Source organism: Physcomitrium patens, chromosome 20 (assembly GCF_059467195.1).
Source record: "Physcomitrium patens ecotype Gransden chromosome 20, ASM5946719v1, whole genome shotgun sequence".
Taxonomy (NCBI): Eukaryota; Viridiplantae; Streptophyta; class Bryopsida; order Funariales; family Funariaceae; genus Physcomitrium; species Physcomitrium patens.
In genome coordinates this window covers 5,353,813-5,425,349 of record NC_143429.1, presented here as the reverse complement: position 1 = coordinate 5,425,349, position 71,537 = coordinate 5,353,813, and the positions used below count along the sequence as shown (strand labels likewise).

Sequence of the window (71,537 nt, the reverse complement as noted above, 5' to 3'; positions counted from 1 at the left end):
ATAAGTAATTGGTAGGTTGAAAACTTGGTTAAACACATTGGCTATGTGTTGGATATGTTGGCCTCTTTTCGTACAAGTTGACCATGTGGTATAAGTATAAGAAACTTGTATTACGTTAGACACATGTCTTGCAAGTTGGACACATGTTGGAAGTTCTATAGAATGTCACTATAGAGCCTCTAATTAAGTGGTATATACAAAGACAAGAATGAGGCCTTCATCACTCTTATCAATTCTTTTCTTGCTTTTAATTTAATTTCAAGAGTCTATAACTTTCTTATCTATGACAATAGTCATTCCATTTATTTTTATTTTTGAATATACATACTTTTTTATTTGCTTTATATCATTTTTCTTTGAGATGCATCTCACTTGTTTAATTACATTCTTTAAGTTTTTATTTTTAATAAATTAACAAGAGTACACTTATAATATTAGAATTTTATTATTATTATTTAAAATAAATTGACTCTTTTTCTTGATAAAACATGAGCATATTAGAAGTTGTAAATTATCCACTCCTAAACTTACTTATATTTTTCTTAGATTTTTTCTTTGATCTTGAGTCTTTTCTTTTACTTCTCTTAAGTAATATCAAACACTTTTATTTTTATTATATTATTTTAGAAGAGCTTATTGAAATAAAGAATGCAATGGCACAAATGTAAGAACAAATGAGAGAGTTAATGCTTGCAATACATCAATTCAATTCACCACCACAAAGAAGAACATGATTGGTTAAAAGTGAAAATATAAAAATGATTAGAATTGCTTCAAAATCTATGTTAAATCATATAATTTTTCATATGGTAGAAGATCATTTAAGCATCACAAAACCAGGAGTTGCTTTATATGAGAAGTTTGATGGTACAAGATGAAAGTTTTGAAGATTCATTAATCAAGTACAATATATAATTAAGCTTCTATCTCAAAGTTATCCAATTTCATGATCACAAGTTATATTAATTAGAATATTTCTTTCAAATTTATTTTTATAATGATTTATATCTTTTTTTAAATAATATGATTTAATATTAGATAATTTAAAGGCCTTTTTGGTAAAATTTTGATCTATGTATGGAGAGCATGATGCAATTTGTATTACAACTAATAAGATTTAGATTTTGTTTCAAGAAAATTCTTCAATAATATTATATGCTTTACACTTCTAACAACTTGAAATTAATAAGTGTGATGATATTGCACTCATCAATTAATTTTTTTAAAGATTATAATATAAAATAAAAAATTGATGCACAATTTATATGATCCTCAAATATGAAATCAAGCAACTAATTTTGCCATAAAGTATGACAATTGGCTTCTTGAATTTTTATTTAAGAGCAACATAAGTAGACCTTAATATTTTTATAATTCAATGGTAGTACCAATATCTTTTTAATGCATATCTTTAAAAGTGAAAGACATGCAAATTGATGTAATAAATTTTCAACCTCTTATTAAATAAAAAAAAAAGAAAATATAATAAAAAAAATATGCATATATTATAAAAAAAATAAAAATATATGATTCAAAATTATTCATAAAAGTAATGCAATTATAAAATAAAGAGAATAGTTGTAAAAGAAGATAATTTGCTGAAAAACAAATTTATCCAACTACAAAAGAAATCATGTGGTTGGAATCTTGTACAACACCTAATAAATTTTCTATTTTTTCTTCAAAATCTTCACCTTATTTTACAAAAGAAGTTTGTTTACAACCTTAAAATTCAAAGTCTTTGCTTTCTTAGATTTAAGTTAATTAATTAAGTTATTGATAAAGACTTTGTTATATGATATTGAATACTTTTAATGAAGAAAATTAAATATATACATATAGAAGTCATAGATGGTTGTTTTTGTTCTTCTAAAGATATTATCTATGAAACTATTCTTATAGATGTAATAATAAATAGTCACAATAGTTGAGTAACATTAAATATTATTAGATCTTTTTGTAATCAAATAATTTTAGGTTTATTTTAGCTAAAAAAAGATAATCTTTAAATATATTAATTTTTTTATAATACTAATTTTTTATAGAATATAATGAAGACTTTTGCTAACCAAATAAAAAGTCATAAGTTTAATACAACCAAATACTTGCTTGTATGTACAAGAGTTTTTATGCGTATTGTAAAAGAAGAGTTATCTTTTTATTATTTATGTCACACTCATTTCTAATGGTAAAAAAGACTTTAAATGGCATTTTAATTCAATATAAATATTATTAAGAATTTTTTTTAAAAAATAGTATAAATATTCTTCTAAATATTTTTTTATGATTGTTTAATTGACCTTCAAGAAAGAACTTAATAGCCATTTGGATCAATTTATAACTTATCATAAAAAAAATTGATTGAATTCAATGAGTATATTAATGAGAATCTAACTAATATCTTATTTGTGAAGAAAAAAGATGGATTATTATAAATATGTTTAGATTGTTGAAGATTTAAGAAGATTATCATAAAGAATAAGTATTCTTTACTTTTAAAATCTAAACTTCTCAATTAATTGAATCAAACCAAGATCTATATCAAAATAAAACTACAATGAGTATATAATTTGGTATGTATTAAAAAAAAATATGAATAGAAGATTGTAGTTCTAATCAAGTATAAGTATTTTAAATACAATGTCATATCATTTGGATTCACAAATGTACCAATTACTTTTTAATATCTAAGAAATGGGAATATATCATTTTCTTATGATGGAATCTAAGAAAATTTGAATCATTATAAATTTAAATATTTTAAAAATAATAAGAGATATTTAATTTTTTTTATAGAATTTATTAATTAATATTGGATTTTTATTGAGAGATTCTTTTAAGTTACAATACCACTTATACATTTCACTTATAAAAAAAAATTAAGTAGAATGAAAAAGTTGAAATAGCATTTGAAGCTTTAATGATAATTTTTAATTTTGCTTCAATCTTGTATTACTTTTTCTAAGGTATTTTTTTATGAAAACAGAGGCATAAGACTTTGCTTTGGATACAATATTGTCAAAATGGAAGCTAATGACAAACTTTACTATATAATTAATAAAAAAATTATTCATTTAATAAAAAAATTAGCAACTGAGTTCAACTATAAGACTTATGACAAAGTGCTTCTTGCAATTTATAATTCTTTTTTAAAATAATATCATTATATTGAAGATGTTTCTAATTTAGTGATTGTTTACATAGATCATAAGAATCTTAAGTACTTTACATTAACAAACATTTTAAATTATTATCAAGCCCATTTGAACATGTTGTTGTCAATATTTGTATTCAATATTATTTATCAATTATAAAAATAATAAAAAAATATCATTTGTATTTTTTAGATGTTCTTATCTTATACCAAAAGAAAGAGATGTAAATTTTGATTAATAATAATCTATTTTTTAAAGTCTAAATAATTTTATCTTTGAGTAATGAAATCAACATTAATTATTGATTCAATCTTTCTTGATTAAGTTCAATAAAATATGTCCAAAAATTATATTATTTATAATATTAAAAATAATTCTTTTGAATCTTATAATAATTTTAAATTTTAATTCAAAAAAATATATTCTATTTGAAAGTACTTTTATATATTTTAGAAGATAAAGTATAATTATAAGCCATTTAAGTTCATTATAATTATTTAGCTATTTAAGATTTTAGATACAAAAACTGTAGAATTAATCTTGAGAGATTTTTTGAGATTTCAAATATAAAAGATAGTTAAAGACTTTATACAATTATGTGATGATTATTTAAGATCAAAAACTCTTTGCCATCGATCTTATGGACTTTTCCAACAACTACATATATCAATACAACAAAGGTCTTTTGTTTCTATAAATTTTATTAAAAATCTTTCAATCTCAAATTTTTATGTCTTTATATTTATATTAGTAGATTTTTTTTTACTAAGATAGCATATTTTGTATTGTATAAAAAATCTATTATAAGAAAAAAATATCTAAAAAAGTTATTAATATTTATAGCTATTATAAATTATCAAAAGATATAAAAATAGATGGTAATAATGAATTTAAAATAGAAGAGGTCTTAAATTCAAGTAAAATAAATTATAATATCATGTATATTAGTGCAAATATGATATTAGTAAATGCACAAAGAAGCCATCAAAGAATCTTGTAAATGTATTAGAGAATGTCAATATTTTTTATTAGAAATATCCATCAAAATCAAGATGAAGAATGAAAAAAATATTTGTTATAAAAAAAAGCAAGTTTAATGAAGATTAGATTTTATCTTCTACTTTGCTTTTGATTTCCTTACATTTGTGGCATTAAAGAGATGAAGAATAAATAACCAATAGATTTAATTCAAGAGCTATTGTTTGTTGATTATTGGACAAGGCATTGAGGTTGTCACAACCTTGAAGAGAACGTGATAGAGATAAAAATCTTTAAGAACATCAAAATAGAAATGAAGATCCTCAAGAACAACATGTTCTTCTTTGAATATCTAGTGACATATAATGCATTTGATATCACAACCTTCAAAGAAATTCTAAATATTTGGTGATATTATTCAAAATAAAAACTACTCTTAATGGTATTTTAAATGTTTAATTTAAAGAAAGTTATGAAGGCTTTAACAATGATCAATTAATATGGTGGTCTTCTTGCATTGATATGAAACACTATCAATAGTGCAGAGACCTATAAACAATCTTTCAAAGAAATAAAGATTAAAATATGTAGTAAATATAATTTGTTGCATCTTAAACTTCTTGAACATCTAATTACTAATTCTTACAGAACTTGCTCTTAGAAGGGAATGTAATATCATAGACATAATAAAAATTAATAATAACTTTGATAAGAGGAATTAGATAGGAGTAAATAAAAGTAAATAAATGTCATGGATATACATATAATTACCTACAAGAGTCAATAAAAGTATGTAAAAGTAGATAAAAGTAGGTTAATTGTGCAATATCTTCCAGAAAAGCTTCCTAGAAGCTTCATAGATGTTACTTTGACCTTATAGGAGTCCATAGTTGACTTTTAGGTTAGAAACTTGGTCAACAAGTTAGCCATGTGCCACACATGTTGGTAGCTTGAAGGACAAGCTAACTACGTAGTCCACTCATAGAAAACTTGTCTTGCAAGCAAAGACATGTGGCCTAGAAAGTCAACACATATTAGAGGTCTTATAGAATATCGCCACGTGGCTTCTAGTTAGATAGTATATATAGAGGCAAGAGTGAAGCTCTCTTCACTCTTATCAACTCCTTTCTTGCTTCTAGTCTAGTTTCAAGGGTCTCTAGTTTTCTTGTCTTTTGGCAATAGCCATTCCAGTTTCTTTTTCAATATATATATTTGTTTATTTACCTCTCTTTGAGTGAAGGCTCACTTGTCTGAATTGTTTTTCATCGAGTTCTTGTCCTTGACAGATTGACAAGAGTACACTTACAATATCAGAGCTTTGTTTTTCTTGAGTAAGAGTGGATTACCCCTTTCTCTTGACAAGACATAAGCGTATTAGAAGTTTGCGGATTACCCACTTCTAAACTGATATTGTTCTTAATATCTTCTTTGTTATCAAGTCTTTCTTTTCTTTTATCTTGAGCAGTATCAAACAAATTTTTCTTCTTAGTGTCATTATGGCAAAGCTTGTTGAAATGAAGAGTGCAATGGCACAAATGCAAGAGCAAATGAGGGAGTTAATGCTTGCGATGCATCAATTCAATTCACCAACACAGGAAAGAACAAGAATAGCAGAAAGTGGGGATATAGAGATGATCGGAGCTGCTTCAACATCTGCACCAAATCACGTTCCTTCTCCAATTGTACAACACCCTGTAAGCACTACAGAACCAAGAATTGCCTTACTCGAGAAATTTGATGGTACGAGATCAAAGTTTCGAGGGTTCATCAATCAAGTACAATTGGCAATTGAACTTCAACCGCAAAGCTATCCAACTCGAGGATCACAAGTCAGGTTTATTGGCACTCTACTTTCTGGTTCTGCATTATCGTGGTTTTCGTCTTTTCTTGAACAACGAAATCCAATATTGGACAATTTGGAAGCTTTTTTGGCGGAGTTTCGATCTACGTATGGTGAACACGATGCAATTCGTGTTGCAACAAATAAGATCCGAATTTTGCGACAAAGAAATCGCTCAATAACAGTGTATGCTTCACAATTTTGACAACTTGCAATTGACATCAAGTGGGATGATGCTGCACTCATCAGTCAATTTCTTTATGGATTGCAATACGAAGTAAAGAAATTGATGCTCAACTTACCTGATCCTCAAACTTTGAGTCAAGCAATCGATTTTGCGGTAAAATGTGATAATCAACTTTTCGAATTTCGATCTGAGAATCATTCACGGGAACCTCAACGTTATTACTCAATGGCAACATCAACATCTTTGCCAAACGTACATTCGGAAGTAGAAGACATGCAAATTGACGCGGTACGTTTTAAACCCCTAACTGAGCAAGAAAAGATTCGTCGTTGTCAAGAAGGATTATGTTTATATTGTGGAGAACCTAAGCACACTGCTCAACATTGTCCAAAGAAACGACGCAACTATAAAATGAGGGGTACGACGGTCAAAGAAGACAACATATCGGAAAACGGATTTGTTCAGCTATAATAGGGACCATGCAGTTGGAACCTTGTATAATTCCTAATGAAGGTCCTATCCTCTCCACAAAACCCTCTCTTTGTTTTATAATAGACTTATATTTAGGACCTAAGAATTACAAAGCCTCTGCTTTATTAGATTCGAGAGCCTCAGCATGTTTTTTAGATGAACAATTTGTTAAAAGTCGTAAAATACCCTATGTACAGAAACCTAAACCAGTACATGTAGAAGTCATAGATGGTCGTCCCTTGTCTTCTGGAGATGTCACTCATGAAACTCATCCTATAAAAGTAACAATAGACGGTTATGATAGCTACATAGCTTTTAACATAATTAAATCCCCGTCCAATCCAGTTATTTTAGGTTTATCCTGGCTAGAAAAATATAACCCTCGAATAGATTGGAATTCGCGTAAACTTGACTTTTCCTAGAGCGTTATTAATAGTTCTACCAACCAAGTAAAAAATTATAAGTCTAGTATAGTAAAACCCATACTGATAGGTGCAAAAGTATTTATACACGCAGCAAAAGAAAGATCAACTTTTGCTATTTATGCTGTACTTATTTTTGAAAACGTAAAGACTTCAAGTGGCATTCCAAGTCAATATCAGGAGTATCAAGACGTTTTTGAGAAAAAGAATGCAGATATTCTTCCTGAGCATCGCCCATATGATTGTTCAATCGACCTCGAGGAAGGAACTCAGCCACCATTTGGACCAATTTACAGTTCATCGCAAGATGAGATGGCTGAACTCAAGACATATATTGACGAGAATTTAGCGAAGAATTTCATACGCCATTCAAAATCTCCAGCAGGAGCTCCAATTCTATTCGTAAAGAAAAAAGATGGATCTTTACGAATGTGTGTTGATTATCGAGGACTCAACAAGATCACAATCAAGAACAGGTATCCATTACCTTTGATATCAGGACTCCTTGATCAGTTGAATCAAGCTAAGATCTATACAAAAATAGATCTAAGAGGAGCATATAATCTAGTACGGATCAAAGAAGGAGATGAATGGAAGACTGCGTTTCGAACCAGGTATGGACATTTCGAATATAATGTCATGCCCTTTGGACTCATGAATGCACCAGCTGCTTTTCAACATCTCATGAATGATGTATTTCGTGAATTCTTAGACAATTTTGTCGTCTGCTATCTAAACGATATCCTGATCTATTCTAAGAATGTCGAAGAACATGAAATACATGTTCATCAAGTATTGCAAAAACTTAGAGATGCAGGATTGTAGGCCAAGATGGAAAAGTATGTATTTCACACTACTCAAGTTGACTTTTTAGGATACATCATTTCAAATGATGGTCTCATGATGGATTCTAAGAAAGTCCAAACAATCATGGATTGGAAGATTCCAAGGACAGTAAGAGATGTTCAATGTTTCTGGGGATTTGCCAATTACTATCGGATCTTCATCAAAGATTTCTCACGAGTTGTAGCTCCACTTACACGCTTGACTAGTAGAGATAAATTCCAATGGAATCAAGAAGCGGAAGCAGCATTTGAAGCCTTGAAGACATCGTTTGTCTCTGCACCAGTCTTATATCGTGTTGACTTTTTCAAGGCATTTTTTATGGAAACAGATGCATCAAATTTTGCCTTGGGTGCAGTTTTATCACAAATGGGAACAGATGACAAACTTCATCCGATAGCTTTTCATTCAAGAAAATTCTCAGCAGCCGAGATCAATTATGAGATCCACGATAAAGAACTTCTTGCGATCGTGGATTCCTTTCAAGAATGGTGTCATTATTTAGAAGGCGCTTCTAATCTAGTCACTGTATATACAGATCACAAGAACCTCGAGTATTTCATGTCAACACGCGTGTTGAATCGTCGTCAAGCTCGTTGGAGTATGTCTTTGTCAAGATTCGAGTTCATTATCACTTATCGGCCAGGAAAACAACAAGGTTTATCCGATGCCCTATCTAGACGTTCTTATTTTACACCAAAAGAAGGAGATGCAGCTTTTGAGCAATAAAGAACGGTCCTCTTGAAACCGGAGCAATTTCATCTCTGAGCAATGAAATCAACATTGACTGTTGATTCAACTTTTCTCAAGCAAATCCAGTCCAGTATGTCCTCAGACCCTCTTGTTCATGATATCGAGAATAATTCTTCCAAGTCTCATGATCCTTCTAAGTTCGAGTTCAAGAATAATCTATTATATTTTGAAGGACGCCTATATGTTCTAGAAGGAGAAGCATGTTTACGTGTTCTTCAAGCACGTCATGACTTTCCAGCAGCAGGGCACTTTGGATATAATAAGACTTTGGAACTCATATCAAGAGATTTTTGGTGGCCACAAATGTGGAAGTCAGTCAAAGACTTTGTACAATCATGTGATATTTGTTCAAGATCAAAAATTCCTCGTCATCGACCTTACGGACTTCTTCAGCCATTACCTATACCAGAACAACCATGGTCTTTTGTTTCTATGGATTTCATCACAGATCTTCCAAGCTCAAGATCTTATGATTCTGTATTTGTGATAGTAGATCGTTTCACCAAGATGGCACATTTTGTGCCATATACAAAATCTATCACAGGTGAAGAAACAGCTAAGCTTTTCATTGATAATATCTATCACTATCATGGATTACCTAAAGATATCATATCGGATAGGGGAACTCAATTTGTGTCAAGATTCTGGAGGACCCTTTTCAAGATTTTAAAAGTGGACATAAAGCTATCTTCGGCTTTCCATCCTCAAACTGATGGACAAAAGAGCGCATAAACCAAGTCTTGGAGCAATATTTAAGGTGTACTATCAACTACCAACAAGATGATTGGACAACCCTTCTGCCACTGGCAGAGTTTGCTTATAATAATACGGTACATTCTTCCATGCAACAAACACCTTTCTTTGCCAATTATGGCTATCATCCACGACTTGATACTTTTGATTTTTCAAAAGTTGATAATCCTGCAGCAAAAGATATGGCAAATCGGTTGTCAGAGTTACATGCAATAATGAAGACGCAATTGAAGGAAGCTCAAGAACGAAAAAAGATAAACGCAGATCTATATCGTAAGGAGCAACCACAACTCAACGTGGGTGATAAGGTATGGCTACTTCGTCGCAATATCAAGACTACTCGACCTTGTGACAAGTTGGACTATCGTAGGCTTGGCCCCTTTTCTGTTTCTGAACAGATCAACCCAGTTGCATGTCGGTTACATCTACCGGAGTCAATGAAGATCCATCCTGTATTCCACGTGTCTCTTCTTGAACCATATAAGACAGTGGATATACAAAGAAGAAGACAAATGCCACCGCCTCCTATTGAAGTAGATAATAATGAAGAATTTGAGGTGGAAGAGATATTAGACTCGAGGCGGGGCCAAAATAAGCTGGAATAACTTGTTCATTGGCGCGGATATGATATTAGTGAATGCACATGGGAGCCATCCAAGAATCTAGCAAATGCATCAGCTAAAGTCAAAGTTTTTCATCAACGACATCCATCAAAATCAAGATGAAAATCTCTCTTATAAAAGAGACAAGATTGAGGCAAGATAACATTCAATTTCCTATCCTTGTTTGTAATTTCTTTGCATTTGTGACGCTAATTAGATGGAAAGCCAACAACCAGCGGATTCAACTCAAGAACCTTCGTTTGCTGACTTATCGGATGAGACATTGCGATTGTCACAACCTTCAAGACGACGCAACCGAGATGAAGATCCTCAAGAATGACATGTTCTTCCTCGAATAGATGGTGAGATACAACGCGTTTGGTATCACGACCTTGGAAGAGATTCTCAATGTTTGGTGTTATTACTGGAGATAGGAACGACTGCTGATGGTGTTTCAAATGTATTATTTGAAGGAAGTTATGAAGGCCTCAATAATGATCAAATAACAGGGTGGTCTTCTCGCCTTGGAATTGGACACTATTGATGGCTAAGAGGACCCATCAACTACCTTCGAAGAGAACAGAGATCAGAGTATGTAGCAAATACAATTCGTCGCATATTAGACTTTCTCAACATATAATCACCGCTCCTCGTGGAAATCGTTCCTAGAAGGGGGGGTAATGTCACGGATATACATATAATTACCTACAAGAGTCAATAAAAGTATGTAAAAGTAGATAAAAGTAGGTTAATTGTGCAATATCTTCTAGAGAAGCTTCCTAGAAGCTTCATAGATGTTGCTTTGACCTTATAGGAGTCCATAGTTGACTTTTAGGTTAGAAACTTGGTCAACAAGTTAGCCATGTGCCACACATGTTGGTAGCTTGAAGAACAAGCTAACTACGTAGTCCACTCATAGAAAACTTGTCTTGCAAGCAAAGACATGTGGCCTAGAAAGTCAACACATATTAGAGGTCTTATAGAATATCGCCACGTGGCTTCTAGTTAGATAGTATATATAGAGGCAAGAGTGAAGCTCTCTTCACTCTTATCAACTCCTTTCTTGCTTCTAGTCTAGTTTCAAGGGTCTCTAGTTTTCTTGTCTTTTGGCAATAGCCATTCCAGTTTCTTTTTCAATATATATATTTGTTTATTTACCTCTCTTTGAGTGAAGGCTCACTTGTCTGAATTGTTTTTCATCGAGTTCTTGTCCTTGACAATAAATTATATAATAACTTATAAAAAAACTTCTTAAAAGCTTTATAGATACAAATTTGATTTTATATATGTATGTAGATAATTGATATATTAAAAATTTGGCCAAAAAGTTTGTAATATGGCACAAATATAGGAAACTTGTCTTGTAAGTTAAACACATGTCTTACAAATAGAATAGATATTAGAAATCTTATAGAATCTTGTCATATAGTTTCTAGTTAAATAATATATATAGAGGCACGAGTCATGTCTTCTTCAAGTTTATCAACTTTTTTTTTATTTCTAATCTAGTTTCAAGATTATATAGTTTTTATTTCATTAAAAAAAGCTATTTCAATTTTTTCTTGAATAAACATACTTTGTCATTTGTTTTAATTCATCTTTTTTTGAAACTCATTTTATTTTTATAATTACATTCTTTAAATTCTTATCTTTGATAGTTTGCTATACATAATCATGACTACAGAAATTTTGATAATTTTTGTATATATAGAAAATTTTAAAAATGAGATAAATTAAAATATGGCTCAATGACAATTTTACCAAGTGGTTGTGTCAGTTCAAGTAGGCTCTAATTTATGTAGTAGCTGGATTAAGAGCCGCAAGTCATTGTTTTAGATATGGGATCATTTTCAAAAAGAAAAAGATAATGAAGGAAATTAAATATTTACATATATATATATATATATATATATCTGAAAGTAGTTATCAAATCATTGACAACAATTTTCAAAAGTGAGAAGACCATCTACCAGTTGAAAGTTTAATTGCATGATTTCTCATTATATATAAATATATATATATATATATATATATATATAAATATATATATATATTCCAGTGCATAGATTTTTAAACATGTGTGGGTACATTTATTTATTTATTGATTGTGAACTTTGATGTTTTATTAAGTTCAGTAATGGTGATGTAGATGAGACCATAACATTAGAAGTACATCTTGTTTTTCTTGAACTGCATATTGTGTATAATCATAAATTTATTTTTAGTTGTACAAAAATGATATTTGAAGACACATTAATTAAATATATAGCTTCAATATGATAAATGATCAGGTCATGTGGTTATGAATTTTAAAGATGTATACTTTGACTATATATACACACATACATATACATATATCAAGAAAAAAACAAAAGCAGAAAATAAATAAATCACCGTGGTGATATTGAAAGTACAAATACAAATCTGCATGGAACTATTGTACAAGATTACAAATCACACAATAATATACAAGCATAGATCAAAGTTGTAGTTAATAATTCACATGTACACATGTACAGTAGCTAATAATTAAATAAAGTTTACAAAGCATATTATCGAAGTAAAAGTGTTCCAGAAATACTTAAGCACTTTTGCATATTATTTAAGAAACTCTTAATGCTTAGAGAGATTATTGATTTTAGTAGTTTTACATAAATTAATTCAAAGGAAGTGGGAGCAAAAATTAACTGATAAGTTTGTTACAGAATTTCTTGAATCTTCCCCACTCCATGTTTTTTGGAGGGGGAAAAAAAAGAAAAAGAAAAAGGAAAACTTAAGTAGTTGTGAATATATAACACTTTTATTTTTATATATATATAATAGTAAAAGTTACATGAATCACCAAGACAGAAGATGCCTAAGCAAAAAATTGGATGTCATTGTATATGATAATACCAAACTATTTCTACAAATAAATAGATTGCATAAGAACTAATCACCTGTCTAATGTGACAAAATAAATTTTGTCACATTAACACTTCAATAATAATAATAATAATAATAATAACTAAATAATAAATAAATTGCTAATTCAAGGTCATGTAAATCACTGAAGACTGTATAGTATCAATAATATTAATAATTCGTTTTAAGTTTTGAAACAAGGTATTGAATAATTTGTATAAATAATTGACCAAATTTATGTTTGAGAACATCAACCTTTGAAAATCTTTGTTGTAATATAAAGGATTGAATGCACTATATTTTATTACATAACATCATTAAAACCCAAAACAAAATTTTACATAGTTCCTCCCACATTAAAAGTATTTTAATATAGAGGCTTATTTTTACTCGCAAATTTACAAAAGTACAGATTACAAAAGTTAATCATGAAAATTTAAAGGTGATCAAATTCCAATGTCACAAAACATGATATTCATACACAATAACAACATTGTTACAGCTCACAATATACACTATTTAGATACAACATGGAGAACATTATCACCATCATCCCAAACACATTCAAAGCGCGGTGGCTCAACACCACGGTGTTCGAACATAAAGGGCCCTACCACCGAGGTCAACAGGGCATATTCCAGATTCCGGTGCGGTTTTAAAGAAGGCAAGGTGGATTGGGAACAGATGTTAGAGAACGAGGGAACGCGCAGAAGGGAACATTCGCAGTGAGAACATGGGGAGGGGGGGGGGCCGTTGTCTTGGAAGGGGCTCCACATTCAAACCTCGGCCGACTCTCATCGCTCCACTGCGTAGCACTCTCTCATTCCTACTAGATACTACGCGCGTGCTGCTGCTGCTCCGTTGCATTGCACCGACTCTAGCTCGCAACGGGCATTAGAAAGGAAGGGAAGGGAATGGAAGGAGGGAGAGGAGAGGAGAGGAGTGAACAGCTGAGGAAAGGGCAAGTGGTCAAAGGACGGGGATAGAGGACAGTCAGTATTGTGCATTAGGTCGGAGAGTACCTGATTTTGTTTCTGGAGTGTCGACTAGTATTTGTTTCCTCGGCATCAATATGCTGCTGCTGACCTTGTAGATTGAAGCTTGAAGCTCTTCTGGTTGCGCTAATCTTCTGTTTTTTTCATACTCTGCCTGGTCTGATAGTCTTCACGCGCACATCGCTCTCCGCCTTGTTGGTTCTAGATCTGGTTAGCTGCCGTCTTCTGGGTTTGGGGGGGTTTTCTTTTTTTCCGCACTTGAGAGGGGATCTTGTGTATAGCGTATTCGAAGGCCTGCCTTTTTGTGGGGTAGTCTTTGTTGGTGGTTGTATGCGAGATTTCAGGGGTGGGGCGTGTTCGTGGCGGTTGAAGTGATCTGGGGTTGGGTTTCAAGGTCATCACATTTGTGGGTATGTGGGTTGGGTTGAGAGGTTGCGCTTGGTTGGGGATTCTGTGTTAGACGGTGGTGTGGGTTTAGGAATTTCAGGGCATTCGTGAAGTTGATCATGGGGGCGACGACCATAGGGATGATGGACGCGGCCTACTTTGTGGGCCGCAATGAGATTTTGAGCTGGGTGAATAGCACGCTGGAGCTGTCGCTGAGCAAGGTGGAGGAGGCGGCGTCAGGGGCTGTTTACTGCCAGCTGATGGACGTAGTGCACCCGGGGATGGTGTCGATGCACAAGGTGAGCTTCGACGCGAAGTCGGAGTACGAGATGATACAGAACTACAAGGTGCTGCAGGATGTCTTCAACAAGCTGAAGATCGGGCGGCACATCGAAGTGAGCAAGCTGGTGAAGGGGCGGCCCCTGGATAACCTGGAGTTTCTGCAGTGGATGAAGAGGTACTGTGATCAGATCAATAACAACCACGTGAATCCCACGTACAATGCGGCGGAGAGGAGAGAGTCTTGCAAGGGTGGTAAGGAGACCAACAGGCGTGTGGTGGGGATGAGCTCCAGTGGCCAGAGCAGCGTCAAGTCTGCATCTAACGCGAATGTGAAGACGAGCTCGGGTGCAGCTCGGCGGGTAACGACGGATAACTCGACTCCGAATATGAACGGCAGTGGGAGAAGTGGCGGTTCGAGTGAGGCGCATGTGAATGTGACGAAGCACACCAAGGAGCAGGTATTGGATGGGATCTTACCTCTCTGTCTCGTGCTTACAATCATGCACATCAAGTGAGCTCCTGGTTTTATGGGGGACGGGGTGAGCATGGGTTCTTAAGAATGGAATGGGTGGGATGGTTTGCTGCCTCTCAGGCGTCTGCTTCAATCGAGGATCACGTGAAGCAGATCACAGAATTGAAGCTATCGGTGTCAAATCTAGAGAAGGAGCGCGATTTTTACTTCACGAAGCTGCGTGACATCGAGATTCTGTGTCAAGCTCAAGAGCTAAGCCACATTCCGGTTGGTGTTCTATGTCTAGCGCTGTTAACGTGTCAACATTGAACGCTTGTGCAGTTGGGTTTGGTTGTGCGGTTAATGGGTGTTATAGTCACACTGTTATATTATTCTTGCTTTCGCGTTGTAGTGAAAGTGCCGTACGGTTGTACAGTATTTAACAGCATTTTTGATGGGATCCTCACGAAGTGCAGGTTGTAAAGGCTGTGCAAAGAATTCTATATGCAGCAGAAGACGAGTCCTCGGTGATAGCTGAGGCGCAAGCTATGATGGAGGAGTTGGATCGGGACATCCTCTCACCAGGATCCCAGAATATGGACGACGACAGTAAGGATCTTTTAGAGTAGTGTTGACGGCACTATTACTCGCAGCCAAGGACTCAGCATACGAGTGGTATATTAAAGACATGGATGCCGTCTCGCGTGCCAGATGGTGCTGTCCAGGCTTTTACCTTATTTCCTCGTGTTCCCAGCGGCTTGTCTAGCCATACATCAGGCGTATTGATCTCGAATTTGTCTATTTGCTAGCTGAACAGCGTAGTGTAGGGTAATGGCGATGAGATATTTTTAGATACGATATGTTGGCCCGAGTCTCCGTTCAGAAGACGCCTCTCTACGAAGTCGGCCAACAACAGGATAGTCTGTGAATAGAATTTGTACGGTAGAAGTATGTAGCGTTTTCAGTCTTATTATTCTTAATGGTTGTAGTCCTTGAAGGCTCTAGGCCGAGGGCCGGGTCGGCGAAGACCCTATAAGTTTGAATACTGGAAGATTTGCTTCACCTTACTAGTGAGAGTCGTGTAATGTCCACGTGGTATTAACGTTTGCTTGAAAGTTTAATGGACGACAGTGCATTGTCGGATGAGCGATTGGATTTCGGCAAATTTTTGGAAGTTTAATTGTGTGGTATGTGTGCGGCAGGAACGTCGTCAGATGGGGGATGGTTACTCCAGTTCTGTACAGTCAGAGTGTGCCATTTTAGCTGCTAGGCCAGGTCATGCAATGATGAGTTTGTCAGTTTTTATTTTTATTTTTATGTTATGACTTAAGTCGTGGACTGTCATGTGAAACCTGGCAACACAGATATATCTCGAGAGCCTGTGACTCCAGGAGGTTGCGGCAAACTCTTCAAATGTATGATAGGTTCCCACCATCTCAACCCACACATTGCCCGATCATGACGAGTACCGTAGGTCGTTTACAAGGTCTTTGCTGTTGCGGTCGTTTGTGCATTTGACAAGTTGATAACTGCCCTCCACAGTGGCTGGACAGGGATGCCTAAACCTTGAGAGTGGGTGCCTATCGGAGGCCACCATAGCTTACGGACTTGATAACATTAAATTTGAACCTGGACGTATCCCATAGAATCACACAGTTTTTCAAGCATGTGTCATTCTTAAGTTTACTGTGTATACTCTACTCGGGCTGCTTAAGTTTGGTGTCTATTTCGTATGTATGTGCACACACATAGTCATAAGAGGTAATTTTGGTTGCCTGGTGAGTGTCCATAAAAACCCAATGATGTCCACCTCTTTTATTCTCCCTTTGTCATTTTCTTTTTATGTTCCATGTCTTTTTTTCTTATCTTTTTTTAATTTTAATTTTTTATCTTAGATATCATATGTTTTAGGCATTAATTTTGTTACTTAACATTTTGTTTTATTTGCTTGGATAGATTTATTTTGGTACCACATGCTTTTCTATTTATATCAACAATAGTGTAAAAAATTCTAAAAATATTGAGACTTGGATTAAAGCCAATACAAATCTTATCAAGAATATTAGTATCAATTTAATTTATTTAAGTAGCAAATAAATATAAATTAAATTCTAGATATTTGGTAATTCTTATCTTTGCATAATTTAGTGAACTTATATATATATATATATATATATATATATTATATGATGTTGGTTGATAATGATAGAAAAAATATAAGAAAAAAAATGAAGAACTTAATAAACACAAGTCTTCTTATACTAACTTTCAAAATTAAGTCAATTAGTAAAACATCAAATTTTGGAAAGCCATATCTAAAAAGTTAATTTTTTTGCCAAACTGCAAATTGGATGAGATGCATAACTAAACTAGCTGTCATCTTTCCAAAACTATAGCAACAAGAGAGAAATTGTATTTCAAATGAACTTAAGTCTATTGACTCAATTTTGTAACTATTTTCACTAATCAACTTTAATTGAAAGAATGACTTTACAATGCTCCTTAGAATTATTCCACTTACTTTTGGTTAGTAGTATGGTGTCTTAAAATATTTTTTCTTACAATTGTGAAGACATTTTTAATCCATGAGAGAATTACCAAATGAAAAGAGGTTGAATGATGTAGCCTTATTGCAACATAGGCGTAGCATATATGAAGTGTCAAAATTCTTGGATATCTCTCAATCTACATGCTTTAGAATTTATAGAGAATACATTTCTTATGTAGAGCCTTCAAGAGGAGGGTGCCTAGGAAGCATCACTCTTACTCAAAGACAAGTGTGTATAAGAGCCATTATAATTGATAGATTAAATAATGTTTTAGACATGATGAATGCTTTAAGTGAGCACTTAAATGTGGTAGTGAGCACCAACAAAGTGAAGTAAGTACTTCATGAATAAGGTCTTGGATCATTAGAAAAACAAAAGTTCTTGCTCACGGCCAAGAATAAGCATTACAAGTTGGTATTTGATTAATTTCATCAAGATTGGATTCTCTATGATTGTTATAAGATGATTTTTAGTGATGAAACTAAGATCAATCTATTTCAATTTGATGGTTGTACTTGTCTTGGTTGAAGGATAAAAACATCTCAATTACAAACGTGTCATGTAAGTCAAATAATTAAACATATGTATTGTATAATTTTTGTATGGAGTTGTATGACTTTTTGAAGCATAGGTTATTTGTATAAGATAGAGGAGAAGATAAAACAAGATCTATATCTTAGCATTCTTCAAGGTGAACTTATAAAGACAATTGAATGGTATCCTTTTAATCCTTTTTGTATCATATTTCAGCATGATAATGATCCTAAACATATTGCAAAATCAATTAAGCAATGGTTGTCAAAGCAAAATTTTGATGTATATACTTGGCCTCTTCAATTACTTGTCCTAAATCTAATTGAACATGTATAGGTACTTATAAAAAAAAAATTAAATGAGTATCCAATACTAGTCAAATAAATGCTTCAATTGTAGGAGCATGTGCAAGCTTCTTTCAATTCTAGCACTTCTAAACAGTGTCAAAAGTTTTATCATAGCATGCCAACTGTATCTAAGTTGTTTTAGCTTCTAAAGAAAGGTGGACAAATTATTGATGTGCAAGTAGATGTAGGTTGCAAAACTAAGTCAATAAACCTATGTTCATTTGAAATGCAATTTCTCTCTTATTGCTACAATTTTCAAGCTGAAATTTGAAAGACTGATAGCCAGTTTGGTTGCACATCTTAAACAATTTGCAATTTGGCTCAAAGATCAACACTCTTCCAAATATAGCTCTCTAATTTTATTTTTTTTGCTAATTGCTTTAGTTTTTTCAAGCTGAAATTTGAAAGACTGATAGCCAGTTTAGTTGCACATCTTAAACAATTTGCAATTTGGCTCAAAGATCAATACTCTTCCAAATATAGCTCTCTAATTTTATTTTTTTTGCTAATTGCTTTAGTTTTGAGGGTCTGTATAATTATTAAAGCTATTGAAGCACAATTTGCTATTCTAAGTCTTAAAACATGCACCAATTTTAATATAGAATTTTACCAATATTTATACTTGCATTGTTAATATTAATCTATATTATACTAAATATTTATGTATTAAAAAAACATTGTTAATTAATACAAATAAAGCTGCAAATTACATATTATAATTAATTATTATATTACATCAATATTTCTTGCTATTTTTTATAATATTTAATAAGATTAAAATTTGTATATAAAATCATATTTCAAAGTCTTTTTTTGTTTTTTTATTGAAATAAAATAAATCGTATATTAAAAAATATAAACCATTTTCTTGACACTACTTGATGATGTTTAACTACTTGTTTGAAATTCTTATTTAATTTTTTATTTTTCTTCCAATATATGTCATTGTGTATAAAATAAATGTAAGTAGTGGCACTTCTATTTAATTATGTATTTCAAATGAGTAAATGGCATTGCAAGCAAGTCATTTTGAATGATTATTCTTGCATTGCATCCATCCACATCTTGTATATCCTTATTGCCTTCTTTTAACTTATTTTTTAAGCTCTTGAATTTATTGACAAATAGATTGGAAAAAATTCTATGTTGAAATTAAGCAAGCTTATGTTAAAAGCAAAGACACCATTACCTACTATGTTATTAAATTCTTGAAAAATCAACAAATGATGTTTTATAGCTATTATACTCTCTCAAACAACACTCACTACCACAATCGATTAAATGTGGTTCTTTAGAAATAGATACCTATTTATGTATTTTTGTGATCTTCAAACTCTAAAACATTCAATACTGCTAAAATAAATATCATGTCATCAATGAACACTCACCACTCCATTCAAAGTTGGTATTTTTTTTCTTCTAATAACAAATAAACCTAAAAACATAATATTAGCAGTATCTATATTTACATACATTTCTTGCACTGGCAATAAAATGTTCTCGATTTCAAGACACAATAATTGTACATGTACCAATATATCAACCAATGAAGTCCATATTGAACACGACATTACTTATTGGAGGCTTAGCAATCACTGGGTTGCTCTTCCAAGGCACTTCTTGTTGACCTACTCAGCTGACCCGTTGAAAAAGGTGTAAATCTGATATAAGTGGTGCTTGGAAAGGATGGGGAAAGATTGGACTGTGGTGATATTCAGATATTCTGCGTCTGCAAAAGTCAATATGGATTTTAATGACAAGGATGCAGGTTCACGGAATCTAGATCTCCGCATCGGTAAAGGCGATGATCGGCAAAAGCAGCCAATGACGGCGACTGCGGTGGATCCCTTTTGCACTATGCATTATCAGACCTTCGGAGTTGTCCGAGAGTCGTGAACTTGCTTGATGTGTGGGAGAATGTCATTGACATGAGTCAGGGTCAGATGGGCCGAGGTCGTAAATGAGAATAGACCAGGATCAGATGATTAGTGAGTGCTCGAAACGAGCGTGTACCCTAGTAAGTCCATGACATCGTGGATTGGCAGACTGGATCTGTATCCATGTGATGAATCATCAGTGATTCCTTGCTAGATATATCTTGTTCCTGTTGAGACTGAGATGACTGAAAAGCTTGCAGGTCAGATCAGGAGCTTCGGTGCGGCGATCAGCAATGAAGTGCAGTTCTAATAATAACCTTCGACAGGAATCGAGACGACATGCGCGGCAAAAGTAAATGATGTTGAGGATCGCGTCAGGTACACTCAGGGACCAAGGGATTTGTGAGATTCGAGGTGCTGATTTGGAGCCCATTCGGCACTTAGCATCTTGGATCTCAGAAAGTCCTTGATCCGAATTCCTACAAACATGAAAACCTAGGTCTATTGTGGTCATTTTTAAGAGCTATGTTGAGCAAAATGGTGTGACCACGATAAGATTCCCTGTAAAGGGGTTTGAAAACGTCGCATGGGGACGCTTGTTTACACTAAAAGTTTCTATGATGAAGATGAAAATCACTTCATAGTCTAGATTTACTGGAATAACTGCAACGCAACCGATTTAAGCGATCGTGGTCCCAAAGTCTAGAACATCGGCGTGTGCAGTACTTCGTGACAGTTAAACTCAAAGAGAAGAGGGGGTCGATATTACATCAGAGTTTATATGCTCCGAGACCAAACGCTGAGGATAATGTTCGCCACGGACCGCAGAGAGAACATCTAGATAAGTGAACTGATTCACGCCTGGAAGCGACGGAATTGCAGTGACATCGCCTGTTAAGATTTGGTGAACAAGTCGCATGGATGGTCTAGCGTTAGGATATGGGAGGCAGCACAAAAGGCCCAAGTGGAGGGTTCGCATTTTCTCATCCTTCTCGCGGTCCATGACCTCGACTCCATGAATGGGTTCCTCTGTGAGGTCTACCCCTTCCTTGTCATATTTTGGTTCTGAAGAATCTCCATTTGTACGAACGGAAGCATTTGGGCCATTGTGCGACAAGCTGGAAGCTCTAGGCGCTGCCCTCTCAGAGGCCACAACTTTATCAGATTCTTTTCGCAGTCGGGGATCCACAGCAGCCAAGATATCACCCGCTTCGTGAGCACGCCAAACTTTGTGCAATAGCACGACATCCTGAGGCTCCATATCAAGGTCGTTTGAATGAGAATCCACAGGTTTCTTGCCACACACTACCTCGAGCATCAGAACGCCAAAACTATAGACGTCGGTTTCTTTTGTAGCTTTGCCAGTAAATGGCATCTCAGGTGCCATGTAGCCAAGAGTGCCAGCCATCAAAGTGGTCTTTTCTACCTTCTGGTGGTCGATAAGCCGTGCCAGTCCAAAATCGCCTAGATGTGCGTTAAATTCGGCATCCAGCAGCACATTGCTGGATTTGATATCCCGGTGTAACACGCACTGCTGCCAATCCTCATGAAGATATGCTAATGCAGCGGCAATGCCAGTAACAATGGAGTACCGCAAGCTCCATGGCAGCTGATCTTTACCGGTTCTCTGACGCCTTCGGCTTGCCTCGCTGCGCCCATCATAGAGCCACTGATCAAGGCTTCCGTTTGGCATGTAGTCATAGACTAGCAGGAATTTATTATCTTCAATACACCACCCCTTCAACTGTACAAGGTTTCTGTGGCGAATCTGGCTGATGCTAGATGCCTCGGCTAGAAATCCCTGCTCTCCACCTTTAGATTCGTGTCTGATGCGTTTGACTGCAACAACGGTGCCTGAAGGCCGCAACGTCCCCTTGTACACAGACCCCATCCCACCACGCCCAATCAATTCACTCTGGCTGAAGTTCTTCGTCGCGATGTTCAGTTCTCTTAGCGAGAATTTCCGGGGTCCAAGAAGGTATTGATCGGTAAGCATCGGTTGGCATCGCTCTCGTCTCCTCTTCCAGCATGTCCACGCGATCAGAACCAAGACTAAAACCACGATGACCGCACCGGAAACAATTCCAGAAACAATGCTAATTAAGTTGTCCTTCCGTCCAGGAGAAATCAGAGGCGAGGTCAAAACCTTGAGGTAGGCTGAGTGATTTCCCACGTCTTGGGGATACCCACCGTTAAATAGAGGCCCGGATTTAATATAGCACCTTCCATCACGTCTCCAGAACACAGCTCCTGCACATCGGCAGTCGTCCAAACAAGTTTGGATGCACGCTGACTCTGTTGTGTTGATGTATGGATACAGTCTGTTGGCAAAAGGATAGTCAGTGTCACCCACTTTTTTAAGCCGAATTTTACTCGTATTGGTGATGCACGAATGTAGAGGGAATTCGAATATAGGTTTGCACCCTTTCAATGGATCCATTGGGTCGATGAATTCAAAGTCGTCCGGCGGACACGAGCACTTTCCAAGGTATGCTGGGGATAAAGGATCAGGACTGCAGACACCATAGGGGCCACATTCAGCATAGACGCCACACGGTTCGCTTACCCAGTTACCTTCTACAGCCCATTGAGTTGATGTGCCCAAGGTCCAGCTATACAAGCGCAGCCCTCCGTCTCGATCAAGCGTAACACGGCGAAGAGGACCTGGACTGTGCGATGTGCTGCTCATCACTAAGTACTGCGCCGAAATATTCCCCGCGTAAAAGCTACCATTGTATGGATCCAGGTATATGTAATCAGAAGCTGGATAATTGAATAAGTAAGGAAAAAGTGTGACGCCTCCTGTCACAGACTTATTAGCTGACCATGAAGTATGGTTCCAAGACTCAATACTCTTGCCATTCCAACTCAAAGCTAAGATGGAGGTTAATGAGGTGCCTTCGATTGAAACCCAACCGCAGAGATAATATCCTTCAGACCAATCATCCGCGGATTGCCATGAAACCAGCGACTGGCTCATATTGGTGAATAGAGCTTGACCGGGTAACAACGTATCAGTCGGCGAATCAAAGCTTTGCCAGATCACTGTGTTGGATCCATCCAGGAGCATTAAATTTCCCGATTCGTGCAGTTCCAAAACCTCCGCAATCGACTGCAAGGAAGCAAGCTTCACACATCAATGCACGCCTGACCTTCATTCCTACACTTATCAGAGCCTGAATAACTCATGAAATGGAATAGAATATCAACAAGCAGTAGCTGATTTGATATGTCTTTACTTCCACCGTCTCCTTACGTACACAATCTACATGAAAATGAACATCAATTGTGATATCCAGTATGAGCTGTGTATGACGCTCCATTTGTTTCCAAATTCTATCTTATATTTGAAGAGTGATCCGTACTTAAATAGCGAATGACATGAGAACTTTGAATTAGGACGTTTGAATACTCCTACGAATCCTGTGCAAATCAACTTCTTTATATTGAATCATGAATGAACTACAAACAATCAGTTGATTTCAAAACGAAGTTGTTACTTTCTATCCCCAAAGTCAATCATGTGGCCTACAAATACGTGGTAATCATTTTACCATGATGATTCATTCCGCAACATAGAGATACACGTAGGTCTAAACCCAGGTGTCGTAACTCATACGACGTCATTAACAAAATAGAGGGTTGGAACGTATTGAAATGCAAGAAACGAAGTGCATTTCTCGTTCCAGATGGCTACTCACCGGATTGTTCCCCGCTGTCCAGACCGGAGAAAGAGCGCTCCAGACGGGGTCAAATAGCCGAAGGGTTCCATCCTCAGAAAACTGCAAGTATGCCAACCTGCTCAGCCTGATGTCCCGGCGGGGCATCCATACCACAGTGATCACAACGTGGGCCAATTGTGCATACCAAATTCCAAATCCGTAATCTCTGCCATTGGATGCAGGGAAGAAACCTAGGGTGAAGGCGCCATTCGAAGATACCAGTGTGGGGTCTGTAGTGGTGATGGTGCGACTTCGGAGTAAGGTACTCGCCCCTTGGGCCTTGACTGCTAAAAATAGTAACAAGAGCAACGCCAGAGAAAGCCTGGTGAAAAATTCGACATCTAAGATCCCGAACTTTTTCTTCCTCATTTCATCCAGCCTCCTCCTACCCGTATTTGCATTTGAACTGCCACCGGCACTATAGAAGCTCTAAGCCCTGAAGCCACCAAGACATGTAGAAAATTGATTTGAGAGGATCGCTCGTCAAACAAAGCTTGTAACTAATTTACTATGCCAAGCTCGATACGACGAGCAGATAGTGTGCCGATAAGTTTGTAAACTCTTCTTGTCGGCAACAGCAAAATACAAATCGCCTTCAGTCCTTAACTTACTGGCATGAACTAACGAAAAGAGCACACAACAAGTGAACCGGCAACCTGTCGATTAGACTGCTCCCAGAACTTGAGTGCATAATTTTCCACGCGGCATCTTAACGTCCCAAATTTGTTATCGGAAGGGGCGAGTCACGAATCAGGTTAGAACCTAGAGGGCACACTGAAAAGAAGTTCACATCACGCTTTCGTCATGCCGCTTTCGTCACGACGTTTAGACTGGTGGCCTCAATGGTACTTCGCACTGTTACGGCTGGGGTTGACAGTGAAAATTCTATATCAACTCCGAATGACCATCAACTTTTTCTATCAATCAAACAGTATGAAGCTTCAACTTCAACTTCAACCTCACGAATCGAAAGCAGACGAGAAACGTGTAGTATTCGCTTCTAATCAATTGGTGGATAGAATATTCCGTGGGAGAGACCCTGAGAGGATATAAGTTCAACGCCACTTTTGCACTATCAATCTATGAATACTGCTTTTAAACGATAGTTAGCGTCAGTGTTCGTGCAACCCTCTTGAGGCGAGTCTGGATACTAACGAGAACATCACTCTAGAGATTACCAGATTGCAACAGTACTACAGTCCTTAAAAAACAACCTTGGCCTCTCGACTCGATTGAATTAGATTACCCACGTCGGAAAGCGCGCAAGTATTCCCTGCTACCAATCACGCCGTGCTATAGATCTTTGTACGTGGTTGAACTTCTCCGTCTTCACGAAAGCGAGTCAAGATAAGACTATGGAGTAATTTTGAGCCTGTTGAGCACCGACGCATTCGAGCGTTCGCATTTCCTGCTTCCCCTCAGAGGACATCCTCACTTCACGCAGAAAGGCAACCATAATCAAACCTCTCCAAAATGACTCATAAATGACTTCAGAATGGCCACGAAGACTTCTTCCATCTCTAGCCAGAGGCTGAACCCTCAAAACAGACAATTATCGAATGAAAGTGCTTCTATGGGCAATTCTAAACCATTGCGTTGAAAATTATTATTGCTGTTGACAAAGAGGTCATCCCGAATATGCGCTCCACCTTATATGTTAGAGTAGGAAAGTCTGCAAAAGCATCGAATCTAGAGGAATACTCGCAGAAACAAGACCTTTAAAGGGCATCAACTTCTGCGAATTTGCACTGTAACTGAACACGGAAGTCAAATGCAAATTGCTTCGGCAATGACAAGTTCTTTATGTTTTCGCAGAATCCTCAGTGCGTTGACGCCAACTGAAATCAAGGTTCAATTCTGTGAGCTGTCAAAACTACCGCTACGTCAAGCGGACAAAATCTGGTCTGCAACAAACTGTACGCCCTACATTCTTAGGCAATAAAGAGCTCGACATCTCTACCAAACGCTATGGACTGGGTGCTCCTTGCGATGTTGAAGATATGCGATGCAAGATGATCACCGACGATTGATAACTTGCTCGGCTTCTGAAAATCATCCGCAAGTTCATCAACGCACGACAGTCAACGCACAGAGATCAACCTGGTCAAGGCGACTAATTATCCCCAACAAAAAAAAACTACCAAATTACAATAACCACGCCGTGGCCCACAACACAGGACGAGTCAACACAATTACTCCTGCGCGCAGAGCAATGTCACTTCCTCATTCCGAATCCACGAGCACAGTGGTGTGCCGAACTTCAATACTCTTCACCGAAAACCTTCCACCTCAAACACATCCCGGGTCCGCAGCACACCTAACCCAGAAACCATAAAGAATCGCTAGCTACAAACTCGACTAGGATAATCGGAAAAATAAAATCGAAAAAAAAGGCAATGAGTACATTCACGTGCCCGACAAAAACCATCGTGATCCTCGTCACTACCTCTTCCCCGACATCAACCAAACAACGCCCTGAGCGACGGTATGATCGGAAAACGACCCTTTCCGAAATCTATATTGAATTGCAGCGATCATAATTGCGCTAAGGGCTGCGGGCATCAAGGTATTGTCATCTCGACCAGCATCCAGGGTAGGCGAGGATGATGGAGGTGAGCTTGTGGGAGCAGCATCAGCATCAGCAGATCCAGAGCTTGCGCCCACAAGGCGCTTGCCTGGGGTGGGGGTGGGGGTGGGGTGGGGTCGGGGGTCTTGGTCCATGCGCGACGCCCGCTCCATGTCCGGTGCGAGGTGACGCGGACTGCCGGGACTTCGCCCCCCTTCGGTGATGGCGACCAGGCTTTGACGTGTTCAAAGCCCCCCCGTTCCGATGGCTTGCTTGCTTGCTTGCTTGCCTATCTGCATGCTTGCACACTTGCTTGCTAGCTTGCAGAGGAGAAGATGATGGGTAGTGAAATTGTCCCGGCGGTTGCTGCTCGTCGTCGTCGTCATCCTGCTCGTGCGTGGATTGGATGGTGCGTGGGCGGTGTCACACCGCTGCCTGATGGCGTAGTATTGTGAGCCTCGCGGCACGTGCAGAGGTGGCTGTCTAGCCGCGGCCTCGCGTCAATGGGGTCTATCTTTCTCTTTCTCGTCTTTTCGTTATCTTTTTATTCCTTTTTCTTTCTAGCTTTCTTTGTCTCTGTCCCCGTTACTGCAAGCCAAACCTCGTGCTGATCACGAGCTCTCCACCTCCGTCGCCGTTGACGCTTGGTCGATGTTTTCTCCGTCGTCGTTAACGCAGTCATCGTCGTAGTCGCCGTTCTCGAACCAAACTCAACACCTTGTAACTGATTTTCCTCATACTTACTAGTATTTATCGTTAGCTTTTGCGAAGATTACACATAAATGTTTCTGCAAATATACGCACATAGGTATTTATGTGAGTATGGCTATTATCACTAGTAGTAGCTGTCAATTGAAATTTATTTACTTGCACAAAATTTTCAACTAAATATACATAATTGTACTTTCAATTAAGTTTACATAAATTGATTTTTCTTTTTACTACATACAAGTCACTAAATAAAAGGAGCACAAATTACCAGCAACCAAATTAGATGAAGAAGAAAAAAATCGAGTAAAAATCTATATATTAAAAGCCAAATGATGTTATCATGCAATTTTAAGAAATTCACTTTAAACCTATCCAACTTAGATTGTGTTTTAAATAAGCATGTTTTAATATAAATATTTTAATTTTTATAATTTAAGTAAAGAATCTATCACCATTTACCTAGAGTGTAATTTTATGTATGTGAATTTATATATAAAAAGAATGCAACCCTGATTTGTTTTTATTAGATCTACTTTAAATGTATATTAAATAACTAATGTACATACATATATATATATATATATATATATATATAGTTAAGAAATTTTTAAATTGACCCATGTATTTACTAAATCAATCCATCCATCTTAACTATTATCAAAAAAATTCTCCATTGTTGGATCTTCATCTAATGAAAAGAATATCTCAAGAATTTATGTGCAGATGTATGATGATGGGTGGGTTGATTTAACAATTCCCTCTTTTCTATATATATATATATATATATAATTCTACTCATATAATATGTTATTTCAAATCTTAAAGAATGTTGTAGTGTGGCTTTTGATTGGAACCAAAGAGACTTCAATTACATGTTCCTATTACCCTTTGCAGGACCCAACAAAATTGATCCTTAATAAGCCTAATATCAATTTGGAAAAATGTGCTTTGGTAGTGAGATTGCATAGAATCTTAAGAAAGTAAATCCGAACAAGACATTATGACAAATATATGTATATTTACAAAAAAACAACAACAACAACAAAAAAAAAAAAAACAAACTTTGAAAGATAATTTTTTAAAGTTCTAATTCATGTTGTCAAAAAGATTATAATATTTTTGTAATATTTGTGGAAAAATATATATATATATATATATATATATATATTAATGGCATCTCTACTTTCAACACAATGCAAAATAAAAACTATATTAAAGGTAGTTAAGACATTAGTATGAAAGTATCATTAGAAGACATTAAATTAAAAAAAATAAAAATTACTTCTAGTCTTTGCAATTTAGTTAACTATCAAAAATTTCTAAGAGATTTTTTTATTTTATTTTATTTTATTTTATATATAGTTTAATATGAATGTGTTGTATTAACAGTTCATGTGTTTGATGAATGTTATTTGTATTTTATGAATTTTACAGCAAAATGAAAATATTAAATATTATATCCAAAAACAAAACAGCTAATATTTACTAGACAATAACTAACTTGAACAATTTGAAATTTAAATCAAGTTGTAATCTATATATATATATATATATATATATATACATAAATTAACATGTTTTATACATACATTTAGTAGTTCATTGTTTTTGTAAAATGATCTATTAGAAGCTTTATTATGAAATACTGTTACAATAACTAATATCAAAATTTTACAACTGAAATCAATTTAGTTTTAAATTACTATCATTTTCATTTTTTGAAATATTGTGTATATGTATATATGTATATACTAGCAAAAACCCTATTGAGCATTGCAATCTCTAATACATCCATCTATTCTCTCATCCCCATGTTCCTTGATTCTTCATATTCCCCATGTTCTTTTGTTCTTCATGTTCTCCATGTTCCTTGGTTCTTCATGTTCCCCAAGTTCTTGGCATTCCCTTCTTCACATCCAATTGGAAGACTTATTTGTCTCTTTGTCTTGTACCCAAGCTATCTTATACGATATATATATATATATATATATATATATTTGTAATATGTGAAAGGAATTAAAAAAAAACTTGCTACAGTCTTTTGATAAGACACTTCAAAAGCTTGTCATTGTTAAAATTTAGACCAAAGTTTTTGGAATTATATCATTATTTGAACTTCTTAAAACACAATGTTAGAAATTTTTAAAATGGCATATGTATAACCTCAATCCCATTATTATTACAATAATTTTTTTCCTAACTAATAACCATTAGCACAAAACAACGTTCATGATATGTAAGCAAATTTTTGTTATCTTACAAAAGAGGCCAATTTATTTCTCATATCTACAGACAACAAATAATGTTAATTCAAGCCAGTTGCATAAGAAATATAATTTAAATGATTTAAATTCAATTAGAAGATTAAAATAAAAATATTAATAAAATGTTATCAAACTACATTTACATCAGAAATGAACTGCGATGCCGACGTGTCCGAATGCTAATCATTCATCCACAAACGATTACTCCGGAGCAGCACTGCGTATGAACAAAACCGCACCCTCTTAATTCATCCAAGAGAATCATCAAATATCATTCATCCACATCCAATAGGGTCACGTCAGCTCTTCTCGCACCAAAGCTCATGGGCGTGGAGTGAGACATCGTGGCCACATCTTCGGCTGGAGGAGCGCTGGACAGAATTCCGACCTGTTGGGTTGCGGGGCGGACGAGGCTCTCCTGATCTTCAATTGGGTACGCTGCCGTTTTCTTCTCCAGGAGTGATTTGAAGCGCTTTTAGAAGGAATAGATTTTGTTGTTTTTGGAAAACTTTTCGGTGGAGTTTCGATTACTTGGGAGGGATTGCATGTTGGTGCGATTGGGAGAGGAATCCAGAGGGAGGAGGAGTTGGTGGTGTTTGCCTTTTAGGGTTTTTTCCCGTGATGGAGTGAAAATGCCCGAGTGACTATGGCATATGTGGGATTGTACAGATGGAGAAAGTAGGTGGTGTTTTCAAGTGTTAATGGGCGAGGTCAACGTTGGGTTTTTTGTAGATTTGATGCAGTCACGGTTTGGGGGCTTTTCGAATTTGGCATTTTGTAGGACGTGTTTGTAGATAGTCATGGATCCTTCCAGACGGCAGGGTGGTGGTTATGCAGTGTTCGCGCAAGAGCAACGGCAGAGAGAGCGTGAACAGGTAAAAAGCTCGTATTTCGAAATGATATCTATCATGTGGATCTGATTTTCACATGATAACGACGGATCTGAATGCGTGTCTATGACATTGAGCTCCATGGTTTTGCGACCCGATTCTATCATTTACTATTATCGTTTATTATTAATTGTTATATTTTTTTCCCAATATGAAATGATTTAGATTTGTTAGTTATTATTCACCATTGACAGCAATGGCTGTTTCTATATTGATTGCAGGCGTATGAAGATTCGTTGGCTGATGATCTGGGTGAAGAATTTAGGCTGCCTATCACTCACCGGCCTGTAGAAAATTTGAACACGGAATTCCTTGAGCAGGCCTCAGTCCATACGTCTCTATCCTCGTCCAACATTGGATTTCGCCTCCTCCAGAAGATGGGGTGGAGAGGGAAAGGGCTTGGTAAAAACGAACAAGGTGTGTCTCACAAACCCGTGTCTTGTTTGTTCTCGTTTGTTGCTCTTCTTGGTTCGCAACTATAATCTTTGTTACCTTCGCATTTCGCTTGAGATTTATTGAAGATTAAAGCAATGAAGTAAACCTTGTTTTTCTTTCTTGTGTGTAGGTATTGTTGAACCAATCAAAGCTGGTGTTCGAGACGCAAAGCTTGGAGTGGGGAAGCAAGAGCAAGATGACTTTTATACAGCAGAGGAAAACATCCACCGCAAAAAACTTGACGTGGAAGTGGAAGAAACAGAGGAACTGGCTAAGAAACGTGAGGTGTGTATCAATTCCTTCTATTTACAAGTATATAATGTTACATGGAAATACTTACATTTAGTACACTAAGAAGTCGGCGCTTGAAGTTAGTAATATCTGCAAAAAAACACCCGAATCTGATAATTGAATTCCATTTCTGATAATGTGTGTTACCTTCAATATGGGTGTAAGGTAGCCTGTAAATGTAGTGTTGTAAATCGTCAGGACGAAAGGCAGTGCAAGAGTGAACGATTATGGTGAATATAAGACATGTTATAGTAATAGAAGTGCAGGTTAGAACACCGATAAAGAGAGGCTAATGGGTGGAAGGGTCATTTTATTTGGAACATCTCGATAAAGGAGCAAGCAGCTATAGGTTGCAAGAGAGTGTTTTCCTGGAAAAATATTTTGAGAGAGAAGGCTGTGGCTCTCTCGTCCATATGTGGTGCGCTGTATTACCCGGATGGCCTTTTCCGGCTCGTTGCGTCCGTCACAGGTTGTCGCTGAGCGTGAAACGAAAATACAAAATGAGGTGAAAGAGATTCATCGCGTCTTTTATTGCGAACTCTGCAACAAGCAGTATAAGCTGGCTACCGAGTTTGAAACACATCTCAGCTCTTATGACCACAATCACAAAAAGGTACGGGGCTTGTGATCAGTGTGGTTCTTTTCAATTATACATGTGTGGAATCCTTCATGTTGAGGAATTTAGATATCCAGTTCTACACAATCATGTTCCACTATTTTTATTTATTTTTTGTTATGTGGCTTGTAGCGTTTCAAGGAGATGCGTGAATCCCAAGGGGGCCGAAATAGGGATGAGCGACAAAAGAGGGAGCAAGCTCGTGAAGAGAAGGAGTTGGCTAGATTTGCTCAACTGTATGTGTATATTGTCAGCTTTTGATATGACCATGATTGATTATGCTGGAGATGCTAAGCAACGATGGCATTCTTACGTTGTTACATTCGTTATGCTGAATTTTCTTCTCTTTTTCCAGGGCTGAGGCACAACGCCTACAGATGGAGGCTAAAGCTGCTGGAAGCAGTGGGACAATGGAAATTGTACAAGAGCAACGTCCCACTTTGAAATTTGGCTTTGGCTCTAAACCAATTGCTTCCAAGGTGATTATTTTTAGTATTTGTGATTCTGTATATTGACCGTCTTTTTGACATCTTAGTGGGTGTTGAATCGTCTTTTTGTCTTAAAGCGTTCAGAGTGATATTTAAGAGCACTTTGCACTGAGTACCACCAAAAGAGGCTCTTTTCAGGACCTGTTTTATGGATTCAAAGTGAAAAGTCCTCTTCGCTATGGTTTACTAGTGAACAAAAGATCCTGATTTGTAAATTTGTCGGCATTGCAGATGTCGATGGGGCTTGCTATAAAAAAGACCAAAGTGGCCTCCAAAGTCGCATCTGTGTTTAAGAATGATAGTGACGAAGAAACTTAGTTTAGCACCTTTGTACAGTAACCTCCTTGAAAATGGCGATGCCGAAATATTTCTTTCTCCATCATGTACCAAGAGTTGGTTTGGAACTTTGGTAGTAAATGCTTCAGCGTGAAGCTGAGTTTATGCACTGGATACTTGTGAAGGTTTTTTCTAACAAGTGATAAGCAAATCATTGTTATTTCTCAATGTTGTCGTATCTGATATGAGCACATGCCATTTGCTGTTGTAGTATAGCAACCAATTTGCCAACTTTCACCCCCCAATTTCCCAGTTTTTCTGAAAATATCAAGTATGTCTGTCGTCTGGAAATCAACATCAAAAGAGCAGATAAGTAGCAGTACTAATCGATGTGTTTTAGTCGCTGATGACCAATTCCCTCCTTCTATTGAATGTGCACATCAACTTTGGGCAATTTACGGTTTGCAAATACTCATACAGACGCACTGTTATAGCAAAGGGTTCCATACTACCTAACCAGTATAAAAAAATAGCTGGTGGCAAGACTAAGGATTCAAAACCCAAATAAGCAATCTTTGCCCGAAAAATTGAACGTTCGAATGGTAAAAAAATTGAACAATTTTAAAATCTTGATGTAATTTTTTGATGCATCAGTGAGATTTTAAACAAATCGTGGAGCCTAAATCAGGCACCAGAAATCGTTCAGCAATGCTCTGCTCAACTGCCGACTAAATAAAGATAACAAAATAATCGAATCTATTCACAATTTTTTTCAAAACAAATTAAGTTATTTACCGCCTCTGCTAATTTTATTCGATGATCTTTACTAAGAGAACGCACTGCAGATGAGACCGGACGTTGTGGGAATAATGATTCCACCATTTGTTGAGCATCGAAGAAAATTTCTTCTCATCTACGTCACGGGCTAATACCACGCTTGTGAACTCAGCGAGTCGTGAACTGAATGAAGTAATCAATGTCTCCCTGCATGTATGTACAGCTAAAAACGGATCGATGCCATGAGCACCAGCTACTTAACCAACATAGACGCGGTCATCAGCAGCGTGGGTAATGAGCGTTTCGAGAGAAGGCTCTGTGGAGGGTGGATTCACCGACCTGTACTGAAAAGAGGCACCTAACCACAAGAGGCACAACATGGCTGAGAAACACCCAGCAGCAAAGACGTAGAACTCATTTGCCTTCGAGAGACTATTTCCAATTATAGCCACAAGCGCTACTGTCACAAAATTGCCTGCATTTCCAAGCCACCAGTGAGAGTTATAAGACTTCTGTGCAGGTAGCAGTGGGCTTGATCACCACAACCAGTGCGGATACAAATACCTGCTTACTTGAAAAAAAATAAAAATAAAAATAGACATGGATCACGATAATCTCAAGGGTCAAATTGCAATGAGTAGTGCTAGTATTGTGTGCGCTTTACCTGCAGATACAGTGAAGAGCCATGCAGCCTGCACAACAGCTTTCATGGAATCAGGGGCTTGAGAGTACGCAAACTCGAGACCGGTGATACTGAACATAATTTCTCCGGCCGTCATTATCACATATTGCGGAATCTGCCAAAGCATTGACAACGGCTGGTTCGACGAGCCTTGTGCATCAATTGCTTGCTGAAGTAAGCCAGAGAGGAGGAATGCAAGTGCGCAAAGAATCATTCCGGTTACCATCCTGGAAATGGGACGCAGTGAAAACCCTCGCTTCTCAAAAAAAGGGTAGATCAGCAAGTCGAAGAGTGGGATCATTGCCGCAATGAAGACTGGATTGAGTGCCTGTGTGTATACATATTCACATTGAATGAGAAACCAGTAACACAGAGCAACATAAGTGACCTTATTCACTAGATATCGACTCGGCAATCACAGGCTAATAATTTAGTCATTAGATAACAAGAGAACTGTTTGGGATGTAAACCAAAGCGGATACGGATAAATGACAGAATTGGCTAAAATTTCCTTACAACATCTCAAACTGTGGGTCCTTTCAGCAATTCTGACTGATGTTTATGAAAAAGAACCGCGGGAAAACTAGGAAAAAAAAAAAGGCAAAAAAAGGCAAAAAAAAAAAAAAGGACTTGCCTGCATCTGGTCAGGCTGGATGGTGATATTGAAGAACCAGGGGACGCTGCCGTCAAGAGTTTCTGCTTGAAACACCCACTTCGAGGATTGCTGATCGAAAAGGGCCCAGAAGACTGGGGTTGGAAGTAGCAAGACAAGCACACGCACAAGCCCCTTCACGTCGTCCACGATTTGAGAGCTATGCTTAACCTTAGCGCCGTCCAGCCAGTGGCTGCCCTCTCCACGTCTGTCCCGAAACTTGACAGAATCCACGACAACACTCCCAACTTCAGCAAATACATTGCCCTGTGGAGGTTGATGGTAATATGTCTTCCGGCCGAACCAGAAGATAAGCAAAGCGATCATCATGAACACGGCAGGAACCGCGAATGCGAAGGAATACGAATAGTGAATGCGGAAATAAGGGCCCGCGACAGTTGAAAAGAAGGACCCCACGTTCACAGAAAGGTAATACATAGAGAAGAAGCGGCGCTGGATGCGCTCTTTTAATGGACCATCTGGGAGAGTATACTGTATTTGATCACCTCCAAAGGCTGCACCACAAGGTTTAATTCCGCCCGTGCCAAAGGCGATTAGGCCTAGTGCAGCAGATGTTGACCAGAAGAGCGTGGTTCGAGTGCTGGGGTCCGGTTCAGGTAATGCCGAGAGGGCCATCACCCAGTTGCCGAGGCAGTAGATTACTGATAAGTACAAGATGGTGCGGTATTTTCCCTGCACATTTTCGAAACCCTAAACCTTAAGCGATCATCTCATAACAGCAACTTCGATAACAACCAAACCTTGTACACCTATTGCTTTTACGATGAATTTCGAATTATGAAACAGAGTGATGAAAACGACAACATCAAAGCACGTCCGTCATTCCAGTTGGACAATCCTGTGAGCATACAAAGATACTTCTACACTCAACACGGAACCTTTCTGAACAATTCCCAGAAGCGATAAAAACTCACGAAATGCTTTCTGTTACAATGTCAAATATCAAATGGCATGTGTACTTAGACGACACGAATGGTAGACTCGAAACGAACCCAAACGCAGTCGCTCAGAAATGCGCCAATGATTGGCGTAGCATAACACGCCACGATGAAGAGATGCACGAGCTCAGTCGACTCGTTCTCGCTCAACAGCAGGTGCTGCACCAAATAGAGCGCCAAGATGGTTTTCATGCCGTAAAAGCAAAAGCGTTCGCAAAACTCATTCCATATCAAATACTTGATGCTCCCCGGGAACGCACCCAACACCGCATCATCCGACACCTCAGCTGCCACCAGCTTCACAGCCCCGTTCAACAGCCCCGAACGTTCAGACATCCCTCCCTCCTCGTCGCCCAATAGAGCATACCCACCATTCTGGTGCTCTTCTGTGTTCGCCATCGCGACCCAAAAAACAACCCAAAATCCACAACCTCCTTCTCCTCCGCCCCCTCTCGACACCAACAAAGAATCGACAGACTCAAGCAACAGAATCTCCTACACAACGCATGTTAATATGTATCCCATCTCCAATGTCGAACCTCATGATCTAAACTTGCACATTATCGCAACCCTCGACCGCATAAAGCTCGCACCCTAGAATTCGCTTCACCCATCAAAGTCATCCTCCTCATCTGGACGTCATGAGATAGGAAGTGTGCACGTTTAGGTTTCGTCCAACGGGGGGATGTGGATGAACTCCAGATGACCGACGACGAGCAGATGTATGAACCTGAATGCTGTGGCTTCGACGCTCGGATCGTAGGTTACATCTGGTAGGATACAACAATGGCAACGGCAACGGCACTTTCACTGCTGCTGCTGCTACCGCTATTGACGTCGAATGCTTCCAAACGCAAGGGGTAAAGTTACGCTACCCCCCACGATTCATCGAATTGATTGCTTCTCTTCCATAATTCTTCGATGATCCGGGACCTTTCTGTTTTGAGTAAAACCGGGATCACTGAAATTCGTCGCGGAATATTCATACGCCGCGGGTCAAGGGCGGAAAAAAGCTTGGTGCACGATTCTTCCGTGGATTCCTATGACGTGCGTGCTTTTCCGTCGAATCTGATAACTGGGTAACGACGATAATGGTGCCTGACGTGGATTGCCTATCGCACATCCTCAGATTGAACGCCGAACATCGATCCAGTAATGATGGATGCAATGACTGTCCACCCCAACAACTCCGTGACTACGATGCGTCGAAGACCACGGAGGGGCCGTCTTGTGGTGGGGGACGAGCTTTGTCTCGTGCTGGAAGCTGGGAATGGAATTTCTTTCAGTTGAGAAGCTTGTAATAAAGGCCCTAGAGTATGCCAGCCAAGCATTTATTAATGCATGTTTTTACTAATTCATGTGCAAAAAACCTCGAGTGATTCATTTCCTGATTTTTTTTTGTTTCAATTATTGAAATTAATGTGTGTATATGTATTCATACATACATACATATTTGAGTAATCCTAGCTTTGGAAGGCAATACCTGAAAGTTTCCCTTTTAAAATGTGATGTTTCTTGTAAAATGGCAAAAGGATAGATTCAAACTGTTGTTTTTTGGAAACCTATGCAAATAATAAATAGGAATATGCACATTTCTTAGTTTTTGGTCATAAAAGATATAGAAAAATGCTTTTTAGTAAAGTTTTATGCTTTTCTTTAAAATTTTGACTTCTTGGTAGATTATAATAATCAAAAAAAAAAAAAAAAAAAAAAAACATACTTAAAGTAATATATTCATAAATGGAAATTTCCAAAGCAACACTCCCATATTATTTTGGAAATGGTTGGCTAATGACTTGTACTCACATTCAAGTAGGTGAAGCATTGGGAGTGAGAATTTAGTATGTATGCACAAGTGGAAAGCAACAAGGGAGAGCAAGAATGGATACAAGTTGGGAGCAACAACAAAGAGAGAATAAACACAAGTGGAGGGCAACAAGAGAGAGCAAGAATGGATACAAGTTGGGAGCAACAACAAAGAGTTAGAATAAACACAAGTGGAGGGCAACAAGAGAGAGCAAGAATGGATACAAGTTGAGAGCACCAAGGAAGAGCTAGAGTAAATACAAGTGGACAATAGCAAGGGAGAGCATTGGAATAGCTAGGGTGTATGTACATGGGATGTGGCTTTAACAATATAAGGAAGTTGCTTTAAAAACTCTGTAGCTATATATATATATATATTTATATATATTTAATTTCTAAAATTTTATTTTAAAATCAAAATATTTATATTTTAAAATAATATTGTAAAATAAAAAAATATATATATATATATATATATAAAGAATTGTTTTTACTTTAATTTATCATATATTTATTTTATAATTTTTTTGAAAATATGAAAAAATATTTAATTATAAAATTTTAAGGTGTTAAAATAAAGAAATTAATATATTATTACGAAAAATAAATATAAAAATAGAATTTTGAATATATGATGAGATTTTCTATTAATATATATTTTTTGAATAATAAATTTTGAATGTAAAACCATTTTTAATTTTATGGATCTAAAGATTATAAAAATTTTCATAATTTTGATTTATAAACTCAAAGTTTAATTTTACTGTAAAATTCCCATGGATAACTTATATATGTTTTTGTAAAAATAAGTTGCTAAGCACCCTAAATACTTAAAAGATTATAAATGCACCAAACACCTATATTCTTTATATTCTTCAAATAAGTTTTTGTAAGAAAAAAAATATATTGCATGTACATTTTCATAAATAAATAAAATTAAAAAAAAAAAAAAAAAAAAACACTACCATACAGTTATGCAACTTTTATTTATATAGTTTTTTTTTTTTTTTTTTTTTTTTTAATCATTCAACTCTATGACATACTAAATTTTCCTTTAATATTCTATTAACCATCACAAAATACAATTTTTGCACCAATACTTCTGAAATTTCTAATTTTATGTTCTTTGTCAAATTTTGTAATAAATCTGTTACTACTTGTTTTTTTGACATCTTTCACAATGATAGAAAAGATAGTAATATCTATAAAATACTTATTACAAATTACAATCTAGATCTAAATAATCATGTTTTCAAATCAATCTATATTTTTTATTATTTTTTCAATTTATCATTCTTATATAAGTTTTTTTCTAATATTTGTTTTAGATATGTATTTTTAGAAATGATTAATTGATATATACAAGGTGATATTTGTTAAATTTAATTTTTTTAGTGACCAAATAATAATTTGATGAATAGAACTATTTAAATTAGTAATATGCATCAATACAAAAAAAAAAGAATAAAACTTATTATGTAAAAGACTTAAAAGTCTAAATTCCATTGACTTGGCTATAAGTAGGTAAAAAGTCCAAGGAATTATGAGCCTCTCTCTAGACTTAACTTTAATTTGGAGATGGTATGTTGTCACATTAAATCAATAGTTGGTGATAACTCTTCTCATTGAATAATAATCTATTGGTATCAATCACTTCATATTGAAGTTGACAAGTTATAAACAAAACTCTTATTAAGAGGAGTTAAATACAAACTACTAGTTGAGTTGGATTGCATACTAGTCAACTTCAATAGAGGTGGCCACAATAGGATTTACATCCAATAACTAGAAGAGAGACAAAGTAGCAAGTTAAAAAATTATAGAGATTTAATAATAGTTTAAGAAAAACTACTATTTTTATAATAATAATAATAATAATTCTATTATCTTGTATAAGACACTTGTTAATGTTTGATTTCTCTCTTGCTCTCTACACACATGCACACTTGTAACCTTTGGCCTTTGTGATTACTTATATTATTTTTAACTATGTACACATGGTTAATTGTCTCTTTGTAAAAGACCTAATCTATTCTTCTCCAAACTTTATAATGTCTAGTTTTTACTTAGATTGGATATTTTTAATTTGATTATTACTATTTATATCCTATTGATTGGATTCTTATATAGGTCAAGTATCCCAAACCTATCTTCTACTATTTGGACCCCATTGATCTTAATTTCTTTATTAAGTTGATTCTTTTAAATTCCCTTAGATCAATTGGGCCAATTAACAATATTCTTGTATAAACCTATTAATGGCATATTTTAATTATATAAAAATTAATAATTAAATAAATTTAAGATAATTACAAAGTTTAGTGTTTAATATAAATATTTAATGTTCTAAAATCAATCAATATCTTTTAAAGAAAGAAATTTATTTGAAAAAAATAAAAATAATTTGTATAATATAAAGTATTAATTCATCAATATATTAATAAAGTATCTAATAATATGATATTTAGAATCCAATAATAAAAATTAAACTTAAAGTCAATATAATATTACATCATTGCATTGTAAAATTAAAATTAAAATTTAATAAAAAGATATTATTTAATTTACCAAATATCATATATATTCTTCAACCTTTAAGATTTTTAGATATCACTTTTGAAAAATCTTTAACCATATATGCACACTTTGTCTATACAATATAATTACAAAAAAAAATTCATGTCTTTATTTCATAATAATTTTATTTTAATCATTTTTTTTTATTATTATCTATCTTAGATTTGATCTTTACTTTTGTTGCACATCTTATAAAAGACATATCATTGTGAGCCTAAGTATTTTTACTTGGATTCATAGATGGATGCATTGTCTTATAACCAGGCATATAAATGAATGCATTGTCTTATAAGCAAGCATATAGATGATGCTTATGGATGCTTACAGATGCCTATAGATGCCTTATAGCCTTGAACTACTAGGATAAGTAAGCATATAGATGAATTTCAAACCTCACCAAATTCTTGATTTAGATTGAATACCTATTACAAACGTTTTAGTACAATTTGATACTATTTTTTATTAGAGATTGATGATTGTTATGATGAATTGTTCAGTTCACTCGACATTAACCCTCTCCTCTTCGACTTCATATGATTCTAGTTAAGTATTTTGTCTCTTGCATGAGGCCTTAGAGTTTTATGTAGATGTAGCAACGAACCAGTCAATGATGATCAATCCACGTCAATGTCCAGGTTGTGCAGACGCCGCATTCACCGATTGTCACTTGGATTTATTTTCTGATCTAGAGTCAAAACCTGCTGCCATGGCGTCAAATGCATCCCATGACTAAGGGTTGCACAGTCTCAAATTTTGACACCAAGAAAATAAATTGTCCGTGACACGCAGTCTCAATCTTCGAACACAATCATTTCACCTTACATCTGTTCATCTGATCGAGTAAAACGTCAACTTGAGGCTGCAATGACCACTATGTAGGCCACTGAGAACATGATTAGAGGTCGCCGAATAAATCGTATAAGTCTATCCTTAAATCAATGCAACTGCTTTAAACTGCTGCTATGGACTCTAGTTGTCACAGCGGCGATCGAAAATGTTGCTAGCTCGTGTGCCAGTCCTCTATGATACAATCCATGGTTATAAAATACAATACAGATACCATAAGCCAATATGGATCCTACAATATGACTCTACGAGTAGGTTTGCCCAAAGTGATTTATCTCATTCTCCGAAGCTTTTGGGTTGGTATCCATCACCGAGAGTGGCCTTGGAAGGGTCCTTCAGAAACTGGTTCTCAGCACTCTCACTGTGGTACACGCAAGAGATTTCAGGGGCTTGGCGAAGATCGCCCACGAAGCCAAACGTATTCATGTTGCGTTTACATGCTCGAACTTCGTCAGACGTCACTAAACCCCGGGCTTCCAGCACACTCCAGTTACTTTGCCTCAAGACACATCCAGGCTTCACCTCAGTCTGCGACACGTACACATTGAATCTGCCATTTGTGTGCGTGCATGGCAAATGAGAATTAAATCAAAACAAGACAATCGAAACCCATCACAATGAATATTTGCTTGTGAGAGTGTTTCACGAGGAGAAATCTAATGAGGAAAGAAAGTTAATTGTACTCACGGATTAAAAGAGATAAAGAGGCGCTGGTCTAGCACCATGGCGCTCATTCCATTAGCAATGCATACATCTGGGTTTGGAGTTTGACGATCTATCACTTCGCGAGATGCAACGTTATTAGGCTCCACGTTAAGGACTGTATCAACAGTGATGCCTGCCCCCATTCCCAAAACGAACATACCTACAGTGAAGTTCAGAGACTTCAAGCAGTAAGGCTCACAAGACAAAAAGATGACCTAGGAGTCGATGCTGTTATGGATTGTTGTATGATCACTTCGTGCATAAATGCAAGTCCATACTGATTATTTAGTGACAGCTTCAAAGAATTTTCTACCTCATAAAAAACTTTTAACACAAGAAAAGAATTCACGTTATGATCTCCATTACTGAGCTGGCCGTTATTCACATCACAGCGTTACTCAAGCCCTAGCTAAACAGCTGCATATCAAACCACATCGCAGTCATTATAGCAAGACTCATGTTAAACTCAAGGTTCAAGTAATGAAATTACCTGCAAGAATGTATCGGTTGGCTCCTCTCAATAGACGAAGTAGAGGCTCAATCCTGCCCTCACCCTCCTTGTCGTCAACCTCTTCATCAAACTCTCCCTCCTCTTCATCATAGTCATCAAGTGATGAAATGTAACCACCGTCCGCTTCCATGTTCGGATCCCTGAAGATCAAGCATCTCGCTGCTTATTTCAAGCTGAGCAAATCCAATGCACAACTCCACTTCACTATCTCCACTACTTCAGTAACATATTCTGGTGTTTAATGCAACACACTAGCCTCCAATACATGAGAAATCATACTTACGAAACGGGGAAAAATGTACTGTTAAATTTGAGAGCAAGGTGTTCAAAAGAATAATTGAAAGCGATGAATATGACAACTGCTTAGCTGAAGCAAGTAGCCTAGAGAGTCACCATACTAACCTTCGCGAGGCCCCTCTCAATAATGGAAGCACGTTCTCTTCTTCCAAGTCAGAATTTAAGGAACCAGGAGGACTTCGTGGAGGGTAATTAGGTGATTTTGAACGACGTCTTGGTCTCTCTTCATCAGTTCTTACTGCGCAGATTCGGCCAACACCAACACCTCTAGCAGGTCGTGATGAATCACCTACCAACTTCACCTCAAAGAACTTCCTGCGCAATTGCAACTCAACACATGAGACCGTGCTAGGGTTTGAGTGAACAGATTGCTAAACTACTAAAAAGCGGAAAAAAACAGACGAAAATGTGTTTTCTTAGACAGCCACATTTTGCAGTACTAGCGAAAAAATTAACACTACTTGGTATCAAGCAATTATCAGACTGTCTGCGATGCAGCCCTCTTGAGACATGTCAACCGTGCGAGGCGGGAATCGTGTGATTTCAACAATCTACATACTTTTGGCATTGGTTTCTACAGGGTAGATTGAACCAGAATCGGGAGCACCGCTCATTCGAAAATTGACAAATTCCGACCACACTTCTATTTTAGAGTGGAGATGAACTCATTAAGAGAAAGGAATCACATACCCGTTATGAGCAAGTAACCTACGCGATTTAAGCGCCACAGTTCCCTGGCATAACCCCGTTCTCCATATTCTGGTTCCTACAGAATCCTCCAATACCGAAAATTTTACGCTGCATCGAAAATTAGAAGCTGGCACGCTGCAGAGAGGACCAGAACACCCACTCATCGCAATGCGTTGAGAGGAGACGCGAATGTCACACCCGAATCCCTCTCAAACCTAATTTTCCCCCAACTCTTACTCGGCACTCATCACAAGCTCGGATTCAGTGCTTCTTCGTCGCTCGAATCCTGTTGCAGGTGAACCGCCGCACGTTTCGATGCTTCCTTCGAAGAGTTGGGAATTCCAAGCCCCAAAGGAAATTTCACAAAGCCACTGACGCCTCGATTTGTGGCGAAAATGTGGAAGGTATATGCGAAACCCTAGTCTCTGTTGTTTTGTGGTTTAGAGGAAAAGCAAATGACGTCAGAAAAGTTAACATTCTAAAGCTGATAAAGCCACAGACATTGAAAGTCTGTTGTGCATTTCGAGAAGCTTATTCTCATGTTTCCTGCATTCTCCACTCACACTTAAGTTCATTCTCTCACTTAGATCCTTCTTCAGTTTAGAAAACTTCCACCATGGCGCTGAATCACACTATGACAGGGTCGATGGAGGCAGCGTTTTTCGAGATGGACTGGAAGAGACTGTGGGATGAATTTGCAAAGGGAATGCTGCGACCTATCCTAGCGCTGGCAGTCGTGGGGGTAGCTGTCGTTGTGTCATACTCGCAGAGACTTGGGATTGAGCGCGAGATGGCGTATTCTGTAGCGAGAGCTTTCCTTCAGCTCTCGATCATTGGCTTTGTCCTAGAATTTATTTTCACACAAACAAACGTGCTATGGATCCTCTTAGCTTATTGCATAATGGTGACCGTTGCTGGGTATACAGCCGGCAAGAGGGCGGTGCATGTATCTAATGGCGGGTGGGTTTCAGGAGCTTCGATTTTGGGGGGGACGGGTTTGACGATGGGGCTGCTTATCGCATTGCGGGTATTTCCCTTCACTCCGAGGTACATCATCCCAGTGGCGGGCATGATGGTAGGAAACGCCATGACGGTCACGGGCGTGACGTTGAAGAGGATGCGCGAGGACATGCGATTGCAGCAGGGGCTGATTGAGACCGCGCTCGCACTTGGGGCAACGCCGAGACAAGCGGCTCTGAAGCAAGTGCGGCGCGCCTTAGTGGTTGGTCTTTCCCCCGTTCTCGACAACACCAAGACCGTGGGGTTGATTTCTCTCCCGGGCGCCATGACAGGGCTCATAATGGGCGGAGCCTCTCCAATGGAGGCAATCCAGCTGCAAATTGTCGTCATGAACATGCTTCTCGGCGCTGCGACATTCAGCGGCGTACTGGCGACCTATTTGAGTTGGCCTTTCTTCTTCACTAAAACGTATCAGCTCGAGTCCAGAGTGTTTGCCGCTTCTGATTGGTAGTGCAATGCACATCAACGCGATCAGACACTGGCTTCTTTCTTTCGGACTCATGTTTGTCGGAACATCTCGTTAGCATGTGCGATAGGTCTTCCCTGCATCAGCTTGTAATATCAATCCTGTCTACGGCGGCAGTCTGTAAGCGGATTCCTCCCACAAGAGCCCTCAGTTTTCAAGTTGAGATTCTTTCTGCTTACTGAGGGAAGAATCGTTGCATGTTTCAACTGAAGCAGGCCTTGATTGCTGCTCTCTTCAGACTAATAGCGTTAAGGTAGTTCCACACACACACACACTCACAGGGAGTTCCATCATCGGAAACACAAATAAAATTCAAAGGTTTCCATGCTCTGGGTAACTTAGTTGCCGATTTGGAATCACGCTACTTTTGCAACATGAACATGTGATCGCCTTCGGGTTCCCATATAGATATCCATCTGAAACCCGAGGGGGAAACTGTCCTCTTATCTGCAACAGGTCACATGATTCCTTTGTTTTCTTTTCATGGGTCATCGTGAAACACCATCCCCTACCCATTCGTGCAAAACATTCGTTGCAACGCTCTAATAATCGTCCATATAGGACAAGGGCTTTCTGTACGTGCACAAGCCATAGAAATAGTCATGCTGTCTGTTCGATGTACGTGAATTACCGGCGTCTGACACACACAATCTTATAATTAGTAGACCCACCTGGTGTGTGGCATTCACAAACTGGCAGGCTCCGCCCACACTTTCGCACATCAGAGCTTATCAAAAAGGAGAGGGGAAAAATTCAATATCTTCAAGTACCGTTGTCCAAATGGACCTCAAAAGTAAAGCACAGAAACTCCCACTCTTTATTTCAGGATGCCAGACCATCACAGATTCACCATAGCACATAAGTGTAATTCTAAAAATACCAGTGACAATGAAGAAGTTTAGAACACGAGCATTGGAGGATTAGTAATTAAATTGTTGCGTAGTGATTTTTTCCTCCATCGTCCATGAGGTTGCATGATACACAAGCTTATACACAGTGAAGCTCACGTTGCTTCAACGTTGTTGTGATTAGATAATCTTGTCTTAGGTTTGGCTTTACTAGTCTAATTAATACGCTAAATATCCAAAATTAGATAGATAGGTATATAAATGTACATGGAGGATTCGCAATTGGATAACGACCTATTCATTACCGAGTACACAAAAGTAGTTAGAAAGGTAAAATTTCTTTGGTTTCTGTGAATCGGAAAAAAATTGAAATTTTATCTAAAGATTTTTAGGGAATAATTTTGAGTACAATACATCAAAAATATCAGTATTTTTATTGTAATTCTCTTTTCTATCTAAGTTCTAAAATTAAAGTTATGTTTTGAAATAAAAATTTTGTGCTAAATCTATTTTTATAAATTGTATGTGGACTATAAAATGGTTGGTAGCATTTATTTTAAATGTCATTGTAATATATGTGTGTGTATATATCTCTCTCTCTCTCTCTCTCTCTCTCTATATATATATATATATACCAGAGTATAAAAATTAAATCCAAATACTTTAATAGGATTCCAAGGTTTTTGTTTTAGTGTTTGGAAGGAGGGAAAAAAAAGAACCCGCTTTTCACATATTAAAATATTTTCCTATTAATAATTTCAAATAATCGATTTTTTTTTGTTTCTTTTGGAATTTATTTATTTAATGCAAACGACTGCTTTAAAGTCATGCATGTACCGGGTTCATGTTGACACACTACTCATCAGCCTAATTATAGGAAAATTTGAGGAGGGATTGTCCCTTGGAAGCTTCTGATCAGCCTCCGCCACACAGAACAAGCATATCATCAAACTGATTGATTTGCGGACTTCACTGAATGAAAAAATCGATGTTTAGTCACTGGCACAAGAGATAAAATCAACAAAAACAAAGAAAAGCTAATGCATAGAATTAAGTCTTGATCTAATCATGTACGTGTAAAAAGACATGATGGAGGTCTCAAAAAAAAAGTGCAAATCAAATCCTAGATCTTACTCAGGTCATTCACACAGACAAATCACAGGACACTCCTGAGAAGGCACAGATAAACAAGGGAAGATTGGCGCAACCAAACTGACGTGATGGTGATTTCTCAATATTGAGAAAATGGTTTCCATGAGCAAAAACATGGAAAAACCTCACATGTCATTTCAATAATCCTACCCTTAACCTGTAAGGTCCATAATGGCACGAACAATATCTCCGGATACTGCCTGAAGGGCCCGGACAGCCCTTTGCACGAGAAACTCCTGCTTGTGTCATTACCAACTCAATGTCCTTAGGTTCCACACCTGCCTCATCCACATCGTCGTCACCTTCAGTCTCAATGGCAAAACAGAGCTCAGCCTTGGATTCTAGGTTGGCCATTTCTGGTCCCTTGAACTGCCATGCTGCTTGCTTCTGAAGCTGAGAACTCAAGTCCTCGATCTTAGCCTCTCCATAGATTATGTGTGTCTGAGACCAGGCTCTTGAACACATCAGGCTTTGAAATCACAAAGTGGATCTGCACATATTAAAAACTTCATAAGCAACGGAGGAAACACAAAAGACATGTGAGTCCCAAACTAAAACTTTGAACATAACCTAGGAAAGTGCACGAAATTATTTCCGTAACCCTCTACCTGAAACCAAGACGGTGAAGATTCACAAAGTGGGAGATACGTAAACAGATGAGAATGAGATGCCGGTGTATACGTTTTTGCTCTCCTTGATTGTCACCCTTGTGACACCCGTCAATGGCTTCACTCCAAGCTTTTGCATGGCCTTCGTGCTCTGCTTCTCAGAACGACCCTGCTTTGACTTATCGCCCTCAGTCAGATTGTCTGCATCTTGTCCATTGTCTCCCTAATCCTCGTCCTCTTCCTTATCATCGTCGTTGTTATCATCCTTCCCATCTTCAATGATAGGATCGTCTGACTGTTCTACACACAAAAAAAAGTTGAAGTGTCAACAGCATTTTCTTAAATTTCAAAGCCGCATAGGTCTACACATTGAATCTTCATTGTCACGACTAGACCGAAATCATTGATGCATACTATCTGACGTTAAGTTTACTTCGAAGTACAGCTAAGCAGGTCAAAAAATGGAAATGGCGTACACATCACAGAAACGCTTCCATACACGAACAACTTAGAATTCAGAATAAGTAAATGACAGCACCGAACATGCAGCCATGCAACCAAAACTTGAAACTAACAGTCCAAGAGCAGCGCTGAACAAAGGACGAACGCATTCGCACGAACTAGCAAGATATAGTTATGATTCAATGACATTTCCTCGAATGATAACGTGCCAATTCGCATACTTGACGTAGCTTCCTCCTCTACAGAGAAGCGCCCGACGCCCAAGTCAAGGGGAGCATACCTGTGCTCAAGCCCCAGACTCAGCAATCACCTCTTGCTACCCTAACGCAGTATCTAAGGCTGAATTATGAAGAAACATATGGTGCCCATTTTCTACATAATAAGTGCGGAATCATTTCCTGCAAGTTCATCTTGCGCAGCCTACGTAACTGCTAAGACTTGTGGCAGAGGCTGTCTCTGAAAAACCAAGAAGTTGAAAACCACACACTTATTCCCAAAAGTACCGAAGGAAAATACACATCAAAATTGCAATATTGAAGGCACCGCCTAATTCTTATTTCCATTCAATGGAAGTGACTATTTGAGGGCTCCTAGTGCGATAGCCCAACTCAACTGGTTCACACAATCTCAGCTGCCTCTCAACACAGCTTGATCAGTCAAACATCAGCAGCAATTCAGCATTTCAGCTGAATATCAGTGATCCCATTAAAGCACAAATGAAAACTCATCTGACAAAAGGAAAAGTCGGGTTCAACACTACCCACCCATACAGCATTAAAGCAAGAGGACATTCCCAACCAAGAATCTCATCAATAATAGAAAAACACACACACATGTGTGTGTATATATATATATATATATATACAAAAACCCACACGTAGAAAGCACCCGAATAACTAAAAACCTCGTCCTCGAGACCAAGCCTTGGGTACACAACACACAAAACCCTAATCCCAACCCCGACGCACCAATCCTCACAACTTACGTGCAGCATCTTCTTCCCGAGCTGGGTCACAAGGCCTTCAGCAGGCGGGGCTGTCAATGTGGAGCGACGCAGCGCAGGTGATCGTCCCAAATCGAGGATGACGACCTCAAATTGGAGCTCAGATAAGTCCACAGTGCACGAAACCAAAAACCAAAACCAAAATCAAAAACAGAAAAAAAAAAAAAAAAAAAAAAAAACGTGGTCTGTGGTACTTTGGGATTTGCAATTGTGGAAACGTTACGCGACGTTTAAACGTTGTGGAATTCGAGAGGAATGCAGGAAATTCGTCGTCCGATCTCGAGTCTCATGCATGGAAAAATGCACATTGACACTACGTTTGACAACCCAAAAAAAAGAGTAAATCTGGAGTGAAGTTTAAAAGTTTCGAAATTCTCGTAGTATTTTGATTAATAGCCATTAGAATGGAAAAACGATAATAATTGTCATTTCATTGATCTTCATCTTCTCAGAGGGACAAATTTTTGCTCCTTTAATAGCTCTACAGAAAGTGAGTAAATGTGCAATACTAGGGTTTTATAATACATCTAAATATTAAGAATGCACAAGGAGACAAGTAGTGGTTCTCAATGGTTACATGGATGGATCTTCGTTTTCATCAAAAAAGTTAACTTTCTCCAAAGTTTATAGGTCGTTTTACATTTCATGTCCTATTGAGATAGAATGTGGCGCTCATTCAGTGCATACACCCTTCTATGTTTGTTTTCATCAAAAAATGTAATGTTATCAATAGTTCATAATGACAAGGATTCATCAAGTAGTGGTTTTTAATGGTTGCATGGATTGGTCCTTGTTTTTAATAAAAAATGTCAACCTTTTGTGAAGTTTATAGGGCCTTTCATGGGGCATTTTATAGGTAATCAAGGCATTCTATAGGATGTTTTATAGTTGATCAAGGCATTTCAAAAAGCATTATACATTGCTAGTGATAGCATCGGAGTAGTGGAAAGAAAATTAACAAGCTAAAAATAAGTCAATGTTCATAATTTTGGATTCAATTAATTTATATATTAAGATTGGTCAAGAATACAAGTGGTGGCTGTCCTTCACTGCATGCATCTCTCTTGGTTTTCATCAAAAAACTTAACATTGTATGGAGTTTGAAAAGAAGCAAAAGCTTGACCAAAATCCAAGTAGAGTTTAGAGGGCTCATTTTTTTTCTACAATTTTGCAAGTGAATGCAGTCAAGCAGAGTTTATAGGAAGTTCACAGAGAGTTCACAAAGAATTCATGAGACTCATTATTTTTCTAAAATTCTATAATTGAATGCACTCAAATGGAGTTTATAGAGAATTCACATGAAATTCATAAGAAATTCACAAGGCTCACTTTTGTTTTGCAATTCTATAAGTGAATGCATTCAAGCTGAGTTCTCAAGGAGTTCATACATAATTCACAAGGAGTTCATAGGGCTCGTTTTTATTTTTACAATTTTGTAACTAAATGCAATTGAAAATACAATAGAAGCTATTATTTATTTATTTATTTATTTTTTGTAACTAAATACAATTGAAGATGAAGTTCAATAATTTTGAAAGAAGTGGACAATCAAACATCAACAAGATGAGGCATAAGTTGTGAGGAGCAATGGAATTTTATTAGATGCATATTTGACTCCGATCTTTAACTATGCCAATGAGAATACAAATGGCATTGAAGCACAATCTAATGCACAAAGTATTGTGTATTGTGTTGTTTTCAACTTAATGATATTAGAAATTAGTAAAGTATGCTAAGTGATTATTTATTTTTGATATTACATTTAGATGCAAGGTAAGAAAAATATGTTGATAAGCAACATATAAAGTGAAGTGGATTTTTGACATGAGAGTAGAGGTTGTTTGTTGCAATTATTAATCCTGCATTTTCTTCTGTGACAAGGCTAAAAACATTGTCTCAAGACATGCACAATTTCATTTTGGAACTATTTTGGTTCAAATCAAACTCTGATATAAACGTTGGGAATTAAATTATTTGTCACCAATTCATTTCATTATACTCTAAATGATGCTTTAAATAAGATGAAACTTTATCCATATTACCAACAATGACATTATAATAAATAATATTATATTAAAAATATTGATTATTATCAACAATATTCTATTATTGTAGCAATCAATAAAATAAAAAGTTTATAAGTTTTTTTTTTTTTTTTTTTTTTTTTTCTATGAATGAATGCAATTGAAGGTGAATGCTCAATTGAATGGAAGACATGAGTTGTGAAAGAAGAGGGACAATATGCATGTTGTGTAATAAGAACAAATTTTATTTTAATTTATTCTGACAAGATTATTTTTCAAGCCTAAACATGTTGCATGTTGTAAATTCAGTTGATTTACAACAAGGATAGAGACAAATATTTGTTGCTACATCATTGCCATTATTGCAGACTTTGCAATCCATATTGATGTAATGTCATTGTTGAACCACATCAACCTCATTGTCAAATTACATTGACCTAGTTTCATAACAACGACACGGTTTTATCTAACAATGGAGTTATCAACAACAATATATTATCATAGCAATCAAATATGATAGAAATGTGCTAGTAAGTAATGTTTGGAGTGAAGTGGATTTTTCACTTGAATGTAGAGGTTTTTTGTTATAATTATTAATTATGCATTTTTCTATGTGATAAAACTAAAAATACTATCTCAAGTTATATAAAATTTTATTTTAGAATCATTTTGATTTGAATCAAACTTTGATGCAAACATTATGGATTAAATTATCTACTCATTTCATTACACTTTAATTAATGCTTTAAATGAGATGAAACTCCATTCATGATCTTACATTTATCAGCTATATCATTTGTATTACATTAGTTTGTTTTATGGTTATTAATTTTTTTTGAGTAATAGAAGAAAGCAAGATTGGATGTTTCAACTTTTTTGTTTCTTTGTTTATAGTGTATGTCGACCTATAGTTTGAGGAGGACATGTGAATTCACTCAATATTATGTTATTAATACATTTTGATAAAAGAAAAAACATGTTGTACTGCTCAAGCTTCAACAAAAGACATTTACAAGCAAAAGCCTATTAAGAACCATCAACTCTTGCAACTATGCTTAGCAAGATAATTTTGCAATGTCTACATCTTATACTTTTCATATTGGAGTTAATTTGTCAAATTTTGGACAACAAAGTAAAAAGGTAGTGTAAATATCTATCTAAGAAAAAAATATATGTGAAAAAGATTAAAAATATTGGATTGAGATTTTCCATGCAACTACTTTTTATTTTTATTTTTTTTGTGTTGATATTTAGAAAGAAGCTAGATTTCATTGTGAGCTTTCCAACAAGATATAGCAAATAAGTAATGGACTTGTGATGATAGAGATCCAAGCAAATTTGTAGGAAGGAATTATTAGAATATTTGGGTAGCAAATTTTAAGACTAACTTGAATTTTTCTATGCCATTTATTGGATTTATTTATTTATTTATTTATTTATTCTCAATAAGCTAAATTTTATCTAGATTGAGTTAGTAATAAATGAGTTATAAATATTTTAGTGAAAGGAGGTTTGGATTTGAGATTAGAATTAGGAAATAGATGCATCATAGTATAAAAAAGAAATTAATTGATAAATTTTACCTAGCCTTTGGGCTGCCTTTTATATTAAATTTCATTTTGGATAATATTGTGCCTTCTTATAATCTACTTGTAATCAAGTATCCTATATTTTTTTGAAGATGCTCACTTCTTGACAAAAATTTGGCACTTCTATTGAAAGCATCTTTAGAGTAATTGGAAGTATAAATAGAGCACAATTGAATTATGGAGCTAAGGTGCAAGCTTGGAAGATGAAGAGGAGTTGAAGAGTTAAAAAGAGAAAAATAAAATATTTTTGATATTTGAAGATGATGGGTGATTTTAGAGGGGTTGTTGTAATTAGCACTAAAAGAGCAAGTACCAATGATTTCTTCTTAGCTTTGAGTATGTTCATAGAAAGACAACAAAAGGTACAATCAAGTGAAAAGGAGGTGACTAAAGTATTGGAAGATATGGTCAACAAGCATAGGAGGTTCAATAGAAGAAACATCATAAGTTTCTCCTAATATATGTTGAAGAAATGGAGATATATAGTCCCAGAGTCTTACTATATTCCTAGTTTTGAATTGGCATGTATTTCTAAAATTAAAAAGAGGATGAAGGATTTGTATAAAGATAATTTAGAAGCATGAAATGACTTTGAAAGGAGGTTAAGAGATGATTTTTTTTTATGAAGATTTAGATAGAATTACAAAAAGATTGTTTTTGGAATGGATTGAGAAATAATCGAGGAGGTCTATGGTCCCTAACAAGTTGCTTAAGGAGTTTATGAAAAAATTCTTTCTACTTTCATCCTTAGAGAGACTTTTATTGGATATAAGGAAGACCAAGCTCTTCTTGCAAACAATAAATGAAGCACTAGGAGATATGCTTTTTATTTTTTTGTCTAATAAGTTCATTGAAGAAGGTTTAACTAATAATTAGAAGAGAGTAGAAGATGCAATGCTATTGGTGACCAAGAAATAGTAAATGAAGGCAAAAAGAGGGACTTTGAGACTTAAAGTTTTATCACCTATGATGCCAATTATTCCATCAAGTCTAGTAACAACTGCTCCAATTCAAGAAACATATAAGATTCTTTTTAGAGACACATTTGAGAAATTGATTAAAGATATGAAAGAATTGAGAGTTGAAATAAATGAGTTGAAGAAGAGCCAAAGGGCTACTTTTTTGTATGCATTGGAGGAATTAAAGAGATGTATTAAGAAGTACATGTATTGTGATAGTCCCAAGTATGAACAAAAAAGATTGCTTCAATTATGATAAAGACTTAAAAAAGGGAGTTATCTTCTTCAAAAAAGATAGAGTTAGGCTCACCACTATGGGAGAATCTTTGAAGCTCAATTTTTGAAGAAGAGGTATTAAGAAGCTTATAGAGGATTTTTTTGAGAAAGCAAGTATATTGCATATGAGAGAGGCCGAGTCTCAATTCATTAAGGTAGACATTAGAGGCATGATAGCTACTTTGAGGCCATTGAGAGAGGCATTGATTAGAAGTGCAGAAGCTATTAGAAGAGTAATAGATTGAAATATTTTAATTGATACTATTAGCATCAAAGTCTTTTTAAGTGGTAATAAAGATTTAAAAGATGAAGATGCCATTATGGAAGAGAAGAAGATTAGATCTATTTAAGAAGATTTGGTAAAGCTCTCCAATAAAAAGAGGCCACCAAGGATTAGGGAGCCTACTCAAAGAAGAGAAGGACCTTCCTATCCAAAAGCTCAAGTAGTGCCTTTATCTCAAGTAAAAAATAGAGTTGAAGTTCAAGAGAGTAGAGTAAAAAACAAAGAAAAGAAAGCTCAAACAAGTCTAAAGATAAAAGTCCTTATAAGCTTCAATTAGACATCAAAAGTTTTATTGGTATGAAATAAATTTGGGAGAGAGAAAATTCTTGATGCAAAAATTGAATTTATCTTAAAAGAGGCACTTGACATTGTAAAGAAGGACTTCCATAAGTTTATCATTGATGTCATAAAAAAAAAGAAGCAAATGACGGTAGAGGCAGTTATGGTAAAGATATAAAATTCCTATTTAAAAAAAGAAGAGTATCAAGAGATAGGACAAGTCTTTTTCCAACTTTGTGCACCTATATTTGAGGAGATGATACTTAAAAAAAAGAAGGTGATTATTCAAGGCCATAGTAGAGACAAAAATCAAGAAAAAACAAGAAGCGACAAAGAGATGGAGCATGGTGTAGATATTAGTGAGGTAAATATTTCTATTTGTGCTTTTCATAGGAGGTTTGAGTATGAAAGGATGAATGCTTAATTTGCACATATTTTTGGACTAGAGCTACTATAGAGGCTCAAGTGAGACTAAAAGACTTGAAAGAACACATCTTGGTACTTATTGATTATAAATTAGAAATCAACATCATATCAAGGAGGATTTATGAATTAGACAAGTCATCCATTGATATTAACCATGGATGGATATTGAGGGTTGCCAACAACAAGTGAGATGATTTTTATAGAACATTTTGGAAGTTAGAAGAAGGATTAGAAATATGGAGGTAGAAATAAATTTCTTTGTAGAAAATTCCATTGTTGTATTGTAATTGCTTATAATATATAAAAATTAGTTAGAATATACAATATATTTATAAGTCTTGGTATATATTAGAATGACTAATACATTAATTTAAAGAGATTAGATATAAGAAACTTTATTTTGAATTTTATCTTTTTTAATTATAACATTTAAAAATATTATAAGATTTAAATATTTAGTATGAAGCATTGAGAGGAGATTAGAGCCTAAAGATGAAAATATTAATTAAGAGGAGGCTTATTGGGAGGGATGAAAGCAAGACATGGGTGGATGAAGGTAAGGAATGGAGATCTTCATTCCCATTGGTCGAAGGCTATGCCCAATGGGCTTCAAGGAGGCTGCCTGAGGTCTTATTAGGAATTAGAGTTTCTTTTTTGATGTCATTTGAGCTATGGAGACTAGTGTTAGAAAGTTAAGGTTTTTGGATATAGATTGGGTGCAAATTTTGTGTGATTTGGAGTTTTAATAAAGGATTTATTGGTATTCAAAGTTAAAGTGTCAATTTCATATCTACTATCACTCTTTGGGGCATAACATATGTTTACGGAGAGCAACAAAGGATTGACAACTAGAGTTAGAGAGAGCACTTTTTTTACTACACTTTTCATATACTATTTGATGAATTTGGAATTTGGATGAAGAAGTTATAGAGAGTTAAATTCAGCAAATCCAAATCAAAGGCAGTAAGTAAGTGATTTTATTCATAGTAATGGTTGGAGGCATATCTTGAGATTTTAGACGAATTTATGGCTCAAAATTTTTACATAAGGCATATTATTATGTTGAAAAGCTATGTATATAAAATTTTTAGCATTTAAATGCATAGTTGAAGAGATATGAAGAAAAATATATGTGGGTGTATAAAAACTAGGGATTGAAGCTATTATTAGGGTTTTAGTGATATCTTAAGTTTCGTGATGAATTTATAGTTGAAATTTGTTGTAATAGTTATTAAAAGTATATTAGTACTTCAAAAAAAAATTGAGTGTGTTTGAGCAGTCCGATTGGAAGATATGAGTTTTTGAAGTTTGGAAATAATATTCCATAAAGATATTTAAGGATATAGAGGTTTTATCATATTTTGGGTGTTTTTTGGGAACTTAAGACTTATATATTTAATATAATAGCACCTAAAAGTATTATATATATATATATATATATATATATATATATAAACTTGGTCTTTCTTATTTCAAGACTTGATTGAGCAATTAATTGCAGCCACGAACCTAGTGCTTTCTTGAAGCAAATTCTCTTTATCCCAACACCGTGTCACAAACATAGACATGTAAGCCAATAATTACATGTATAAATAAGTATAAGTAAGTAAAAGTAGATAAAAGTAATTTAATTCTATAATATTTGTTATGAAAGCTTCTTAGAAGCTTTATAGATGCTGATTTGATTTTATAGGTGTCTTTAATTGACTTTTTGGATTAAAAACGTCGTCAACAAGTTGGCCATGTGCTACACATGTTATTAGCTTGAAGACCAAGCTAATTATATGGCCTACATATAGAAAAACTTGCCTTGTAAGTCAAGGCATGTGTCTTATAAAGTCAACACATATTGAAGGTCCTATAAAACCTTGCCACGTAGCCCTTAGTTAGATAGTATATATAGAGACAATAGTGAAGCCTTCTTCACTCTTGTCAACTACTTTCTTGGTTTTAGTCTAGTTTCAAGGGTCTCTAGTTTTCTTGTCTTTTGGCAATAGCCATTCTAATTTCTTTTTTAATATACATATTGAGTTATTTCTATATTATCATCTTTCTTTGAGAGAAGTTTTAATTGTTTATTTTTCTTTATTAAGTTCTTGTCATTGACAGATTCACAAGAGTATACTTACAATATTAGAGCTTTGTCTATTCTTGATTAAGAGTGGATTATTCCTTTCTCTTGATAAGTCATAAGCATATTAGAAGTTGCAGATTACCCTCTTCTAAATTGATATTGTCGTTAATATTTTCTTTGTTCTCAAGTCTTCTCTTGTATTTGTCTTGAGCGGTATTAGACATCATTATTTTATAAGTATTATCTTGGCAGAACTTGCTAAAATGAAGAGTGCAATGGCACAAATGTAAGAGCAATTGAGGGAATTAATGCTTGCGATGCATCAACTCAATTTACTACCATAAGGAGCAACAAGATTGGAAAAAAGTGAAGATATAGAAATGTTTGGAGCTGCTTCAACATCTGCACCAAATCATATCCCTTCTCCTATAGTAGAACACCCTTCCAGTGTTAAAAAACCTAGAATTACCTACTCGAGAAGTTTGATGGCGCCAAATCAAAGTTTAGAGGATTTATCAGTTAAGTACAACTTGTGATTGAACTTCAATCTCAAAGCTATCCAACTTCAAGATCGCAAGTTAGATTCATTGATACGCTTCTTTCAAGTTCAACATTATCATGATTTTCATCTTTTCTTGAATGATAAGATCCAATATTGGATAATCTGAAGGTTTTTTTGGTGGAGTTTTGATCCATGTATAGAGAACATGATGCAATTTGTATTTCAACCAACAAGATCTGTATTTTGCGACAAGACAATCGATAAGTAATGTTGTATGCTTCATAGTTTTGATAACCTACAACTGATATCAAGTAGGATGATGCTGCACTTGTTAGTCAATTTGTCTACAGATTACAATATGAAGTAAAAAAATTAATACTCAACTTACATAATCCTTAAACATTGAATTAAACAATTGACATTGCTATGAAGTGCGACAATTGTCTTTTTAAATTTTGATCTGCGAATTGTACAAGTGGACCTCAATGTTACTATAATTCAATGGCAATACCAACATCTGTTCAACACATACATTCGAAAGTAGAGGATATGTAAATTAATGCGGTACGTTTCAAACCTCTTATTGAGCAAGAAAAGACTCGTCGTCCTCAGGAAGGATTGTGCTTTTATTATGGAGAATCTAAGCACACTACTCAACATTGCTCAAAGAAGCGATGCAACCATAAAATGAAGAGTATGGCTATCAAAGAAGATAGCATGTCGGAAACAAATTTGTTCATCTACAATAGGGACCGTGCGACTGGAACCTTACATAATAACTAGTGAAGGTCCTATTCTTTCCTCAGAATCCTCTCTATGTTTTACGATAAATGTTATTCTAAGACCTAAACATCACAAAGCCTTTACCTTGTTAGATTCAGGAACCTAAGCATGTTTCGTAGATGAAGAATTTGCTAAAAGACATAGCATACTTCTAGTGAAGAAAACTAAACCTATTCATGTAGAAGTCATAGATGGTCGTCTGTTGTCTTCAGGAGATGTTACTCATAAAACCCTTTCTATAGAAGTAGCAACTAATGGTCATAGTAGCTTTGTAATATTTAATATCAATAGATCTCCTTTTAATCAAGTTATTTTAGGTTTATCATGGCTAGAAAAACATAATCCTAAAATAGATTAGACTTCTCGTAGTCTTGAATTTTCTAAAAGTATAACTAAGAATGTAATTAATTAAGTAAAAAATCATAAATCTAGTACAATTAAACGTGTATTTGAAGGTGTAAGAGCTTTCTTGCATGCTTCAAAAGCAAGATCACCTTGTATCACTTATGCCACACCTGTTTCTACTGGTGGAAAGACTTCAAGTGGCATTCTAAGTGAATATCAAGATTTTCAAGTTGTATTTTAAAAGAAAAATATAGATATTCTTCCAAAACATCATTCCTATTACTGCTCAATTGACGTTCAAGAAAGAGCACAACCACCATTTGGACCAATCTACAATCTATCACAAAATGAGTTGGTTAAATTCAAAGAATATATTGAAGAGAATGTCGCCAAGAATTTCATATGCCATTCCAAATTTCCAGACGGAGCTCCAATTTTATTTGTGAAGAAAAAAGATGGATCATTGTGGATGTATATCGATTATTGAGGACTCAACAAAATCACCTTCAAGAACAAATATCGACTACTTTTGATATCTGGACTCCTTGATCAATTGAATCAAGCTAAGATCTATACAAAAATAGATCTTTGAAGAGCATACAATCTAGTATGCATCAAAGAAGGAGATGAATAGAAGACTGCATTTTGAACAAGGTATAGACATTTTGAATACAACATCATGCCTTTTGGACTTACAAATGCACCAGCAATATTCCAATATCTAATAAATGATCTCTTTTGAGAGTTTTTAGATGATTTTATTGTTTGTTACCTAGACGACATCTTAATCTATTCTAAGAACTTAGAAGAACATGAACTTCATGTTCGTTGTGTATTACAAAAACTAAGAGATGCGAGACTCTATGCTAAGATAGAAAAGTGTATATTTCACACTACTCAAGTTAACTTCTTAGGATACATCATTTCAAATGATGGATTTATGATGGATCCTAAGAAAGTTCAAACTATTATAAATTGGAAGATGATAAAAATGGTAAGAGATGTTTAATACTTTTTGGGATTTACCAACTACTATCAAATCTTCATCAAAGATTTTTTTCAAGTTGTAGCTCCACTTATATATTTGACTTATAAAGACAAATTTCAATGGAATCAATAAGCAAAAGTAGCATTTGAAGCTTTGAAGACAACTAGGTTTCTGCACCAATCTTGTATCCTGTCAATTTATTTAAGCCATTTTTTTATAGAAATAGATCCATCAGACTTTACTTTGGATGTCGTATTATTACAAATGGGAACAGGTGATAAACTTCACCAAATAGCTTTTCATTCCAGAAAATTTTGAGTAGCCTAGTTCAACTACGAGATCCATGACAAATAACTTCTTGCCATTGTGGATTCGTTTCAAGAATGGCGCCATTATCTAAAAAGTGCTTTTAGCATAGTCACCATGTATACGAATCAGAAAAACCTTGAATATTTTATGTCAACATGTATTTTGAATCGTTGCCAAGTTTATTGAAGTATATCTTTGTCAAGATTCAAATTCAAGATCACTTACCAACTTGGAAAACATCAAGGTTTGTCAGATGCACTCTCTAGACGATCTTACCTTGCACCAAAGGAAGGAGATGTTGCTTTCAATCAACAATGGACAATTCTCTTGAAGCCAAAGCATCTTCATCTTCGAGCAATAAAATCAACACTAACTGTTGATTCAACTTTCATTAAGCAAGTTTAGTCAATTATGTCTTTTAATCCTCTTATTTGTGATATTAAGGAAAATCCTTCAAAGTCTCATGATACTTCCAAGTTTGAATTTAAGAATAATCTACTATATTTTGAAGGACACCTATATGTTCCAGAAGGTGAAGCTCGATGACGTGTTCTTCAAGCTCATCATGACTTCCCAGCAGAAAGATATTTTGGATACAATAAAACTTTGTAACTAATATCCAGGGACTTTTGGTGGCATCAAATGTGGAAAGCAGTCAAAGATTTTGTATAATCTTATGATGTTTGCTCAAGATCAAAAACTCCTTGTCATCGCCCTTATGAACTTCTTCAACCATTATCCATTCCAAAACAACCATAGTCTTTTGTTTCTATGGATTTCATTATAGATCTTTCAATCTCAGGTTCTTATGATTCTATATTCGAGATAGTAGATCATTTTACCAAGATGGCACATTTTGGACCATGTACAAAATCCACCACAGGTGAAGAAACAACTAAGCTCTTTCTTGACAATATCTATCGCTATCATGGATTATCCAAGGATATTATATCAGATAGGAGAATTCAGTTTGTATCAAGAATTAAGCAAATTCTTTTCAAGATTCTAAAAGTAGATATAAAACTATCTTTGATATTCCATCTTCAAACTGATGGACAAACGGAGTGTGTTAATCAAGTTTTGGAGGAGTATTTAAGATGTACCATCAACTACCAATAAGATGATTGGACAACTCTTTTGCCATTGGCAAAGTTTGCTTATAATAACACGGTATATTTTTCTACAAAATAAACACCTTTCTTTGCTAATTATGGTTATCATCCATGACTTAATACTTTTGATTTTTCAAAAGTTGATAATCTTGCAGCGAAAGATTTGACAATTCATTTGTCAGAGCTGCATGCAATGTTGAAGGTTCAGTTAAAAGAAGCTCAAGAACAACAAAAGGTCAATGTGGATGTCTATCGAAAGGAACAACTACCATTCCATATAGGTGATAAAGTATGGTTACTTCGTCCCAATATCAAGACCACTCATCCTTGTGATAAGTTGGACTATTGAAGGCTTTGACCATTTTATATTTCTACACAAATCAATCCGATTGCATATCGTTTATACCTATCGGAGTCAATGAAAATCCATCCAATATTCCATGTCTCTCTTCTTGAACCATACAAGACAATGGACATACCAAAAAGAAGACAAGTTCCACCTCCTCTTATAGAAGTGGACAATAATGAAGAATTTGAAGTGGAAGAAGTCTTAGATTCAAGGCAGCGCCAAAATAAATAGAAATATCTTATCCATTGGCATTAATATGATATTAGTGAATGCATATGGAAGCCAGTAAAGAATCTTGTAAATTCAGCAAAGGAGGTGGAGGCTTTTCATCGACGACATCCATCAAAATCAAGATGAAAATCTTCCTCATTAAAAGAACAAGATCTAGGCAAGATAACATTCTACTTTCAATCTTTGTTTGTAGCTTCTTTGTAGTTGTGATGCTAAAGAGATGGAGAACCAACAACCAATGGATTTGACTCAAGAGCCTTTGTTTGCTGACCTATCAGATGAGACATCACGATTGTCACAACCTTCAAGACGATGCAATGAAGATGAAGATCTTCAAGAACGACATATTCTTCCTTGAATAGATGGTGAGATACAATGCATTTGGTATCACAATCTTAGAAAAAACTCCCAATGTTAGGTGATTTACTAGAAGTAGGAACAATTCTTGAGATGTTTTAAATTTTTTATTCAAAGGAAGTTATAAAGGCCTCAACAACAATCAAATAACTAGGTGGTCTTCCTGCCCTAATGTGAGACACTATCGATGGTTGAGAGGTCCTATCAATCATCTTTGAAGAGACTAAAGATCAATGTATGTGGCAAATATAATTTGTCGCATCATAGATTTCCTGAACATGTGATGACCGCTCTTTATAGAACTTGTCCCTAGAAGGGAGGGTTATATCACGGACATACACATGTAAGCCAATAATTACATGTATAAATAGGTAGAAGTAAATAAAAATAGATAAAAATAAGTTAATTCTATAATATTTACTATGAAAGCTTCTTAGAAGCTTCATAGATGCTGCTTTGATTTTATAGATGTCTTTAATTGACTTTTTGGATTAAAAACATCGTCAACAAGTTGGCCATGTGCCACACATCTTATTAGCTTGAAGACCAAGCTAACTATGTGGCCCACACATAGAAAAACTTGCCTTGTAATTCAAGGCATGTGTCCTATAAAGTCAATACATATTGAAGGTCCTATAGAACATTGCTACGTAGCCCCTAGTTAGATAGTATATATAGAGACAAGAGTAAAGCCTTCTTCATTCTTATCAATTCCTTTCTTACTTTTAGTCTAGTTTCAAGGGTCTCTAGTTTTCTTGTCTTTTGGCAATAGCCATTCTAATTTCTTTTTTAATATACATATTGAGTTATTTCTATTTTGTCATCTTTCTTTGAAAGAAGTCTCACTTGTTTATTTATCTTTATTGAGTTCTTGTCCTTGACATAGTGCTACTTATCTTGTTATTTTAGGGCAATCCTTTATTATAGCTACAAGGATAAAAACTAAGGTTTTAGATGATGGCTCTCACTATGTAAGAATGAAGGACTATGATAAAAAAAACTTTAGTGCAATTCCTCGCGATAAGATCGAAACTTGAACAAAATAGAGACCAATTGAGAAAAACTCCTTTAAGAACCAATGACGAGTTTTTGGATTTCTAAAGAGTACCCTTGTTACATGGAGGTATAAGGATTAGAGAATCTTTTATTTATATACTCATCAATGTAGATAGCTTTGAGTGTGGATTTTTAGATTTAATAACTTCAAGGATTTTGAGATTTCAATAAGTTGGAGATTTAGGTCATACATATAAAGGTTGAATGAAGAAATTTATGAAAAATTTAAAAAGGTTAGATATGATTTCAAGTGATGAATGCATTTCAAGTGTTATTGAAGAAAGATTTGAAGATGATTATGTAAAAGATTTAAAGAGATTGGCTTCATATATAAATGGAAGTAGAACTAATGTTGTGGAGCTTCACTTAAAGTAAATATGTAAGGAGATTTGAGAGTTTTTCAAGAGGCTCGGATAGTTGATAGTCATGTGGTATTATAAGAAGCTATGGTGCAAACTAAGTATAAAACTATGGCAAAGAAGGTGAAGCCCATTGTCGTATGGCATGATTTGCTATTTGAGAATACATTGGGTATCTAGTTGTAGAGAGTTTAGCTTAAACCTTTATATGAATCTTTTCTTAGCTTCTAAAATTCCTTTGATTTGCATAAAACTCAAAAATATAATAAAATCCCTTCAAAACATATTTTTCCCACAAAGGATTTTTTCTTTCCAAATTTTAGAAATTCATAATTCTTGATCTAGCCTTTCAGTTTGTTTCAAATTTATAGGATAGGTAGAAATCACCCTTAACTTTTTTCACAAAAAAACTAACTACAAATTTACTCCCAATCTTTTGGCATCTAAGAAATCCTAGCAAATGCTCTAAATCCTAATTTACAAGCACTTAAGCACTATTTTCTTAATATCTCAAGAATCCAATATTCAAATATCATCAAACTTATGTACAAAGTTTACTAACTTGAATGTACACATTTCTTGAAATTTTGATCCAAAACCTTGTCAAATTGCTCAAGATATAGCTCAAGACACAACCACTAGTAAATTGGGTCACTTACTACCTTTAGATTGCATGTGCTAACTTCAAAATTCAATAACTCCTTTATTATAATTTGGAATCTAGCAAGCATTATATAAAAAGTATAGCCGCAAAAGTGCTCTCTCCAGTTGAGATCGCCGATCTTCAATTGCTCTCTGTACGAGTGCGTTATGTCAAAAAGAGTGACAGTAGCTCCCAAATCAACACCTTAACTTTGAGCGCCTATATCTCCTTCATATAAACTCTAAATCATATAGAATTTGTACCAAAATCATAGTCAAAAATCTAAACTTACTGAATCTAGCCTTTAAAACTCAAATGGCTTTGAAAAACTAACCCTAATCTCTAATATGGCCTCCGACAGCCTCCTCGAAGCCCAATGGTCATGATTTTTGACCAATAAAAATAGAGATTTTCATCATCCATATCCATTCATCTATATTGGTACCTTAATTATTAACATTGCTACTAAAATCCTTCTTCAATCCTTTTTTGTATAAGATTTACATAATTTATGCTCTAAACACCAAATAAAAGAACCAAAATAAGTTTTTAAAGGTCACCAATGTCTAACAAAGGTGTCTTTAAATATTTAGAAGTTACTATCAATCAAAATCAATCTTAAAAGCTACTATCAAAAAAGAAATTAAAGTTATTCAAATTCTATAGTAATCTTTTTAAACAACCTCTTTTCAAGGTAATAATCAAATTACATTCTATAACTAACTAAAATCTACTAATATGGCTCTGTCCATGTTACTTAGTAAATTATATATTAAGTACATAATTACATTATTTTCATATAGTAGCCAAACCACAACACGACACCATGGCAACTCAATTTCTTCAAGATACCAAAGAACACATCAAACAAGCTACTATAGATCTGAGATTGAGGGAGTTAAGAAAGACTGGTCAAAAGTTTACTAAAGAGTCTTTGGATAAGTTGAAAATTGAAGAGAGTGTTTTTTTGACCAAAGTGGATAGGAAGAAGTTTCTAATGATGCTTTCCAAACATGGTAAGTTTTTTGCCATTGCACCTAAAGAAATTGGTTGTATAGATCTTAATATAGTAGCATCTATGGTTATTTTTTATTGTTCTACATGCATCTTGGGACTTAAAGTCTATTTCGATATCAAAGGCTTTATTTTTGAAATTGATAATATAGTAGGATATAGATTAGATATTTGTATAGTAGACATATTGGGATAGATAGTTGGAGCAATATTTAAGAAGTTTATAGAAGTTCATAGAATTGGAGCTAAATTAGTAAGCTATGTAGGATCAACAATAGAACATTCTAAAAAGAATTTAGGACAATTATCTAGGTGGAGCCTATCATAGAACATTCTAGATAGAGTTTATGATGATTATTTACGTGAAGTCCATTATTAAGAACATTCCAAAAAGTTCCAAGGTAGTTGGAAAAAGTATAAGTAGGACTAGCTCAGGCCATTTTAGCAACTGGTTAGGTATGGCTTTGGATCATTTTTCTTAGTAAAGTTTGGTTTTGCATCTTCTTATTTGGTTTTATTCTATTTTCTTTTGTTATAGTCTACTATATTTGTGAGCCAAATTTTTTGATTAACAATATAGTTAGAATAAATATTACAATAAATCAATAGAATTAAGAAGACTTTTTTTTTGGTGTAGTTAAGTAAGATAATTTATTGAAGAAAAGTCTCATTTAGGTGTTAAGAGTTGAGGACAATTATAATGGTGGATGAAATGATTATGGTTTAAAATTAGATTAAGTAAAAATAGAAGTATTATATTAATAAAGCAATGAAGATAGGAATAAACAATAGAAAATATATTATCCAAATATTATAATACAATACAACTCTCTTGATAATATACATATCCTTGACAAAATCTGCTTCTACTTGACATCTATGTGTATCGCATACTACACCTCCTACCTCCTCCCTTCGCTACCTTCATTAATTTCACTACATTTAAATTGCGACACTCCTTACATCATTTACCTACCATTATTGACATAATCTGCCCAACTTGGAACCGTCTAGACTAGAATCTAGTCTACTTAGACTAATCCAATAAGATAGGTTGCTGGTTTGTGGGGGTTTTTTTTTTTGAAGTTCTTAAGACATCTTTATGAGAGATTTTTAAGAGCCCTTTCAGAAGTCTTTTTTATTCTATTCTTATTAAAAAATAGTATGTCTAAATAAATATATCAATAATAATATATAAAAGATAGTAGTACTACGTTGGATTGGTATTGACGGATCTAAATTACGTAGCTATTTTGAAGGAGGTGGTGAAATAAAGGCATTGCTATTGCTTGAAATTAGAGCAATGGTGTTGCAAGGACGTGGAGGCAATCTGGTAGTAACAAAGGCAAAACATGGCTTGTGAGTGATGACTATGACAGATCGACCGTAATTTGCCATGCATACTAAGGTGATAGTTGATTCCTAGAAGTGGTTAGACAACAAGTTTAAAAGGATTCTTGTACATATTTTTGGTGTCATAATAATCAATGGTAGTATTATGATCAATGTTTTAGTATGGTTGTTCTTGCTGAAAAAAGTGATGTATGTAAAAATTCTCATAAGCTGATTATTGGATATTTTAATTAAATAAATAATCAATTAAAATAATATATATATTTATATATTATTATATATTATTATATATTATTATATTATTATATATATTATTATATATTATTATATTATTATATATATTATTATTATATTATTATTATATTATTATTATATTATTATATATTATTATATATATAATAATAATAATTAATTAATTAATATCTAAGATATATAAATAAATAAATATATATATGTGTGTGTGTATATATATATACATAAAAATTTGATAAAAAAACCATAGATAAATAATGGTTAAGAAATAAAAGACATAAAGCCTTATGTGAATGAAGTTATTCCACCAAACTATCAAACACAATTAAGATGGATTGATTTTGTTGACAATCTCTTACATTATGACGGAATTTATGTTGTTGTAGATTAAATGGGTTTGAGATTTTTAAGATAGACCAATCATGTTTCATTAGTATTAGAGCGAGTGTTAGACTGTTCTTTGGTAGAGTGTCGATAGCCACTGTCTAATCTGAAGTCAATTGTTGTGATTATATTGGATATTGTCTTAAAGCTACTATAAGCTACTTTTAAGAAGTTAGCTAAAAGAACAAAAGACATTCCAATATTAGTGTTCAAGAAGAAAATTACATCATAGCAGACATGACAAAGTAATTTCAAATGGAGGCTCAAATACAACACTTCTCAGGTCAGATAGCTACTTTATAAAGACAAATAGAAGCCTCTAGAATAAGAGAATTGGCATCTGCTACGTTGAAATTAAGTATGCTTGGTATAACTCTAAAACTTTAAAGCAAGAAGATGTATGCTAATTATTTTTTAGCATACAACAATACCTCTAATTATCTGGAACAAATACCATGCAAAGAATTATGTATGTAGTCAATTATTTGAGAGATGTGACAACCATATGGTGGCAACATCAAATTCAAAGCTATAGAGCTAAAAGTAGATTTTGTGATTGAGAGGAGTTTTAGATCGCGTTTATGAATCAATTTTGATCCATTAATGCAAAGAAGATAGCATGCAATGAATTGGAAAATCTTACATAATTTAGGTGACTACAAGATTATTTCTCTCGATTCAAGTTAATATATCTTTAAATTGACAATGTTTTAGAGGCAAAGATGATGGATTGGTTTCTATAAGGATTAAAACCCGGGGTCCAAAAAGAAATGGAACTAAAAGATCTACAATCATTTGAAGAAATAATTATAATTTCAAAGATAGTCAATTCTATAGATTTAAGAAATTATAGAACACAACCTATAGCACAATGTTCTATGCTGCTATCTAATACTATTGCACAAAAAACAATGCCAATAGAGATCTTTAATGTACAATAATCAATGCCAATACTATGCCCTGGAAAGATCATTGATACCACAAAGACAACAAATATTGGCACAAAAAAGATTGTGTTTCTATTGTTGGAAGCTAGACCATTAGATTGAAGATTTTCCAAAATATCAAAATTGAAATACCAACAAATCAAGACAAATTTATAGACTTAAGATTCAATAAGTCGATAATAAGATAGAATAGAAAAATAGGACTCTCTATTAAAGGTGCCAAAAGCTAGTATTAAGAATAGCTGCTATCTCTTATAGACAAATGACGTAGCCTTAGATAACTATAAAAAAGATCAATTAGTATATCTAATGGGATGACTAAGAGGACAATCATATTGAGTGCTTGTAGATTGTCACTCTACAAAAAATTGCATCTTGACAAAATTATTGATCAACTTGGGATTAAAACTAAAGTAATCAAAAGAAGGAATATATACCTTATAAGTGACTGAGAGAACGTATTAAGTGAGACATGTGAAGAAGAAATCTTGAGATTCAATAACATCTACGTCTTAAGAGAGAAGTTTAAGATAATAAAGCTAAGATATGAAGTTATTTTTAGTATGCTATGGCTAAAGATGAAAAATAAGTAAGTTGATTAGCTAGCAAAGATTATCTCCTTTAAAGATAGTAGACACAAGATGACTCTTTATATCTCCATATTGAGTGAAGAAAAAAAACAATCTACAACTAAAGACTTACTTATAAGGATGACTATTATAAAGAAGAAAATACAACATAAGCAACTGATATATATGATGGTTCCAAATCTTGCATCAGTGGTAGAAAATACAATTAAAGGAGTAGAATGGACAAAGTAATTCATACAATAATATTGAGTTGTCTTTCGAATCGACTTATCAAGTGGCATGCTTCTTGATCAATATGCTTCTTTTCAAATAAAATCATTGCTTGAAACTTAACCGACAAGTTAGATAATTTATCACATATTACCAAATGAACTTGAAGAGTCGCGAAAGACATTGAAGAAACTCTTGGAGAAGGGCCTTACATAAAAAAGCACATCACTATGGAAAGCACTTGTATTCTTTGTACCAAAGAAAGATGGTGGACTTTGATTTTGACTTTGCATCAACTATCAAGGCCTTAATAAGTAGACTATTAAGAATGTAACCTATTAAGAAGTAGACTATTAAGATGATCTTTTTGACCAATTTTGAGATGTAACCATCTTTAACAAATAGAATCTTTAGAGTGGCTATTAGTGTACACCTATTGCAAGAGAGAGTGTAAAAAAAAATAAAAAAATAAAAAATTATATATAATATGGATATTTTGAATGGCATGTTTTATCTTTTGGCCTCTCAAATGCTTTAGTCTTTTTCATGGGCCGATTTGGCCTTCAAATATGGTCTTTGTAATAAGCTATCTAGTACAATATATTATTGCCCTTGCTTATATTTAAGCTAGATATCAAAAAATTGCAACTGTTCTTCTCAATAATGATGTCCCAATTTCATATTTCTAGATGCAAATTGTATAGCAAAGATCAATGGTTAGTCCAAACAACCATTGGCTTTTCAAATAGATAGTGTTGCCACATCTTTGTAGCATATACAATCGCTAATTACTCTCGATTATGTACATAGTAATTGTGCTCTATCCTTCTAAGCTTACATAATTCATACACCACAAGTTGAAGGCCCCTACCAAAATCTTGTTGAAAGACTGCTCTAATAGCAAAGTTGAAAGCATAAATGTCAAATATACAAGGAAAGTTGAGGTCGTATGGTTGCAATATTAGAGCAGTAATGAGTGCTTTCTTCAACCTATCAAAGGCGCTTTGCTATTCTAGTTTCTATTTAAATAGAATATTCTTTTCAAATAGATTTATCTATGAACCATCAATGTGTACAAATTGTCAAATAAAACAACAATAATATCTAGCAAGGCCTTAAAATGAACAGACTTCAGAAACATCGTTGAGCGTTGGTGTGAGGCCAAATTTCACCACTTGATGAAACCTATGCCACACAACAAGTCCAAGAGGTGGAATTGGAGAGCTCTTAATTATGTAATTGTTAGATTAATTTAAATCTTTATATTAAAAATTCAATTAGTTTAGGCCTTCCAAGAAATGATTACCAATATTAAATTAACATGTTAAATGAAATTTACTATGCAAACATAATAAAAATAATTAACTAAATTATTACTATTAATTGACTATAAGAATAAAACTTAAGTTTGAATTAAAAGTTAAGTTAAAAGTTAAGTTAAAAAAAATAAAAATTAAAAATTAAGATTAAAAGATTAAGTTAAAAGTTAAAATTAAAAGATTAAGTAAAAAAATTAAATTAAAAGTTAAGATTAAAGGTTAAGTGAAAAATTAAAATTAAAAGTTCAGTTTAAAAGTTAAAGTTAAAAGTTAAAGTGAGAATATTAAAGGTTAAAAGTTAAAATTAAAATTTATTAGCCAAAAAGTGAAATGTGGAGCTTACAATTCACTGTGAAGATGATAGTAAAAATAAAGTAAGAAAGGTGAAAGAGAAGGTACCTTGACAACACCTAAGGATTGAAGGTAGCAACCCCCCTCTACTCCAAAATTTGCCAAAATTTGTAATTGGCTTCAATTTGAATGAATCTTAGCTTGTTGCAAGGCTGACTTAAAGACGCTATTGATCCAATAATCTTCGTTTTAATCCAATGATCCAATCGTGAGAATATCTCCTTTGAAGTTGAGTGATCCAAATTACCATGGTGACTAATCCTCTTCACTTAGAAATTCACTAGAAATTCAGATTGTCTTTAAATTCACCAAAACTTGTGCCACAGCTTCGCTTATAAAGCTTGATACTCCCAAAATTTCAAATAAATCCAATTACCAAGCACTGAGAAATGCCTTTCCAAACTCGATTTATTCAAACTGCAAAGGTAGTCGACTCCCTCAAACTCAAAAATTCACCAAAACTTCCTTCTTACTCCAAATCAAGCAAGTCTTATCTTGTTGGAAAGCTAAAAACAAAAGCTACAACTATTCAAAATCTCATATTGAGACAACAGAAATTGAATGACTGATTGAAGAAAATCCGATGCCCTTGAAACCCTTGGGATATTTGGAAGGCCGAGGAGATATCTACCTCAATGAAACATATTTTAAAACTTAATGACCATCCTTCACAATGCAAAATCCATACATACACAATCACAAGATTCAAAATGAGAATTAAAATCTAAATAAAATTAAGATTAGGGTTTCGACCAAATTTTGGCATGGCTCCATCCTTCACCCAAAATAGGAGAGAGAGAGGGCTTGGAAAACCAAGCCTCTCTTATACTATTGAGTAGAGGCTCGTAGAAGGATGGCTACATCTCCACCCTTGATTTTTAAGATCCCTAATCTAGATCTATGGCCTTCATTCACCCAAGAGCTAATCTCATTACCAAGGCTGATGGCTCTTGTAAATAGTCAAGAAAGCATTTTTTTGTAAATCTAACTTCACTATTGTGTTCAAAACATCTTTTTAAGCTAAGATCGACTACTCACATGCCTCAATCCATGCTCAATTATAATTTTCATGGAAGTTTTTACATACAAGGATCTTGGCAATTTTTGTGAAATTCTTCAAAATGAGAATTTCATTGCTTTTCTTGTATTTTGAAGGAGAGGTTGCTGATCTTATTTTCTTTACTCCACAAGGTAAATCCGGTGCCACCATTGCATTAAAAAGACTCCCATTAAGTAGAAGAACCACCATTCTGCTTAAATTTGTCGAATTTGGAGGAGAATCCAAAATTACCATTGCTAACTTCTGTAAATCTTTTAGAGAATTATAATTCCAACTCCTAAATCATGTGAATGATTATAGATGCAATCATAGGCTTTTAGTCAACTCTTATAGTAATGACTAACAACCTCTAAATTATTAAACTAACTAAGTTGTTATTCTAATTTTCTAATTTTTATCACTTTAGTCCAATTAACCTAATTCAAGGAATTAGACTATGATTTATACCATCAAGGGTTGTAAT

General features: G+C 35.1%; 6 protein-coding genes and 1 pseudogene across 15 annotated transcripts; 3 read left to right on the top strand and 4 right to left on the bottom strand.

The window, feature by feature from the left end:
• Positions 1-13,675: 13,675 nt before the first annotated feature.
• LOC112273600 (microtubule-associated protein RP/EB family member 1C) lies at positions 13,676-16,090 on the top strand. The gene is made up of 3 exons (XM_024502540.3): positions 13,676-15,030; positions 15,165-15,311; positions 15,500-16,090. The coding sequence occupies exons 1-3, from the start codon at positions 14,410-14,412 to the stop codon at positions 15,650-15,652; spliced, it is 921 nt and encodes a 306-aa protein (XP_024358308.1). The 5' UTR covers positions 13,676-14,409; the 3' UTR covers positions 15,653-16,090.
• A 4,580-nt stretch (positions 16,091-20,670) lies between these two features.
• Positions 20,671-26,640, bottom strand: LOC112273425 (G-type lectin S-receptor-like serine/threonine-protein kinase At2g19130). 6 transcript variants are annotated; one of them, XM_024502194.3, is made up of 3 exons: positions 26,499-26,640; positions 24,032-24,488; positions 20,671-23,442 (listed from the first exon to the last, which is right to left on the bottom strand). In XM_024502194.3, exons 2-3 carry the CDS (start codon positions 24,419-24,421, stop codon positions 21,073-21,075), a joined length of 2,760 nt encoding a protein of 919 aa, XP_024357962.1. In that variant the 5' UTR covers positions 24,422-24,488; positions 26,499-26,640; the 3' UTR covers positions 20,671-21,072. The 6 variants fall into 6 exon arrangements, with proteins under 6 accessions (XP_024357962.1, XP_024357958.1, XP_073385637.1 ...); XM_024502190.3 differs by lacking the exon at positions 26,499-26,640 and adding an exon at positions 24,709-26,492; XM_073529536.2 differs by lacking the exon at positions 26,499-26,640 and adding an exon at positions 25,267-26,492.
• A 3,315-nt stretch (positions 26,641-29,955) lies between these two features.
• On the top strand, positions 29,956-32,763 carry LOC112273262 (uncharacterized). Of its 3 annotated transcripts, none has more exons than XM_024501788.3 (8): positions 29,956-30,026; positions 30,326-30,468; positions 30,705-30,900; positions 31,049-31,203; positions 31,679-31,822; positions 31,958-32,061; positions 32,181-32,304; positions 32,545-32,763. In XM_024501788.3, exons 2-8 carry the CDS (start codon positions 30,394-30,396, stop codon positions 32,629-32,631), a joined length of 885 nt encoding a protein of 294 aa, XP_024357556.1. In that variant the 5' UTR covers positions 29,956-30,026; positions 30,326-30,393; the 3' UTR covers positions 32,632-32,763. The 3 variants fall into 3 exon arrangements, with proteins under 3 accessions (XP_024357556.1, XP_024357555.1, XP_024357553.1); XM_024501787.3 differs by having other exon boundaries at positions 30,263-30,468; XM_024501785.3 differs by having other exon boundaries at positions 29,956-30,468.
• A 437-nt stretch (positions 32,764-33,200) lies between these two features.
• LOC112273261 (uncharacterized) lies at positions 33,201-36,544 on the bottom strand. The gene is made up of 4 exons (XM_024501784.3): positions 35,714-36,544; positions 34,683-35,393; positions 34,031-34,376; positions 33,201-33,841 (listed from the first exon to the last, which is right to left on the bottom strand). Exons 1-4 carry the CDS (start codon positions 36,056-36,058, stop codon positions 33,624-33,626), a joined length of 1,620 nt encoding a protein of 539 aa, XP_024357552.1. The 5' UTR covers positions 36,059-36,544; the 3' UTR covers positions 33,201-33,623.
• Positions 36,545-40,810: 4,266 nt separating this feature from the next.
• Positions 40,811-43,584, bottom strand: LOC112273544 (uncharacterized). Of its 2 annotated transcripts, none has more exons than XM_024502456.3 (5): positions 43,092-43,584; positions 42,507-42,716; positions 42,084-42,244; positions 41,576-41,753; positions 40,811-41,438 (listed from the first exon to the last, which is right to left on the bottom strand). In XM_024502456.3, exons 1-5 carry the CDS (start codon positions 43,253-43,255, stop codon positions 41,165-41,167), a joined length of 987 nt encoding a protein of 328 aa, XP_024358224.1. In that variant the 5' UTR covers positions 43,256-43,584; the 3' UTR covers positions 40,811-41,164. The 2 variants fall into 2 exon arrangements, with proteins under 2 accessions (XP_024358224.1, XP_024358226.1); XM_024502458.2 differs by having other exon boundaries at positions 41,576-41,726; positions 43,092-43,487.
• A 123-nt stretch (positions 43,585-43,707) lies between these two features.
• LOC112273545 (UPF0014 membrane protein STAR2) lies at positions 43,708-44,914 on the top strand. The gene has a single exon (XM_024502459.3). It carries the CDS (start codon positions 43,708-43,710, stop codon positions 44,560-44,562), a length of 855 nt encoding a protein of 284 aa, XP_024358227.1. The 3' UTR covers positions 44,563-44,914.
• Positions 44,915-46,623: 1,709 nt separating this feature from the next.
• LOC112273186 (nascent polypeptide-associated complex subunit alpha-like protein 1) lies at positions 46,624-48,438 on the bottom strand (annotated as a pseudogene). The gene is made up of 5 exons (XR_016498840.1): positions 48,412-48,438; positions 48,072-48,103; positions 47,761-47,927; positions 47,259-47,506; positions 46,624-47,067 (listed from the first exon to the last, which is right to left on the bottom strand). The product of XR_016498840.1 is annotated as a nascent polypeptide-associated complex subunit alpha-like protein 1 (transcript).
• Positions 48,439-71,537: the final 23,099 nt, after the last annotated feature.

Coding starts and splice junctions, on each gene's coding strand:
- LOC112273600 (XM_024502540.3), top strand. CDS start 14,410: ATGGGGGCGACGACCATAGGGATGATGGACGCGGCCTACTTTGTGGGC. Junction 15,031..15,164: donor CGAAGCACACCAAGGAGCAG/GTATTGGATGGG, acceptor GCTGCCTCTCAG/GCGTCTGCTTCAATCGAGGA. Junction 15,312..15,499: donor AAGAGCTAAGCCACATTCCG/GTTGGTGTTCTA, acceptor CACGAAGTGCAG/GTTGTAAAGGCTGTGCAAAG.
- LOC112273425 (XM_024502194.3), bottom strand. CDS start 24,421: ATGAGGAAGAAAAAGTTCGGGATCTTAGATGTCGAATTTTTCACCAGG. Junction 23,443..24,031: donor GGACAGCGGGGAACAATCCG/GTGAGTAGCCAT, acceptor GCTTCCTTGCAG/TCGATTGCGGAGGTTTTGGA.
- LOC112273262 (XM_024501788.3), top strand. CDS start 30,394: ATGGATCCTTCCAGACGGCAGGGTGGTGGTTATGCAGTGTTCGCGCAA. Junction 31,823..31,957: donor ATGACCACAATCACAAAAAG/GTACGGGGCTTG, acceptor TGTGGCTTGTAG/CGTTTCAAGGAGATGCGTGA. Junction 32,305..32,544: donor CTAAACCAATTGCTTCCAAG/GTGATTATTTTT, acceptor TCGGCATTGCAG/ATGTCGATGGGGCTTGCTAT.
- LOC112273261 (XM_024501784.3), bottom strand. CDS start 36,058: ATGGCGAACACAGAAGAGCACCAGAATGGTGGGTATGCTCTATTGGGC. Junction 34,377..34,682: donor TCCAGCCTGACCAGATGCAG/GCAAGTCCTTTT, acceptor GTATACACACAG/GCACTCAATCCAGTCTTCAT. Junction 33,842..34,030: donor GCTCTTCACTGTATCTGCAG/GTAAAGCGCACA, acceptor TTGGAAATGCAG/GCAATTTTGTGACAGTAGCG.
- LOC112273544 (XM_024502456.3), bottom strand. CDS start 43,255: ATGAGTGGGTGTTCTGGTCCTCTCTGCAGCGTGCCAGCTTCTAATTTT. Junction 42,245..42,506: donor TTGAGAGGGGCCTCGCGAAG/GTTAGTATGGTG, acceptor CTTGATCTTCAG/GGATCCGAACATGGAAGCGG. Junction 41,439..41,575: donor CTCTTTATCTCTTTTAATCC/GTGAGTACAATT, acceptor CACAAATGGCAG/ATTCAATGTGTACGTGTCGC.
- LOC112273545 (XM_024502459.3), top strand. CDS start 43,708: ATGGCGCTGAATCACACTATGACAGGGTCGATGGAGGCAGCGTTTTTC.